This window comes from Mobula birostris, chromosome 10 (genome assembly GCF_030028105.1).
Source record: "Mobula birostris isolate sMobBir1 chromosome 10, sMobBir1.hap1, whole genome shotgun sequence".
In the NCBI taxonomy this organism is placed as follows: Eukaryota; Metazoa; Chordata; class Chondrichthyes; order Myliobatiformes; family Myliobatidae; genus Mobula; species Mobula birostris.
This window is the reverse complement of record NC_092379.1, coordinates 109,719,621-109,780,568: the sequence shown is the minus strand read 5'-3', so window position 1 is coordinate 109,780,568 and position 60,948 is coordinate 109,719,621. Positions and strand designations below refer to the sequence as shown.

The following is a 60,948-nucleotide window of genomic DNA, read 5'->3' as shown; positions in this document are numbered from 1 at the left end:
GTGGAATTAAAATGGGTGGCCATTGGGAGATCCTGCCTCTTCTACTAGACAGAGCATAGATGCTTGGCAAAACGGTTTTCCAATCTTCGTCAGGTCTCATCGATATACAGGAGGCCACACCAGGAGCACCGGACACAGTATATGGCCCCAACAGACTCACAGGTGAAGTGTTGCCTTACCTGGAGTCCTAAATGGTAGTGAGGGAGGTGGTCCAGGGGCAGTTATAACACTTCAGTCTTTATCTTATTGAATGGCAGACTATGCTCAAGGGGCCACATTCAGCCAAAATGCAGCTACTAGATTATTGCCCTGCAGTTTGGAGATCAAGCCTCATCCCTGGAAGAACAATCTCTGCACCTTCCATCCATGGCTGTAATAACATTTGTTAAGAGTTCATATCTATAAATTTTGTAATTTTTGCTTCACTTAGTTGAACATCTGTTACTCTGCTGTCATGTACAGGGAGCTAATGGTTAGAACCCAGATATCATCTCCAAATCACCCAATTACCAATAGTCTTTCAAGTGAAATTGCTATTTTGCATTCAGCTGTTCTTTATTTACTTCCCAGCTCATTTAACCTTCCATATCATAGACTTACAAAAGGTTTCAGATGCTGGAGCTTCATGTTTTGGAGCATAACAAAATCAGTTTGACAACCCATGCTTATTACAGTTCAAAAACATTTATTAAGCCAAACTTCCCCTTTTGATGCTACGTAGACAGGAGCAGCACAGTTAACACTACACTTTTCAGCACCAACAAACTCGGTTCAGTTCCCGCCACTTTCTGTAAGGAGACTCCATGACTATGGGCTTTCTCTAGGTGCACTGGTTTTCTCCCACATTCTAAAGACATATGGGTTAGAGATAGTAAGTTGTAGGCATGTAATATTGGTGCTGGTAGCATAGCAGCACTTGCAGGCTACCCTCAGCATATCCTCTGACTTTTGGTTATTGACACAAATAACAGTGAAATGTGTCTCGATGTACATGTGACAAATAAAGCTAACTTTTTAAACAATACATCTTTCAGTTTGCCAATGTTTTCCCAATTCTATTAATCTGATTTATAATTATCCATTTGTCTATATACATGAAAATATGCAATCAGTTTTAATATTTCCCACCTACATAATAATCAAGCCTCATCCTCAGGAACCTATTCATCTTTTTCCACTTTTCTTACCTCACTCATACTCACATCAAAGAATGACTTCTACAAAAGGGTAGTATTGCAGGGCATTGAGCGCAAGTTGGGAGGTCATGATGTGGTTGTACAGCACATCAGTGAGGCCGCACTTAGAGCATTAATTCAGATACGCTTGCCCTGCAATAGGGAAAACTTGGAGCAAGGATTCTGCATCTTGTCCAGCCTGCACATTTCAAGATTAGTGAACCTAAATTGGCCCCCAAAATAATCAATGCATTTGTGAAGCCCTGAAACTGCTGGAAGGGATGTAAACATTTAAATACACAAACTTCACCACCAGCTCAGATCACAAAAACTGTTGAAATAAATAGCTATGGGATAGTCAGCCTTGACCAATCTCTGACAAAATTAATAAACAGGGATATCAAAAAACAGAAAAGTCATATCAAATAAATCTGCATCTATTATTGTATGGTCTCCAAGAATGAGAAATGTTTGCAAGCATTAACATTAAGTTCTAACACAAAAGCCTTAAGGATAATTCTAGCTGAGAAATAATCTTAAAGAGAATGAAAATAATCATATGAAGAGCAACTGGTTCTCAAAAACCAAACTTTAGGAAGTATTAGAAAGGTAAGGAGAGGAAAACAAAAGACCCAGTGAGTAAACATCAAGTGCTGGATTGAATGACACCATCTGGGCTTCTCCAGACATCTTAAGATCATGCAGAACTTTCCAAGTTGATATCCCAATGAACAAATCATAGGTGGAAATAGGGAAAATGTAATCTGATCACGCTTCAATGCAAGGAACTCTCATAAACAATAAAACATTTATAACATGATAAGAGCTTTATCAAGAGACTAGCTTTCTGATATCCCATCAATGGTCTTGAGGCAAGAACTGTAAAAGACCAAACCATAAGCAAAGTACTGGAACTGAGTTAGCTTGCTAGAATTTATTTTTGCAATAGGAAAGATAGCAGCCACTACCATTTTACATGCATATAATATTACAGAATTCCATAAACACATATGATTAAGTTTACAATTGAAATAGCAACATTTAGTTTAAAAAGAGAATAATTTTGGCAGATTGTAACTGATCTTCAGATTGTCAACTCTAATTTTGGGTCTGTCTGAAACGTTGATCTTTATTCTGACAGTCCATCATAAACAAATTGTAAGGATTTTGAAAGACATAGTAAATATTGAAAATATACAACAGGACTATCATCTTCTGAAAGACCTCAACAAACAGCCGAATATCGGATATACATGAAACCGTGTGCACACTCATACACATCTGAATAAGGGATGAGAACAAGTTGAAAAGGGGAAAATAATAAATGATTTGAAAAATAAAATCTTCATTCATTAGAACAACTTCAAACCAGCTTTCAGTCTGTGCAGGTCACCTTGATTCCACCATAAACCTTCTGGGTCTGCACAAGGCAATCCTGTGATACTGTAAAGGAAAGCAATTTTAATAGATAAATGAAGCTGAAAAATTTTAAATTAAAGCACATTAGGAGGGTTGCAGTACATGCATATTGGAATATTGCAACATTACTCCTAATCTGAATTCAGTAACCAGAACTCAGACGCTAGCACCTCTGGAGTGACAAAGTAAACAACTGGAGATTAAAAACAGATCACCCAACATTCTACATTGTAATTCAATTAATTCTATATATAAATAGATCCATTTGTAGTGTAGGCAAGAATAAGATGAGGTTTCCTCCCCAAAATGTCAAATTACAAGCCCACATTTGCTGCCTTGCTTCCTATTTACTCATGGAAAAATGACCTAATGCTTTTTGCATAGTTGGGAAAAGACTAGTATTTAAAATACATCTATTGCTCCAAATCTAATATACCTTACAATGGTATTTTCCAAAAGGTGGTTTTGGGATCATGGCTCTTTTTGCCATACTCTTCTGAACTTGGCTATATAGGATTCATAGGTCTATATATATATATATATATAGACATCCGTTAGTCTCATGAGATTTGTGCCTTGGAAGGTTTCCAGGGCACAGGCCTGGGCAAGGTTGTATGGAAGACCGGCAGTTGCCCATGCTGCAACCCTCTCCTCTCCACGCCACCGATGTTGTCCAAGGGAAGGGCACTATGGCCGATATAGCTTGGCACCGGTGTCATCGCAGAGTGCCTTGCTCAAGGATTCAAGGATACAACACACTGTCTCAGCTGAGGCTCGAACTAGCGACCTTCAGATCACTAGACCGACGCCTTAACCACTTGGCCACGCACCAACACACACTTTGATTCAATTTCAAAGTATTTGGGCAGAACAAAACTCAAAAGTTATTAACAGCGACAGACTTTAAAAAAACCTTAAATACATACTGGTAGAGGGAAGAGTCAGATGAAATTTAATGTATAGAGGAGGAAAAAAAACATTTTTGCAGGAACAATGAAGAACATAAGCAGGTTACAATTTTAAGTATTTAGGTCAAATTCATAAAGGATTTGATATGTTATTAATGGATGGATCAAAAATTTGAATATGAAAATATAAATATAACCTATGAGTGGCTATGATATGGACTAGTGATGAAAGGACTGTGGAAGCAAATTCAGCATTTTTTATAAGGGAACTTAAAATATTTCTGAGAATAACACTTGCATAGTAAAAGAAAGCAGCCACGGAATGTTATTAGTTAGATGGCCCAGAGGGCTGGCACAAGCACCCTGAAGTTGCTTTTAATGTCTTTCCATTCAAAACCATGACAATTTAAAGATAATTGTGTTGAGTGTATTTGGCTAAGATATATCCTTCACTGTCACGATAAACCTTTTGCAAATTACAAATCTATCAGTAAAATATAACATGGCAGAGAAGCTGGAGCTCGGAAACACAGAAAACCATAATTCACTAGCAGTTGATCATGAACACACAATGTACTGAATTTTCCCCAGAGGCGATCATCTAAGTCCTTGCCATGGGGTAATTCTAAACATTTTTTGCCACAAAATGGTACCAAGACACAGATGAGAAAGTCAACAGAGAAATGGGGCATCAAATCATGTTCAGTATCTAACCAACAGATAAAACAGCTAAATCAAGATCTGACAACTCTGGAACTTATCACCACACTGGATGAAATGCAATCAACCAACACCATGTGAACAAAAGAAATTGATTTTTTTTGCTATGATATTTGGAGTTGTGAATCAGAGTCACTATATTTAACACTCTGCAGTGATATTATATTTATATTACGTATGAATTATATTTCCTATATTTGACACTTTTCAAAACTGCACGTCTTCCTTTATCCTAGCCTGAGGATTGCTTGTGGAAATATGGTGACAATTACAGCACATATTCAAGGCTTACTCCTCACCTCTGTGAAAATAAATCTGGTCTACCAAACCATCAGTAACATTACTATAAACTCAACCATACTAGCAATCCAGCTATTATAGATGTCCAGAAGTGTACTTAAAACTGCTTAGCTGTCCTCTCACATCACACCACAACTCACTCCTGTAAATTGCCTCTACTGTATAGATAGATGGTACAGGGAGGATGACACGAGTTACGGTCGGATTAGTGCAAAACTGGCTGCTTGATCACAGGGCCAAAGGGCCTGTTTCAGTGCTGTATTTTTCTACATTTGTTTCAAGAAGGACAATGTTTAGATTTGTATTTCCGTTAGCACTGAGTAAAAGCTACACCAGATCTTCTTTTCTGTGAAATGGATGGAAAAGCTACACAGTTGAAACATAACATCCACCTCATTGCACCTTGTTCCCTACGTACAAAAACTGGTATTTTATAACGTATTTTCTGTACCTTGCTATGATTATTTACAGATGTTTATTCATGGATTCCATACACTTATAGCTTTGCTCAATTCAGAAAGGACTCCTGTCCATTTTAAGTTCATACTGGATATGTTCAGTCGTCTGCAACAAAGTACATTTGCTACAGCTTTAATCATCACTCGCTGAATTACTCTTTCTATTTTCATATTCCTGTCTATATTGTTTATGAGGCTTCCCATTCCATTATCCAAATCTATAATAAATATGGTTAACAACTGAGGTCACAACAGACCCCAGCAGAACACCAGTAAATATATCACCGTATAAGCAAATCATTGGTTGAGAAGCTCTTTCTGATGGCATCTCAAAGACACAAAGGCATGGCTTGAATTCTGCTAGCATTTGTTTCATCCAGAACCTAATTTTCATTGAAACTATTTAGGCTTTTCTTCTAACTAACCAGAAAGGATAAACACCATGTGAAAACTATCACAAACAGCAGAAAATCTGCAGATGCTGGAAATCCAAGCAACACACACACAAAATGCTGGAGGAACTCAGCAGGCCTGAAATGTCGACTGTACTCTTTTCCATAGATGCTGCCTGGTTTGCTGAGTTCCTCCAGCATCTCGTATGCGTTGTGAAACTTTATCAGTAGTTTTCAGTAACATTTTACTTTTTCCATAACACAGAAGATATTTGACCAATACTGTACCTGTTCTTCTATAAAAACTCCCTTTTCGGCACGGACTAGAAGGGCCAAGATGGCCTGTTGCCGTGCTGTAATTGTTATATGGTTATAAACAGCAGAATCAGTAAAATGTCACTTCTACACAAACTGGTTTGTCACTGCCTAAAAAAAATTTCTAATTCTAATGTAATTTAAAATATAAAATGATAGCAATTAACAACATCCCCCAGTGATCTGTTTAATCTTCTATTGCCGTTATCCACAACACAACCAAATATAAAATGGAGCAACACACATCAAAGTTGCTGGTGAACGCAGCAGGCCAGGCAGCATCTGTAGGAAGAGGTGCAGTCGACGTTTCAGGCCGAGACCCTTCATCAGGACTAACTGAAGGAAGAGTGAGTAAGGGATTTGAAAGTTGGAGGGGGAGGGGGAGATCCAAAATCATAGGAGAAGACAGGAGGGGGAGGGATAGAGCCAAGAGCTGGACAGGTGATTGGCAAAAGGGGATACAAGAGGATCATGGGACAGGAGGTCCGGGAAGAAATATAAAATGGAAATGAGTTTTAAACTCCAGTCACAAGTGATTAAAAGGAGGAAACTATGTTAGCATTCAAACAGCATCAATTTATGAGGTAGAATCTGAATACATCACAAAGTAAACTAACTACTAACATAAGGTTTTAACATATGTAAAGAGGCAAGAATAGACAACAGACTGTTGGAAAGTGATGCGAGAGAAGTACAAGCAAAGAAAGGATGGACGAAGTAGCCTTTATAGTGGAAGACACCAGTAACATGCCAGAACTTCAAGAGTCAGGAGGTAGAGACATGTGTAGTGGTCATTACTGGGAAGATATGGGGAACCTGAAAGGCCTGAATGTGGATAGATCATCTGGATCAGATGGACTACACCACAGTTCTGAAGGAAGTAGCTCAAGAGATTGTGGAGGCATTAGAAATGATCTTTCAAGAATAACTGGAGTCAGGAGGGTCACAGAGAACTGAAAAATCACGTATGTGTCACACCTATTAAAGGAGGAAGGGAGGCAAAAAACAGTGAACAATAAACCAGTTGGCCCATCTCAGTGGATGGTCAGATTTTAGTCCATTATTAAGGATGAAATTTCAGAGTACTTGGAAGTACCCGATAAGACCGGGCTAACTGGTTTCATTAGGGGGAGATTTTTCCTGATAAATCTGTTAGGATTATTTGAGGAGGTAATAACCAGGTTAGACAAAGGAGAGCCAACGCATGCCAATTACTTGGACGGTTTATTTATCTATTTAGGTAATATAGCACAGTAACAGGCTCTTCCAGCCCAACGAGCACACACTGTCCAATTACATACACGTGACAAATTAACCTACAAACTCATAGGTCTTTGGACTGTGGGAGGAAACCAGCGCAGCAAGGGAAAGCTCATGCAGTCATGGCGGATTTTAAGAAGCCTTTCTACAAGCTGCCACATATGAAGTTGCTAAACAGTAGCCCATGGTGCTAGAGGCAAGGAATTAGCACGGTTAGAATATTGGCTGACTGGCAGAAACCAAAGAGTGAGGATAAAGGGTCCTTTACAGGACAGCGGCCAGTGACTACCAAGAGTTCCACAGGAGCCAGTGCTGGGACCACAGCTTTTAACTTTATATATTAATGATCTGGATGAAGATATTAACGGCATTCTGACCAAGTTTGCAGATGATACAAAGATAGGTGAAGGGGCAGGTAGTGTTACAGAGGCCGGTTAGGAGAGTGGAAAACGAAGTGGCAGATGAAACACAGCGTAGTCTGGGAGAGGTTGGCATAGAGATTAAGTGTTATAGGGGAGAAGGAATAAGAATAAGGTTGGGGTGGGGGGGGAACTACAACAATCAGCTGAAGGACAACCAGACTCGATGAGCCATATGGCTTAGTTCTACTTCTATATCCCAAGTTATCTGTAGTGATGAAATACCTTGTAATGTGAACAATTTTGTTATTCAAATTTATTTTAAATCTTTGTATTTTAATATTTTTAAAAATCACATTTAAGCAAACTACTGTATATTTATCAGTGGTGAAGTTGTGCATTTACAAGTGTTAACATAAATCATCCCCACATTTACAAGTTGGAGAAAGGAACATGAAGCAGATTGATCATTTACCTCATTTTAGTACTCTGGTGATCCATGGTGTCCTTTGCTGTTGGTTGTGGCAACACTGGCATCAAGGTGTAGTTATCCACTAAAAAGCAGTTAGGATCTTCACTTTGGCCTGCTACTTTACCTAAAGGATAATCCTTCCATGCAATTTGATCTTAAGAAAAAAGACAGAATCATAACTGTACTGTAGGACTTACAAAGTTCAAAGCAAACTTTATCAGAATACATACATGTCACCACATACAACCCTGAGATTTTTTTTCCTGCAGGCATACCTAGCAAATCTATATGAGTAACTGTAAACAAGATCAATGGTCAACAAGCTGCAAATGTAGATATAAATAACAAGCATGAACAACCAGATAAAAAGAGTCTTTAGATGAGTTCAATTATACCCTTTTGTTCAAGAGCCTGATATTTGAGGGGTAGCAACTGTTCCCGAACCTGGTGGTGCAAGTCTTTTTGATGACACACCAAATCTCTGCAGACTCCTGAGGAAGTAAGGCACTGTCGTGCTTTCATCGCAATTATATTTATATGATGGGTCCAGGATAGGTCTGAAATAGTGACACCCAGGAATTTAAAGTTAATGACCCTCTTTACCTCTGTTCCTCCGATGATTACTGGCTTATGGATCTCTGGTTTCCCTCTCCTGGTCTACAATAAGTTCCTTTGTCTTATTGACATCGAGTGAGAGGTGGTTATTATTAGACTACTCAGCCGAATTTTCAATCTCCCTCCTGTATGCTGATTCATCACCATCTTTAATACAGCCCACAACAGTGGTGCCATCAGCAAATGTATATGGTGTTAGAGCTGTACTTTGTCACACAGTCATTGGTGTAAAGTGAGTACAGCAGGGGACTAAGTACACATCCCTGCGATGCTGCCACGCTGATGCTTTTGCCAATCCAGACTGAGGTCTACAAGCGAAGAAATCCAGAATCCAATTGCACAAGGGAGTATTAAGGTCCAGGTCTCAAAGAGTACATCAAACAATGTCTAATGAGGAACTTAAGTGATAATGGTTTTGAAAAAAAAAGTCATCCTTTGGAGAGAGATTTATTTTCTCCTCTAATAGATGAAATGAGCATTGTACATACAGCATTAGAAATCTGGTATTGATTGCCTTTCTTTGCATGCAACATGCTGTTTAATTTTGAAGGGCAAGCCTGAACTTTTGTTCAAGAGACACAGTTATGATTTTCAGTATTCAAGGAAGAACTCTGGCTGATCAATTACCACTAGATCCTCCAGAATCGCAATTCACCTTTGTAAACCACCAGGTTTCAGCAGTCAAGTCTCATGTAAAGTCAATTAAATCAGCAAAATGAGAAGAAATTATACATGCAAACAACAGGAATTCTGCAGATGCTGGAAATTCAAGCAACACACATCAAAGTTGCTGGTGAATGCAGCAGGCCAGGCAGCATCTCTAGGAAGAGGTACAGTCGACATTTCAGGCCGAGACCCTTCGTCAGGACTAACTGAAGGAAGAGTTAGTAAGAGATTTGAAAGTGGGAGGGGGAGGGGAAGATCCAAAATGATAGGAGAAGACAGGAGGGGGAGGGATGGGGCCAAGAGCTGGACAGGTGATTGGCAAAGGGGATATGAGAGGATCATGGGACAGGAGGTCCGGGGAGAAAGACGGGGGGGGGGGGGGACCCAGAGGATGGGCAAGGGGTATAGTCAAAGGGACAGAGGGAGAAAAAGGAGAGAGAGAGAAAGGATGTGTGTATAAAAATAAATAACGGATGGGGTATGAGGGGGAGGGGGGGGCATTAGCAGAAGTTAGAGAAGTCAATGTTCATGCCATCAGGTTGGAGGCTACCTAGACGGAATATAAGGTGTTGTTCCTCCAACCTGAGTGTGGCTTCATCTTTACAGTAGAGGAGGCCGTGGATAGACATGTCAGAATGGGAATGGGATGTGGAATTAAAATGTGTGGCCACTGGGAGATCCTGCTTTCTCTGGTGGACAGAGTGTAGATTTAAAGGGTGCAGAGAAAATTTACAAGGATGTTGCCAGGACTTGAAGACCTGAGTTATAGGGAAAGGTTGAATAGGTTAGGAATAAAGAATGAAAGAAGATTTGAAAGAGGTATACAAAATTATGAAGGGTATAGATAGGGTAAATGCAAGCAGGCATTTTCCACAGAGGTTGGGCGAAACTAGCACTAAAGGTCAAAGGTTAAGAGTGAAAGGTAAAAATTTTAAGGAGAACATGAGGGGGAACTTCTTCACTCAGAGGGAGCAAGAGTGTGGAACAAGCTGCTAGCTACCTGGTAGATGCAGGTTCAATTTCAACAGTTAAGAGAAATTTGGATAGGTACAAGTCGATGGGACTAGGCATATTAATAGCTCAGCACAGACTAGATGGGCCAAATAGCATGTTTCTGTGCTGCAGTGTTCTATGACTCTTCTGTTCTCAAATCTCTCAAAGCAGCTCAAAAAAGCACATTGGAAAACACAATTTCTGACATTAAAAAAAGCAGCTAATAAATTGCTTTTCCAAATTAAAAAATTTTCCTCAGCTAACAGATTCCTGTAATATTGAATATATTTACAAAATGGATCAGTTGCACACACCACTTCAAAGAGACTTTTCTAAGCAGCCTTCAGTGCCGAATGCAACACGCCATTCTATTACTGTACCCATTTATTTCATTCTCTAGAATGGTAAAAATACAAGTTTTCACAATCTTAATGAAAATTTGTGTTTTAAAATGGCAGTACTAGACTCTAGAAGATCCAGTTCCATTAGCACAGAACACTCCCTGAACACATTCAGTAAAAGTTTGGATTGGATTTCCTGCAGGGCAGAAACAACTCAAATTTGCATAAAGATTGGTGATAAAATGGAATGAAAATTTCCAGTACACCAACATCTTCCTCTTTCCTCCTATTTTCAAAATAAACTATTTCTTGAGTATAATGCTACAGATTTGATACTTATTATGTGCAAAACAGTGATTTTTGGTAGGCTAGAGAACTGTACGTTGACTAACATAGTTAATGGATAGCTCTGCAAGGAGTTATGAACTCAGATTTAACAATTTAAAACAAGATCAGTAGAATTTGCAATAAATAAAGATAAATACATTATGTATTACACTAACAATGTAACTAACAATTATGTAGAAATGGGCCAGATCTGTCAACCTTTAATTATTTTTCCCAAAGTCAAGAACATATCAGCAGGTTTAGTAAAGGCCAAAAATCTGTTAATTAGTACTACATTGAGACGAATTTCCTATGAATACAGTACATGGTTTACTCTGCTTATATAAATATTCCTCTGTGAACTATCTTACACCAATTTATTTGAACTGAACAATCCTGATTATCATCCTGTGTGAAAGATACTTCTAAAAAAAAAGACTCAACCTTAGAGAAAGCACAGGCACTGAAACTTTAAAAATAGCAACCTCGAGACTGCTGTTGACGCAATGTAGAGGAAGTTACAACTTGTTTTTTCTATGCTTTATCCAACAAGGGAGTTTTTTTTTGTAATTATAACTATGTACTTAAAATGAACATGTTTCCATTCCATAATATTTAAACAAAATCTATACAAATATACCATTGAAACAAAAACAAACATCAAAGCAATAGCACACCTGTACATAACTGCCATACTGATCCCTCCAAGGACTGAATTGTCTCCGTTAACACTTCAAGGTTAAGTGTTTGTGTCTGTTCTTCTCCAGAGGTGTGGACCACCACAGGTTCAGTGTCCATTATGAAGTCAGTATGCACGGTGCTAGTTAACTGGTTTGAGGACTCGGCTCCATTCATCATTGGTAGGTTTTCCACTGTGTACACTGGTAGCTGATTACATCCAATTGGGAAGTCAGAAATGCTGAAGGACCCTGGTTCCTGAATGTATATAGAACAGAGCTGGAGAAGTTTCTGTTGTGTGGTAATGGGTAATGGAGAGTCCATGTCAGTTAAAATCCTGAAATTGTACAGCAAAAGGCAGATCTTATTTTGTCTTCTTTTGTACAAGTTAGAAATCTGCTTTTTTAGGGAAGAGAAATCTAAAATACAATCAGTGGATGTTTGCCAGGCTGCTATAAAAGGAGGATTTGGATCATAATGAAAGAAAGGCAAACTGATTTATATGTACCATAAACTCAAACTTTGTACAGAAGTACTAAAAGTTCTAAGTATTGTTTCTAGGTAGTTATTAGGATATGAAATGTCACAAGTCTATCATGGTCTTTTAGTAAAACTTGATACAATACGGATTATTCTGTTGAATAAAGTTTATAACAACAAGGCCATTCAGTACACTTAATTCTGGAATCTTGATTTAAAGAAAAGCTCTCTAATCTCTTTTAGAATTTAAATTTATTTCCTCTAGTTCTACTTCACTGACCATGGAGTAAAGAAACAAAAATAATCAGAGCATTTCATCAAAATGACACAAATTCAAAGATATTATCAGATATCTAGTAAATCAATCTTTCATCTAATAAGTGGTTCAGATAATTAAAGCCTACGTGATATATTAAAAATTGCTTTAGTGACTTTGCCCATAGTGCAACAAAAACATCAAAAGGATCACACAGGCACATAATCCAACAAATTTGTGCTGAGTCACAGAAGGGGAGGGTGGAAATGGGCAAGATCTGTTTGTGAGCACAAAATTAGTTGTGGTTATTGGTGCTCATTACCTCAGTCCTTGGGGACTGGTACAGGTATTCATTAGATCAGCGACTTTAATTTAAACATGGGAGACAATTTGGCCATTGAGACTATGTTAGCTCTCCAAGCAATCTCAACCTCTTGACACACAAAGCCAGTTGTCAGCAAACCTTGCATTCAGTGTACAGAAGTTATTTTAATTATAAACAGACAGGTGTCCCCCACTTTTCGAATGCTCGCTTCACGAAACCTCACTGTTACTAAAGACCTACATTAGTACCCTGTTTTCACTTTCAGAAGGTGTTTTCACTGTTACGAAAGAAAAGCAGCGCGCGATAAAAAATTCAGCGCGGGAGAAAAATCAGTGCACGATAAAAGCGCGCACCCCGAGCAGCCACTCTCCACCGGATTCGGAACGGCATTGCTTTAACATGTGCCTGTGAGCAGCCGTTTGCAAGAAGAGTTCTATGGTGTCGGAAAAGCCTAAAAGAGCTCGTAAGGGTGTTACACTTAGCGTAAAACTAGACATAATTAAGCGTTTCGATCGTGGTGAACGAAGTAAGGACAAAGTGAGTTTGGCTTGTGGAAGCTGACGAACATGATGTTGAAGAGGTTTTGGCATCCCATGACCAAGAACTGATAGATGAACAGGTGATGCAATTGGAAGAGGAAAGGATAACAATCGAAACCGAATGCAGTAGCGAAAGTGAAGCAACTACTTTCGATTTTCGCTGCAATGATAAAGTACAACTTTAATTTTGAAAGGTTACGTAGGTTTAGAGGATATTTGCAAGATGGTTTGAGTCCTTACAAAGAACTGTATGATAGAAAAATGCGCGAGGCTCAGCAGTCAAGCAAGCCTTCCACATCAGCCACAGCAGACGACGAACCTCGACCTTCAACATCGAGGTGGGCAGTCATAGGAGAAGATGAGCTGCCTGTTCTAATGGAAACAGATGACGAGATGACACTCCAGTGTCCCACCATCCCAACACCCAGGCCGTGGACAGATACTGTACCGATTCACAGAGAATGCAGCAGTAGCCGGGAAGCACACAGCACATGGCACATCTTTAAGAAAAAAGCCGAAATAAACATGCTAATTAATTAGGTGCCGCCCCACACGTAAATGTCGGCCTAGCTCAAAGGTGACACGATCAGCAATCAGCACTAATCTGGGCCGACAATTACGTGCCAGGCAGCACCTAATTAATTAGCATGTTTATTTCGGCTTTTTTTCTTGAAGATGTGCTGGATGCCTCCCGGCTACCGCTGGACCTCTGCGTGCTTCGCGGCAATGTATTGGTCGTTGGCCTGGAGGGTGGGGGCCACTGCCCCACCCCAGCCTGCAATGACTCAGTCTAACACACCATCAGTGTGCTCGGCACTGTCTTCCCAATGCCAGTAAGTGATACTACACTGTACATACATTATTTCTACTTTATATCGATTGTGTATCTTTACGTGTTATTTGGTATGATTTGGCAGCTTCATAGCTTAAAGGTTACTGGAGAGCGCTTGCATGAGATTTTCTGCCGACTGCGCTTGCGTGAGATTTTCGCTATGGAGAACAGTTCAGTAATGATTGTGGAAAAGTATTTCGACTTCAGATAGGTTGTGTATTTATCATATCATTCCTGCTTTTACTATGTGTTACTGTTATTTTAGGTTTTATGTGTTACTTGGCATGATTTGGTAGGTTATTTTTGGGTCTGCGAACACTCACAAAATTTTCCCATATAAATAAATGGTAATTGCTTCTTCGCTTTACGACATTTCGGCTTATGAACCATTTCATAGGAACGCTCTACCTTCAGATGGCGGGGGAAACCTGTACTATTTAATTAAAAAACTCCAAAACTTGTTTGATCTAATTTATTGCTTATCAAACCAGGATGGTATTCTTTAATAATTCATACTTTTCTAAATGAAAATTTTATTACATAATGGCTTCAGAAACTTGCTTGCTGATGTTAGCTTGGGCAATAACCTACTCGTTTACTACATTTTTAACCAAATACATTTTATTAATCATGTTCCAGCTCTCTAGAACAATTTCTATACTGAAATACAAGTGAAAGACTTAAATTATAGCCTCTGCCATTTTCTCCCTTGACTTCAGTCTCTGGCACTTCTTCCAAATTGATGATCCATTATTCTTTTCTTGACTACTTCTTCGTTAGAAATTATGTTTTCATATGCTGTCATTTCCTCTCTTACTTCCTTTCATTTCCACAACCCAATGTTCTGAGCAAAATTATGTCAATTCCAGCAACGTTTTTGTCGGGATCTCTAATAAGTATTTTGTTATTTTACCATTTAACATAGATCATAGAATATTACAGCACAGTACAGACCCTTCAGCCCACTAACCTTTCAGCGTACTCTAAGATCATTCTAACCCTTCCCCCCCATACATACCCAACCATTTCTCTATCTTCCATGTGCCCATCTTAAGTTTCTTAAATGCCTGTAATGTATCTATCTCTACCATTATCCCTGGCAGGGAATTCCACAACTACTTGGTGTAAAGAACTTACCTCTGGTATTCCCCTGTACTTTCCTCTAATCAACTTAAAATTGTGCCCTCTTGTATCAGCCATTTCCATCCTGGGAAAAAGTTCCTGGCTATCCACTCTATCTATGCCTCTTATTTTGTATATCCCTATCAGGTCACTTCTCATCCTCCTTTACCCCAAAGCGAAAAGCCTCATCTCGCTTAATCTACATACACTCTAGCCCAGGCAGCATCCTGGTAAATCTTCTCTGCACTCTCTCAAGCTTATACATCCTTCCTATAATGAAGTGACCAGAACTGAACACAACATTCCAAATAATGAAGTAATAAATAATATTCTCCAAGTTTCTAAAATCTTTGATTTCCTTTTGAGGAGGTACATTCCTATTTTCTTCCTAATTCCTCCACTCATTCACTAATCTTTTTTCACATTGGTCATATTAAAAGGTAATTTTTTAAAAATATGCACATTACTTATCCTAGGTATGCTGTATCATGAGCAAATTACACAGCAAATAAAGGAACAAAGAGTAATTGAACTCACTGTTGTAGGAGATGAGGTGTAGCTTGACATGGTGCTGCAAGGCAACTTTCTAGAAGATCTTGCCAGTCTAGAGGACATGGAAATAAAAACAATTGCCACATACTCTTCTTGATTTTCTGGCTTCGTGGAAGGCCCCTTACTCTTTTCCCTACACAGAAAAAACATTGAAAAAGCAGAAACTGAAGTTACTTTCTATTACCAGTAATTTTCGGTTACCTAGAACCAAAAATTCTATGAAGATTATAGCTCAGAATTGTTTGGACTTCTATTACATTAAAAGCAGTATCTCTACAAGTTATTGTAGTATAGAAATTTAACAATGACTTTGCAAATTGTTGTAAAGAAACTTGAAAGACTACATCACATATTGTATTTGCCAATTTACTTATTGACCACTTGGGTTGCTAAGCAACTAGTTACAGTTTGCTGACAAACCCATTTTCTCATGTAGTTACATTCCATCAAAACCACTCCTAACAACTTTGCAATTTTTTTAGCAAACTAATTTTTTAACAACTCATGGCACTTTTATTGATTTACTTTATTTTACTTCTATTTCATTTCTAAGGATCTCTGTAATGATGTGGAGTCTTATCAAAGTTAAGTTCACAGCTGTTAGAGCGGCAGAAGATCTGGGAATTTATAGAGTTAAATTCATAAAACTATAAGCTTACAAAATAAAAAAAATCATAAAACTCAAATGTTGCCAATAATGAAAAAATGGAAAAATGAAAAATGTTGTTTTGATCCTTTTCAGCTTTACTTCAAATACAGTACATTTCTTCGTAGAAAAGAATACATTTCACATTCACTTCCATAGGGAACCCATATCAAAAAGATTGAGAAATTACATTTAGCCACCATAATTTTTAAAGATCAACAGTACAATCAGGTGCATGACAAAATTCAACTCTACTTACTCACAGTGCTTGCCACTCCTATATTCCATTACACTGGAAACATTCTTCAGTGTCTCATGATAAGGGTTTGATTGACAAGTGAACTCAACAATGACTGAGTTATTGGAGCTGTTTATTAAAGAAGAACATTGCAGTTGAGCACAATGTTCTTTTATGTACTGCTCATGGGAGACATTGAATTAGCTACTTTTCCGCTGCTAGGCTAGCTATAGCAGTACATCTTCAGTATCTACAGTGGAATCCAATAGTTCGGCCCAGATGGAGAATTACTGGTGTGCACAGCTGAGTTACTATACTGACTTTACACAGAAATTAGACAGTGAAGAAAAATCTAATAAGTAGAGAACACCAAAAGGCAAAACTAACATCACTGATACTATAACCCTGAAGAATAGAAAATGAGAAATATCGGAATGGGAATGCAAAGTGGAATTAAAATGGGTGGCCACTGAGAGATCCTGCTTCCATTCCCATTCCACTATGTCCAGCCATGGTCTCCTCCACTGTCAGGATTAGGCCACACTTAGGTTGGAGGCACAACACCTCATATTCCGTTTGGGTAGCCTCCAACCTGATGGCATGAACATTGACCTCTCAAACAGCCATTCCCCCACTTCACTATTTCCCATTCCTATGTCCCTCTTCTCATGTTATCTCCTTGCCTGCCCATCACCTCCCTCTAGTGCTCCCGCCCCCTGCCCCCCACGCCCCCCCATTTCTTCTTTCTTCAATGGCTTTGTCTCTTTCACCAATCAACTTCCCAGCTCTAAGCTTCATCCCTCCCCCTCCAAGTTTCACCTATCAGCTGCCGTTTCTCTCCCCTCCCCCCAGCTTGCAAATCAACTCCTCAGTTTTTTTTTCTCCAGTCCTGCTGCAGGGTTTCGTCCCGAAACGTCAACTGTACTTTTTTCCATAGATGCTGCCTGGCCTGCTGAGCTTCCTTAGCATTTTGTGAGCGCTGCTCGAATTTCCAGCGCCTGCAGATTTTCTCTTGTTTACAAGTTAAGTTACCAAGAAGGAGAAGGGGGTGGCAGAGCAAACTGAGTACCATCAAAGGAAAAAAAAAACTGATGATCCAGATTATTGGGGACCGTGAGATTCAAGCAAAAGTTAGTCCTAATGTACAAGCACAGAATACTGGGTATGTTTACAAGTTTAGACAGCTATCTGTGGGGAGGAGAGTGGCATTTCAGATTAATGACCTATCATAATAGAGCTTTTACTGCCTGGGGCATTGGCTCAGTTTTTTCTCTCTCTGCTGATGTCACCTGGTCCATTTAAGTATTTCCCAGCATTTTCTGTTTCAGAACATGCTTCAAATGTTTATTAGTGTTTCAGAACTGGCAATTTCCGATGCAAATTCACTGATTTCAGAATCAGATTTATCATCACTGACATATGACATGAAATCTGCCACTTTGCAACAGAAGTACAGTATAAATGAAAAATAAGTAAATAATGCAAAATAAAGGAATACTGGACTATTCAGAAATCTGACGGTACTGGAGGAAGAAGCCCTTCCTAAATTTGAGTGTGGATCATCAGACTCCTGTATCTGTGCCCTGACGGTAGTAACAACAGCCAGCCAAGTGCTGGGTGGCGAAAGTCCTTTATGATGAATGATGCGTCCTTGAGACACAGCCTCTTGAAGATGTCCTTGATAGTGGGGAGGGTTGCACCAATGATAGAGCTATGGGGTCTATAAATCTCTGCAGCCTCTTATGATCCTTTGCATTGGAGGTGTCATACCAGCCTGTGATGCAACCAGTCCAATGCTCTCCATCTATAGAAATCTGCAGTCTTTGGTGACGTATCAGGTCTGCTCAAACTCCTAAAAGAGCAGAGCCACCAGCACACCTTCTTCATGACTGTATCAATGCACTGGGTTCAGAATAGATCCTGAGATGTGGAATTTGTAATATTAACTCTGCTTTTCTCCTTCCACAGATGATACATGCCCTGCTGGTGTTACTAGATTTAAGATCTCTAGCAACTATGATTTTCTCTATCTCACTGTGCATGAGTGTTTTTTGTATTTTTCTGTTCTCCCTTCAGATGGATTAGTTTTAATGAACAAGCTTGAATGGCCAAGTGATCTACTTCTGCTCCTAATTTGTTTCCTCAGCTATTCACACTATTGCCAATCTTGGCCATCTTCTCTCTATAGAACATACAACAGTACAGCACATAAACAAATCCTTCAGCCACAATGTTTGTGCTAAACATATCTCTCCATTCCTTGCCTATGTGTGTCATAAACAGCTTCCACCAACCCCCACCCCCTCCAGCAGCCACACTCTTGTCCTGCACATCTCATTTAAACTTGATGCTCTCACCTTAAATGCACATCCTCTCATATTTGAGATTTCTGCCCTGCCCTGACTGTCCACTTATCTATGCCATTCAATCTTACAAACTTCTATTAGGTCTTTCCTCATCCTGTGTCACTACAGAGAACACAGTCAAAGTTTATCCAACCTCAGTTTTCACTTTTACACGGACATACATTTTCTCTTCCACCTCTTCACATTCTCGGCAATTTAAATATGCCTCATTTTATAATCCTGATTCAAGGTGTTGAACCTGCAAATGTTAACTGTTTCTCTCCACAGATGCTGTCTGATCTACCATGTACTTCCAGTACTTTGCTTTCATAAAGTAAAATACCTGCTTTTGCATTGGCTGCAAGGATCTCTGTGATCCATCCTGTAACATATTGTATCCTTAGTCCTGAAGAATCACAGCAATGTTTCAACTCAGTAAACAGCTTTTCTAGCAGTGTTGGCGTGAAATATCGAGAATGTAGGCACTTTAATAGAGGTTGCCAGAAACGACTGAAGGTTGAAGGAATTCCAGGATTTGACAAGTCCACAAATTCTCCTTCAAAACAAAAGTTCAACATTTTAGAGTTAAAGTAAGGATAATTTTCTTCATAAAGGAAATGACATTTGGCTCATCCGGCCCATGGTGGTCTCTGGCAGAAGAAACCCATCAGAACATGACCCTCTTGTATTTCCTGCAAGTTATAATCTCTCACACATTCAACACTTTAATACACTTGCCACTATTTACACTGGGATAATTTATCACTACAGTTAACATACCACCATATTTTTGCAAGAGAACTGGAGAACCCAGGGAAAACCCATAGAGTGACGGTGCCTAGTTGTATACAAATAGCACCCAAGCACATTCTTATAAACATCAAATTGTACAAATTTAGAAGATTTTCTTCAAAATCATGCAATATGTTCTTTCTAAAGGCATGAACATCAATAACAGATTAAGAAAAACTATTGTAGAATATGTAGCAATATTCACTTCATGACTGCAAATATATAAACATTTTGCTTCTCAGAAAGTCTAACTATTTTACATTCAATGTAACCACAACAATGGCAAATTGAGTAAAAGACATGGAGGGGAGCCTGACTGGCACTACATTACTGTAACGTAAAAAGGACTAATTATTCTAAAAATGAACTCTACTTTCATCGGACGTACAACTGAGTGCAAACAGCTTTATTAATATTGTTTTGTTACCTGGACACTCAATATTTAAGGATTTCAGCTGCTCCTCTGTGGGAATAAGGAATCCATCATCCAAGAGGACATCCACTACCACTTCCCTGTAAATGTCGGAGAAAACCGCATTACAATTCTAGTGACCACTCAACCAAGATGTTCCTGTCTAGAAAGGCAGCACCCAGCTTTAAAACATAGACCAGTAGTGCTAATAAACTAATCCAACTTAAAGAATATAATACCACAAATTAGTAATTGATTTTACAACAGAAATTATGCAAACTTTCCACCATGTCCTGCAACCTTTTCAAACAAGGCAGAATACTAGTCACTTCACTCCATGCACAATATTAATATTCCAACTTTATTCCAAGCAAATATTTTATTTTGTTTGTACACAGATGAAAAGACCAATATCATAATACCTGATTCAAAGATAAACAACATTCCAAAACTAAGGTGAAATTATATACTATTTGCTTTCCAATAGTCAGCAAGAAATAAAAGAGCAGATTATGTAGGAAAATCACAGGAAAGTGTAAAAGGAATAGTACTGTAGTAGCAGATTTTGGCCTTCCCAGTATCAACTGTGGTGTGAAGGCTTAGACGGGGAGGAAGTTTTAAAAAATGGATCCTGGGGAGCACTTTGTGTCACCACGTAGATAGTTTGTATAGGGATGGAGTTAAGAAATGAAGTTGGCAAAGTGAATAACCATAACTTCGAATTTCAAAGTAAATTTATTATCTACGTATGTTACCATATGCTACCTCAAGATTCATTTTCTTGCAGGCATTTACAGGAAATATAAAGAAATATCATAAAATTTACGAAAAAGTATACATAAACAAAGACTGAGAAACAACCGATATGCAAACTGCAAATAAAAAAACACAGACATTGTAAAGAGTCCTTGAGAGAGAGTCTGTAGTGCACAGAATCATTTTGAAGTTGTAGTGAGTGAAGTTATCCACAATGGTTCACCAGTCTGATGGTTGTAGAGTAAAATCTCTTCCTAAACCTGGCAGTGTGAACCTAAGGCTTCTGTACATCCTGCCTCATGGTAGTAGTGAGAAGAGAGCATGACCTTAATGGTGGAAACATCTTGGTAAATATCAAAGTAGTTTTGTAAAGGGCTAAGGAAATTCCAAAAATTAAGTGCCTGAATTGGATGAAGGCCAAATTCAGTATGATTACACAGGATACTAACTAGGTAAATGTCTTTTAGGTGGGAGCTTCTTAAAAGTCAGGACCAATGTATTCCAGAAAGGGTGAAGGCAAGGAAGTGAAATACAGGGAACCCTGGGTGTCAACAGAAAGAGAATTTGATTTACAAACAGGGAAACATATAGCCCGTTAGGGTACTGAACACAGGGTAGGGCCTTTTGGGAGTAGAGACATTGTGGATGGGGAATTTAAAAAAAAGGAAATTAGGAGAGCAAAGAGGGGCCACTATACATCAATCAGATGACATGAAGGAAAATGACATTATATTTATGTCAGGGGTAAGTGGAGATGTCAGGGTAAGTTGTTTTTTTTTAAATTTTTTTTTTTACACAGAGAGTGGTGAGAGTGCGTGGAATGGGCTGCCAGCAGAAACGAAAGGGTCTTTTAAGAGACTCCTGGATGGATACATGGAGCTCAGCAAAATAGAGGGCTAAGGGTAAGCCTAGGTAGTTCTAAGGTAAGAACTAAGGATATGTTCCACGGGGGTGGGGTGGTGTGTGTGTGTAAAAACAAAGGAAAATTATCAAGAGTTGAGAAACACAGCAAGACTTATTAAGCATCAAAGAGACAAGCTGTGCTCAAAATAGCAGGTGAGGTCTGAAATGAGTAATTTTCACCAAGGAGAAAGATACTGCAAATAGAAGTATTAGTTGAGATGATAAATTCTCAGAAATGTTACGATTAAAAAATATTAGATGTCTTAGCAAGTATAAAGGTGGATGAATTCACATGGTCTAATAAGATGTATTAATTAACCACAACAAAATAATTATTAATTTTGCCACTCAGATGGGATATTTTTGTCTTTGATGTTGCTTGATTTAATTTGCTAATCACCAACTTTGAAGTATTTGTGAATTCAATATCATTCAATGCAATTTATTCTGTGCATGCTGCTTAACATATCACTGAGTGAAAACAGTTCTAATAAATTCCAGTATGAAGATGCTGACCTTTCAGATAGTTAGGTAACTTTAGGTCAACTATATCCTGACCACCTATCATAAGACAAGTGACAAAGTTTACGCTTGTTCTGTTCATCTACCCCTAATAATTTTCCAAAATTTCTGATTTTCAATACCTATAACAAAACTAACACTTATGTCACATAATCAAAACAAACATGGAAACTTCTAAATTAAAGTGGAAGTTCTCATCGTTGAAGTTTCACCATACATGAAAGGAATCTACTGACAGGAAGAACTGGATTAAAGACTATCTGATTAAAAGCAGTGTTAAAAAATGCAATACAACGTTTTTAATTATTAAATCCATTGATCTAACTCAAAACATATCGACCATTTTTCCTTTTTTTTTTTAAATCTTTACCTTCACTACGTCCTAAAAAACTGACAAAAATTCTTATAACCAAGTACACAAATGCAAAAGTTCAAGCAATTAGAATTACTTCAAAATATGTTAAATACTTCTGAAAGTCATAAGGTGGATGAATGCAAAACTAATTCTCCACAGCAACTGACCTAGAGCAAGATCATGTGTTTTTGGATAATGTTAACTGAAATTGTAATGTGGATCAATTTTCACTTTTTTAAAAAAAAATTGTGCCTTGTGAACTCTTAACATATATCTAAACAGGTTAAACAAATAAAGATTCTAAATCTTCTTTCTGTAAGCTTCAAGATTTTGTTAATATTCATGGAATTTGTAAATATAAAGTAGAAAACTTGAATTTATGACCAAAGATGTATTCAGACCAAATTATTCTTAATCACCAATATTGCAATTACTTCCTTTACCTGGCAAGTCCCTATCTTAAATGTAATGCACCAGGTGACTAATAAAATGGGATTCCCCAAATAAGAAACAAATTCAATCTAAACTTTCCTTAAGTTCCATAGGTCATAAAGAAAATCCATGTTGCAATAAACAAAAACCATTACATTACACATATTAACCTCTGGCAATTTGAAATTTTTACAAGTTCAAAGGCTTCAAAACAAAACGGAAAAGGAAGTAGTACCATCACACATGCATCAAAGTCAGTGGTTAGCTCTTCTTTCCATTTTATCACATTAAGATACAAAATGAAACAATAAGGGGGAATGCCGTGACTAAGCAAATGTTAAAACAGACATTTCAACTCTACAAAACCAGTAGATTTTTTCCCTCCAACTACAGTCAAGCACGGCGACAGCATTTGATCAGTAATGCTTTGTTAAGAGCTGGTGGTAAAGAGCAAAATATCTGAAATGAACTAAAAGCGTAACATAAGCATTCAGTATTCATATTAGTCCTAATCACAACCAAAAATAGCAATACAGAAACAGACCCTTTGGCCCAACAATTCCATAGCAACCACAGCATCCTCCATGCTAGTCCCAGTTGCCCAAGTTCAGCCCTAACCTTTTCTCCTTTAAGTAACTATCCAAATCTCTCTCAAATGTTGCAATTGTACATACCTTGACCACTTCCTCTGGTAGGTCATTCCAGCTACTCATCACCCTCTATGTAAAGAACTTACCTCTCAAGTATCTTTAAAATATTGCCCCTCTTATCTTGTATCTATGCTCTCTAGTCTCAGACTCGTCAACCCTGGGGGAAAAAACTACACCATCCACCTTGTCCATACCCTTCATGACTTTACGAACTTTTATGGATTTACCTCTCATTCTCTGCTCTAAGGAATAATGATCCAGCATGGCTACCTCACCCTATAACCCACGCCATCTAATAATTTCTTCTGCACCCTCTCCAGCATGACAATATCTTTCCCATAACAGGGTGACCAAAATTGATACATAATGTTCCATAAGTGCAGCCTCACCAGCAACTTATATAACTGCAACATAACAACCCAACTCCTAAACTGGATGCCCTGTATGACGAAAGCCAACATGCTTTTATTTTCACTACTGTCTACTTGCATGGTCCTTTTCAGTGAACTGTGGACTTGAATGACAAGGTCCCTCTCATCACTGACCCTCATTCTCTATATAGGTCCCCCTATCGTTTAATTATCCAAAGTGCATCACAACACACTTATCCAAGTTGAAACCTATTTGCATTGCTTAGCCCATCTTCTTAACTGTTCAAAATCTCTTTACAATTCATTGCAACCCACTTCGCTATCAACTATTATCATCGGCATACTTATTAATCATGCGGAGCACATTTACTCTTTACTTATGCAAGTGATTGTGATGTAACAGAGGTTCCAACACTGGCCCCTGGGTCACCCACCAGTCACAAGGCTCCAGTAAAAGAATCAACCTTCAACCATCATCAAGCCAATTCTAAATCTTTCTCGCTAGCTCCCCCTGAATCCCAAATGATCTAGTCTTCTAGATCAGCCTGCCGTGCGGAAACTTGTCAAAGGTTGTACACAGACAACATTCACCCTCCAACCTTCACCTATTCCCTTGGTTACCTTTTCAAAAAAAGATTCAACAGACATGACCCTCCAATGCACAAAACCATGCTGTCTAATCCTGATCAGACCTTGACTATCCAAATAATGGCCAATCTCATCCCTCACAATTCAGTCTGGTAACTTCACTACAACTGAAGTCAGGCTCACCTGCCTGTAATTCCCTAGTCTGTCCTTACTACATTCCTTGAACAGAAAAACATCAGTCATCTGGAACCTCATCAGTGGCAATCAATATCCTCATTTCTCATCTTCTGCACAACTCAGAACTAATTAATTTATTTAGTGTTACAGTGTGGAACAGGCTCTTCTGGCACAACGAACTGCAGCAATCAGCAATCCACCAATTTAACACCAGCTTAATCACCGGACAATTTACAATGACCTATTAACTTACTAACGTCATTGGTCTGCGGGAGGAAATCTACACGGTCACAGGGAGAACGCACAGACAGCGCTGGAATTCAACTCCAAACTCCAATGTCCCTAATTTTAACAGCATCATGCCACCATGGCACACCAATAGTTAATTAGCTTTCTCCTTTTACCAGGTCTGATTAAGTGTTCTTGAGCTGATATATTAACAATTTTTTTTTACATTCTGTAGCTGAACTGCCCAGTGATTTTCAGATATTGTTCTACTTGAGTTAACTTCCTGTCCATCACTGGACTTAGACTTAATTTTAATTAAGTCTTAAAGTTCCCCAACTGGCAGAGAGATGCAATTTTTTCACCTGCATTTTCCATGGGTTGTTTAGTGAAAGTGGCATATAGTATGTCAGTGCATTCCAGTGATTAATAAAGGATGAAGTCCTTTGTTTGTCCCACTGAACCTAAATCCCATGTCTGAATCTGAATCCACACTTGACACACTTTTCTGTTAATGGCACTCCCTCTAGTGGTCAATCTGTGTCAATGTAATTTTCATCGGGCTGCAAAACAACTGCTCTTACTTTCTCAAAGAGCAACCAGGTTTTACTAAAGTACATGCAATTAAAAATATTTCTGGTACGTCCTTGTAAGACAATACACATGGCTCTTCACAATATCCTTATTTTCAACACAGAATCAAATATTGCTGTGATGATTGTACGTTCTAGTATCAATTATTTGGCGACAATAAAGTATAAAGTAAGTATAAAGTATAAGAAGATGGACTTCAGTTTAAATGTAGAGTGACTACAATATAATGTTTTTTTAATTAACCTTACCACAGTCTTGTTTTTAAAAGTACCTGTTTTCACAAGCATGCTTTTTAACTTGCGATAAAATCCATTCAACTTCAGATGGCAGGGTATTCCAAAGTGTCTTTGATTTGGAAACTAATTTCTGTTCTGTTAAAACCTATGGAATAGAATCACACAATTCAACAGTAAGATTCAAGTTCTCTAACTACCTGTAAACTGTTATTTTGGCTTGGGAAAAGTGATAATTTTCTCTGCTCTGGCAATGAAAATTATCTCATTCACAAACAAGCAATAATTGGTCATCAGATGGCACACAAAATGAGGGTAATACACATCTGCTTTGAAAGTTGAAATGTAGATATTGAAACACCATAATAGGCAGCAGCCTTTCTTCCAACTAAAATAAAACTTACAGAATCTGACACATTTGGAAGACCCAGACTTGTAAATTTTTGGTCTATTGGATGCTACTCACTAATATCAAACAAGTTTCATTTCATATTTTGCACAGTAGAATAATTATCCTGTGAATTTAAACAGAGTGTGAAACATACAAGCACTCTGACCTCAACCCTGGCTCAAGCCACAAACGAAACCCACACACCACCATTGCAATGTGTACCACTGGCTCATTCTTGACTTCCTAGCGAGCTAGATGCCAGATGCCAGACTATGACCTTCTCTAGGAGATCAAATGTTGTATACCAAGCAGTAGGCCACACTTACAAAATAACATTGCAACACTTTACGCAGAATATTTCAGTTTAAGATGGTGCTGGTGATGCATAACAACCACTTGCTGGCAGCAAACAAAACAAAACTACTAACTACTTTATTAATCGCATCTTTTCTAGTAAACAATCACTGCAATCAATAGCCTGTAACTTCCCTTTCAGAGTTGAGCTTTTGAAACGGCTGTACGACTTAGCATTTTTGGAGGTGCGAACTTAAGTCTGGAATGTGCAGGGCAGATGTGGCATGGTGTGTGCAGGCTGAATCGAGGCAACAGGGCCCAGGCCTGAGAGTGGGAATGAGCCAATGTTTGCACATTGCTGGAGCAGACTTGGAGGCGATTCACTGCAGCAGAACCGAGCTAAGGCAGAGTCAAGGCAGCAGGGCCCAGGCCCAAGAGAGATGAAAGACCCAAGGTTTGATCGATTTAAGCACCTGGCTGAACTGAAAAGGTTGGGTACTGGCCGAATCAAGGTGGCAGGACCCACACCCAAGAATGTACTGAAGCTGCAGGGCCCGGGTCCAAAAGCAAGGAATGACCCAAGATTTGGTTGAGTTAAGTGACGGGCCAAATCAAAGTAGCGTGGCCCAGGCTTGAAAGTGTATTTAATCAGCTGTGAGAGTGAGGAACTACCAGAGGTTTGGACGATTTAAATAGTGGATCAGATTGAAAAGGTCAATATATCAGGCCAGGCTGCTCAGCTTGCTGCTCCGCACAGTTTACTCGTCTCTGCAACTGATGGGCTCTTGAATCGGTTGCAATGATGAAAGCCCTCGTGGACTCACTTTCGTGAACATCAGTTTCAAATATTGTTTGCTTACTTTTATTGCTTGCACAATTTACTTTTTTTCTACATAATAGGTGCTTGACTTTTTTTTAAAAAAGTGTTCTATTAGTTTTATTTGTATTGGGGCTGGCTGTTAAGGAGATGAATTTCAAGGTTCTATATAGTATATATGCTTTGATAATAAATATACTTTGAACTTTAAAAGGAAACAAGTCATTGATTATGATTTTTAAAAGTATAATTTCTGAACCCAAGCACAGAAAATAAACTCTGGCATATTTAGTGGGACTTGCAGCAGGGCTTATTATTCAGCTGTGATGCCGTTATTTGAATGAACTCAACATTCACTGCCCAGAATTGAGCAGCTGAAATATTAAATCATTTGCTTGTGCTCTCCTTTATTAGAAGAGAGGAAATGGAATGCCAAAGGATTACAATAATTCTCAAGCTGCAAGAATGGTATCTCAATGCATAATGCATTAATGCTATTTAGATATATTTTAATAATTATCTACAGCCAACAACTTCTTCCGATGCAGGTTTCAACTGAAAAAAAAATTCTGCTTTTTGAATAACTACTTAAACTGGCAATGGATGTGCCAGTGGGGTCGGTGTTAGTAACCTTATCATGTGTTGATTATATGACTGATTTAGTGTGATCAGTAAGTTTTATGGAATGGCACGTGGTAAGGCGGTGCAGATGAAAATGGGGAAGGTTACTGTAGATTATTGGTGTGGAGGAGTGGTGTGGATCTTGATCAGTCAGGGAAGGAGTGGCAAATGGATTTCAAAATGGGCAGGTGTGAGGTGATGCATTTTGGAAAGTCAAACCAGTGTAGGACATGTACTGTGAATGGTAAGACACTAGGGAGTGTAATGGAACAGAGGGACCGAGGAATTGCACAGTTTGTTGAAAACAATATCACAGGTAGACAGGATCATTATAGAGAAAAGACATTTAGCATGCTGAGGTTCATCATAAAACCATAAGACCATGAAGGCACTGGAGCAGAATTAGGCCATTCAGCCCATCGAGTCTGCTCCACTATTCCATTATGGCTGGCTGATCCCAGATCCCACTCAACTGCATACACCTGCCTTCTCACCATATCCTTTGATGCCCTGACCGATCAGGACACAATTAACTTCCGCCTTAAGTATACGAACGGACTTGGCCTCCACCACAGTCTGCGGCAGAGCATTCCAGATTTACTACTCTCTGGCTAGATAAAATTCCTCCTTACCTCTGTTCTAAAGGGTCACCCCTCAATTTTAAGGCTGTGCCCTCTAGTTCTAGATACCCCCACCTTTGGAAACATCCTCTCTTCATCCACCCTATCTAGTCCTTTCAACATTTGATAGGTTTCAGTGAGAGTCCCCCCCACTCCCGCAACATTTTTCTAAATTCCAATGAGTACAGGCCCAAAGCTGACAAATGCTCCTCCTATGTTAATCTCTTCACTTCTGGAATCATCCTCATGAACCTCCTCTGAACTCTCTCCAATGACAGTCTATGTTCCAAGCCTACACTGGTGACCATACTGCCCTTTCCTACGCTACACTGATGACTGCACTGGTGCTGCTTCCTGCACCCGTACTGAAATCGGTGATTTCATCCACTTTGCCTCCAATTTCCACCATGCCCTCAAATTCACCTGGTCTGTTTCCAACACTTTGCTTCCCTTTCTCGATCTCACTGTCTCTATCTCTGGAGACAACTTATCCACCAAAGTCTATCATAAACCAATGGACTCTCACAGCTACCTGGACTATACCTCGTCCCACCCTGCTGCTTGTAAAAACACCATCTCCCTCTTTCAATTCCTCCATCTCATCTGCTCTCAGGATGAGGCTTTTCATTCTGGAACGTTGGAGATACCCTCCTTTTTCAAAGAAAAGAGCTTCCCTTCTTCCGTCATCAACACTGCCCTCAACCACAACCACATCTCTTCCATTTCACGCACATATGCTCTTACCCCATCCTCCCACCGCACTACCAGGGATATTGTCCTCACCTACCACCCGACCAGCCTCCATGGCCAGGACGTAATTCTCTGAAACTTCTGCCACCCCCAACTGGATCCCCACCACCAAACACGCCTTTCACTCCCCCCCCCCACACTTTCTGCAGGGAGCGCTCCCTACACAACTCCCTTGTTCATTCGTCCCTCCCCACTGATCTCCCACCTGGCACTTATCCTTGCAAACGGAACAAGTGCTACATTTACCCCTATATCTCCTCCATCACTGCCGTTCAGGGCCCTAAACAGTCCCTACGGGTGAGGCAACACTTCACCTACGAGTCTGTTGGGGTTATATACTGTGTTTGGTGCTCCCGGTGTGGCCTCTTTTATATCAATCCGATGCTGATTGGGAGCCATTTCAGCCCTGGGAAAGTCTCTGACTATCCACACAATAAATGTCTTTCATTATCTTATACACCTCAATCAGGTCACTTCTCATCCTTTCTCACTCATGGAAGAAAGGCCAAGTTCACTCAACCTATTATTGTAAGGCATGCTCCCCAATCCAGGCACAGTACTCCAAGTGTGATCTGACAAGGGTCTTATACAGCTGTAACATTACCTCTCGGCTCTTGAACTCAGTCCCATGGATGATGAAGGCCATTACACCGTATGCCTCTTGTCCCGGAGACTTATCCAACGATCATTTCCAAAGGCTCTAGCACATCCTCTTTTTTAATATCTATTTGCTCAAGCTTTTCAATCAACTGTAAGTCACCCCTACAACCGTCAAGATCCTTTTCTGTAGTGAATACTGAAGCGAAGTATTCATTAAGTATCTTTGCTATCTCCTTCGTTTCCATACAGACTTTCTCACTGTCACACTCGATTGGTCCTATCCTCTTGCTCTTCACATGCTTGTTGAATGCCTTGGGGTTTTCCTTAATCCTGCTCGCCAAGGCCTTCTCATGGCCCCTTCTGGCTCTCCTAATTTCATTCTTAAGCTCCTTCTTGCTAGCCTTATAATCTTCTAGATCTCTATCATTATCTAGTTTTTTGAATCTTTTGTAAGCTTTTCTTTGCTCCTTGACTAGATTTACACCATGGTTCCTGTATCCTACCATCCTCTTCCTGTCTCATTGGAATGTACCTATGCAGAACGCCACACAAATATCCCCTGAACATTTACCACATTTCTGCCATACATTTCCCTGAGAACATCTGTTCCCAATTTATGCTTCCAAGTTCCTGCCTGATCACTTCATAGTTCCCCTTACTCCAATTAAACACTTTTCTAAGTTGTCTGTTCCGATCCCTCCCCAATTCTATGGTAAAGGAGATAGAATTGTGATCACTATCTCCAAAATGCTCTCCCACTGAGAGATCTGACACCTGACCTGGTTAATTTCTCAATACCAGATCAAGTAAAGCCTCTCCTCTTGTAGGCCTACCTACTTATTGTGTCAGGAAACCTTCCTGAATACACCTAACAAACTCCATCCCATCTAAACTCCTTGTTCTAGGGAGATGCCAATCAATATTTGGGAAATTAAAATCTCCCACCATGACAACCCTGTTATTATTACACCTTTCCAGAATCTGTCTCCTTATCTGCTCCTCGATGTCCCTGTTACTATTGGGTGGTCTATAAAAAACACCCAGTAGAGTTATTGACCCCTTTCTGTTTCTAACTTCCACCCACAGAGACTCAGTAGACAATCCCTCCATGACTTCCTCCTTTTCTGCAGCCGTGACACTATCTCTGATCAGCAGTGCCACGCCCCACCTCTTTTGCCTCCTCCCTGTCCTTTCTGAAACATCTAAAGCCTGACACTCAAAGTAACCATTCCTGCCCCTTGAAAGATCATGACCAATGCATCCATTATCTCTTCAGCAACCTCTCTCAGGACTCTGGCCCAGGTGACTTATCCACCTTGAGACCTTTGAGTTTGCCTAACACTTTTTCCTTTGTAATAGCAATGGCACTCACACTTGCTTCCTGACACTCACGGACCTCTGGCACACTGCTAGTGTCTTTCACAGCGAAGACTGATGCAAAGTACCCATGAAGTTCATCTGCTGTTTCTTTGTCCCCCATTACTACTTCACCAGCATCATTTTCCAGCGGTCCAGTATCAACTCTCACCTCTCTTTTACTCTATATAACTGAAAAAATGTTGGTATCCTGTTTTATATTATTGGCTAGTCTGCCCTCATATTTCATCTCTCTTCTTATAGCTTTCTTAGTTGCCTTTTGTTGGATTTTAAAAGCTTCCCAATCATCCAACATCCCACTCACTTTTGCTACCTTCTATGCCCTTTCCTTGGCTCTTACGCAGTCCTCAACTTCCTTTGTTAGCCATGGTTGCCTAACTCTGCCATTTGAGAACTTCTTCCTCTGTAGGACATATTTATCCTGCGCCTCAGGAACTTCAGCCATCTCTGCTCTGCCATCATCCCTGCCAGTATCCTCCTCCAATCCACTTGGGCAAACTCCTCTCATGCCTCTTTAATTCCCTTTATTCCACTGCAATACAGATACATGTGAGTTATGCTTCTCCCTCTTAAATAGCAGTATGAATTCAATCATATTATGATCACTGCCTCCTACGGGTTCCTTTACATTAAGTTCCCTAATAAGATCTGGATTACACAACACCCAATCTAAGATGGCCTCTCCCCAGAGTAGGCACAAGCTGCTCTAAAAAGCCATCTTGTAGGCACTCAACAAATTCCCTCTTATGATGTGATACCAACCTGATTTTCCCAATACCCTTGCGTACCGAAGTCGCCCATTACAATTGTGTCATTACCCTTATTACATGCCTTTTCCAGCTCCATTTGCAATCTCAATCCCACATCTTGGTTACTATTTGGAGGCATATATATGATTCCCATAATGGATTTTTTCACCCTTTCAATTTCTTAACTCCACCCACAGATTCAACATTCTCTGACTCTATGTCACCTAATTCTATTTCTTACCAACAGTCACACCACCACCTATGCCTTCCTGCCTGTCCTTACGATACAAAGTATATAAGCTCCCAACAATGGCTTTCTTTTGGCCACAACTCAGTGATGCTCACTATGTCATACTGACCAATCACTAACTGTGCCACAAGTTCGTCCACCTTATTCTGAACGCTACGTGCATTTAAACACAGCACCTTCAGTTCTGTACTCTTCGCCCTTTTGAAGTTTGCCTCTGTGGAACAATTTAACTCGTTGCTCTGTCTGCACTTGTACCCAATCACTGGCTTGTCCTTCGTTACATTCATGTTACATCCATCTACAGGGTACTTGTAAACCTCAGTCAGGGAACTGACTGTGACATTATGTGGCAGATGTACAAGTCACTGGTGAGTCATACTTGGAGTACTGGATAAATTTTGCTCACACTGGTATTGAAAAGTAGTGGTTAAACTGGGAAGACTGAAGAAAGGATTTACAAGGATGTTGGCAGAACTAGAGGACCCATGTGATAGGAGAAATGTTGGCCAGGCTAGGTCTGTATTCCTTGGAATACAGGAGAATAAGGGACAACTTTATATATAATGTGTTTAGAATGAGAGGCGTGGATAAGGTGGGTGGTAGCAGTCTTTTCCCCAGGGTAGCAGAGTCATGGGTTTATGGAGGGACGAGAAAGATTTAAGAGAGACCTAAGTGATAACCGTTCCAGGCAGATAGTGGAGAGTACATGGAATGTGCTGCCAGAGCAAATAGTTGAGGCACAATCAATAGTATCATTTAAAAATGATTGCTATGGTTACATGGATAGGTACATATTCACCTGGATTTAGGTACACAGAGGGACAGGCCTAAGTGGGCCAAACACCACAAATTGGGACTAGCTGAGTGGACAACTTGGTAGGCATGGACTGCTTGGGCCAAACACCCTGTGTGTGTGCGCTATATTGCTCTATAACTTGATTTCTACTTCAGTAGAAAATTTAATGAGATGTAACAATTCATCACATCAAATTCAAGAGATTGTCCACTGACTGCATTTAGACAGTATTCTCAAAGTTTCTCCCCATCTTTAAGTAGTCCAGTAGCTACTGTAGAACCTACCAAGTGTTTTTGTAATTCTTTGCATATCAGAATCCAAAATCAGAATACTCTGCCACCACCGAGCTCACGTAACAAAGACAGCGAGCTGTTTACTGTGCAGCATTTTACTACATGGATTTTGAATTATATTTTATTAACTTATTTATAGCATAATATTTTGGTTTATATGCTGTGTGAGATATTTTATGTGGGTGCACGGTGGTCTAGAGGAACATTGTTTTGCTTGGTTGTATTTTGTACAGTCAGATGACAAACTTGAACACAGAAAAAACATTTTACTGAACAAAATATTCAAAACAATTTCAAGGTATAAATTACCGCTCATTTTACATCAAAGAGACACAAGACCAGCTTGCTGTTGCTGGTGCCATAAATTTCCATCACTGGAACTGTCCATTAATTGTATTTATTACATTTAATGAACATGCTAGCCACGTGAAAGACATTTATAATTTCCATTAATTTAAACAAATGGATTTATGAACCTTTGAGACACAAGACAGTAAAATTATTACAAAACCAGACTGAATTACAGGCTAATTGTTACAGTTTGACAATTAAAATTAGAGTTCAAGTTCGTTATAGAAGATAAAATTAAAATAAAAAATTAAAGCTATTAATATTGAACAAATATTTACTAAAAGGCAATAAATGATAGGTGCTGTAAATCTATAATGATAAAACTAGTGAAACCCCTTTTTACCAGGTGTCTCTAGAGATGTGGCCTATTAGCCCTTGCTAACAGCCACCGGACTGTGATGAGATAACCATCTTTCTCAAACTCCGTACGCCTAGAGTCCGTATGACTTGGGTCCCACCAAAACTGGGAAGTTAGGATGTCTCGACCACCCGAACCGCGATCTGTGCGAATATTGTGTAAATATTGCCCCCATGCAATTAGCCGTAGGCAAGAAATTACAGATCACACTGCATAAAATTATAAAGAAAGTATTATTTACAAATGTCAACTTCATCAAACAGTTAGCAGGAAAAAGAAAAGGAAAAAAAAATTTAAAGTCCCATTACAGTTAACCCAGTCCAAATGTGCACATAAGTTGGAGCTCATCTTGAAGTTGTCTTTAACTCGTGCGCTGGACCCACGATCTGCGTGAAAGCACACACCACCTTCCAAATGTCACTCAATATCCACCTTGAACAAACGGACTCCCTCACAGGAGTATTGGTCGTTCCTCCTTGAAGTCATACATCTGCACAAAGCACCTTGAGCAACAGGGATGGCATCCTTAGCCATCTTCCCTCCTATCTTCTCCCTTTTCCTGCCAATAGACCTTGACCCTCACCAGTGTCCATCACAAAATCCTCTCTGCTTAGCATTCTCTAGAACCTTCTCCCTATTCCTCCATCCTGATTGGCTGAGACAACATTCCTAAGAACAACATAGCTCTTTATCTTTAGCTCAAACCCAAATATGCTAAAAGCAGAAAGAACTGCTCTTACAAAACTGCAAAACTGAAGTATCTACAGTATAGCAGCAAAAACTACACTAGATATACACAGCATGCCATACATTTGTTGATAGAGAAAAACAAATGTCATGTGTTGACAAGCTTCATCAAAATGGGGACATCGCCACTGTTCACCCCACCCTACCCCTGCTCTGCTACTAACATTAAATTGTCCAATTCTGATAAAAAGTCACCAAACTGAAATGCCAATTCTGTTCTTTCCACTGATGTTGCTAGACCTAATATTTCTAGCATTTTTAAACTTTTTTCTTTACATTATCTACCATTTTAAACTACCTTAAAATGATCTAATCAATACATTCTACAACTATAATAGGTATGTCGCATCCAGAATTATTTCCAGTTAGCAGACCATTTCCTTCCACGCCGCTCTGACGTAGTGGGAAATCGCGTACGAGGCAAGTTACAGCAGTGGTGTGCCATTGCCTTCTGCCGGCTGAGTTTTTTTTATACAAAAGAGATCACCAGCTCTTACCGGGAGCCAGATGGATTCAAACTCGGGACCTCTTGCCCCGAAGTCTAGCGCTGATTCGACTATGCCACCAGCCTACAACTATACTCAATGGAACGGAATGTAACAAACAAAAATGGAAAGGAGGAAACAGCCTTACAGTTCTGCAGAACCTGATTCAGCCATTGCACACACAGCGAGAATATAAAAAAAGCAGCGGTGAGATAAATAGAAGACATCATGAATACCTCATACTCCATCGCAAATAGTGGTATGCAATTTAACCATTCACTTGAGTTGCCAGAATGACTAGATAAAATATCACTTGAATGGCTCAGCCAAAGAACTCTCCAACCAACCAGTAACATTCCAGTCACAGAAAAAGTGCAAGATTGGAGAACATGGTTTGCTTATGACCAGAATGAGTTGGGGTAAAGGAACAGAGGAGGTTGGTGGGGGGGAGGGTCATTGTATAATGACAGGCTAGTGAAGCTATCTTTACACTGCTCAGATTAAAGGTAAATGAATTTACTTATTCCATTAGTTAGCACAAATAAGATTAATTTAGAGGAATTCAAATTGCAATGAAGCAAAAAAAAAACATGATAAGCCAAATAATGAACTTGAAGCAAATCAACGCCAAATCCTTATGGTCCTGCATCATCATATGTGATACACAACTGGTTAGGCCAAGATTGGCTTCCTTCTATCTGCATATATCAAATTTGGTGAAACCACAAGTGCATACATTTCTGTTGCTGACTAAATAAGCTAATTCTGCCATCACAAAATCTTATTTGTCACAAGTGAAAGTATCATAACATCAAGAGACCTCTGGTTCTGTGGCCTTGCCTACAGCACCCGTCCTTGCCATAGAACTGTTGGAATTGCTGATCACTGTACCTATATTGTATCCATGCTTACAGTCATCACTCTGTCCTCAGCTAAAGTTACCATTTATCATAATCAACACTGAAGGCTTTTAATATACTCTCCATCAAAATCCTTAGAACAGAGCTTTGTGCACCTTACTGATCTCTTGGCTCAGCCACTTCCTAATGCAGTATATCCTTGGCCATACAGATAATTCATAATGTGTTTATGCCCGAGTGAGTTAAGTCATCATTATATTAAGCTTGGAACCTCTGCTTTTGACAGTTTGCTGGAAAAAATTTTCCTTTCATGATATTCCAAGAACACACTACAAACATCAAAGACAGAATTTGTTTAGCCTTGCCTTTTGGCACATGCAACAACCATATTACAAGATCTGAAGCTAGCCAAAGCAAGATCTTGCAGTGAGTGTGGATCAACAACAATGGAAATTTCCTGTCATTTATGATGGCATTAGAACACTCGCCCCTACACATCACGAAAGCTAATGTCCTAAAACCCTTATAGCCAAAAGGGATAGGTAAACAGTTCACTCGTTAGAGCATTAGCCAATCTGTAATTGCACTGACATATCACAACCCATGATTGATGCTCCTCTCTAGCCACTTGACATGGATGACCTCAATATGGAAGGTTCAGTATTTGAGCTTGGTAAGCTATTGATTTCTTGGCAAGTAGTAAAAGCAGCTGGCAAAGGCAAAATTGAAACTGAACTTCTCAGGAATTAAATAGCTAATTTTGTGCACACACCCTCATAACTTCTCAATTACTCTCACTTGCTCCATTTTTTCAAAGCAGAACTTCAATCTCCACGTCACAATTTATTTAATATCTAAAAACAAAACTATAGTTCTTTGCATATACGAGCCTGATATTGGATAGAGAATTCCCAAGATCTCCAGAGGAACACATTTGTTATCTCAGTCCTGATTAGACAAGTCCTTTGCTGAGAATGAAAGACCAAGCTCCAAAAGCCCCATTGAAGACAAACGTCAACACTTTCCCTCCCTGGACATTCGCTCTTCTCTACTCTTCCATTGGACTGAAACCTGAAAACACATACCATCAGGCTCAAAGACAGCCTCTACCAAGCTGTTAAGACCACTGAATGGTTCCTTGGAAGGATAAGATGGACTCTTAACCTCTCAAACTGCCTCATATGACGTTAACATTATTTACCAACAGGGCACTTTCTTTGTAGCTGTAACATTTTATTCTGCATTGTTACTGTTTTATCAGTACTGTGTAATGATTTAATTTGAACAAACAGTATGCAAGACAAGTTTTTCATTGTATTTTGGTACATGTAACAATAACAAATCAATTCGAAAAATTCCTTGTTAAGCCTGCAAGACCGTTCTAGGTTTTGACATCACCTTTCATTCATTAGTTTAAATAGCTCTGGTCAAGGCTGCCTAACCTCTTCATGGGTCTACACCCTCACCTCAGGAATCAAACTTCATTCCATTCCTTTCACACCAAGACAACATCTGTACATGACATTCCTAAACATCTCACCAGAATTCAAAAAGATAGATATTGATAAATATCTTTTTTACACATGCATTCAAAACTTTTCAATAAAGCCCAACATATTTGCCTCCTCAATTGTTTGTCATACTTGCACATTAACTTCAAACAGTGCAGAAAGACACCCAGTTCCTCTGACAGTTCCTTGGCATACTTTCAATTCCTCATTAAAAAGATACAGTATTATTCTATTTTTCTAAAGTGAATGACTTCATGCTTTATCATATTATATTTGCCATGTTTTAGCCTGAATCTTTCTTGTATCAACTTATGTCATCAAGTGTTGCATTACCAATACTTGGAAACATTCTATTTGATCTGCCATTCAATTACTGCTAACATGTTTAACCCAATTCCAGCACCTCCTGCAACCTTTAACCTTCCTCATGCACCCCCCCCCCAATCAGTCAAGAACCTATTAATCTCTGCCTCAAATGTACCCAATAACTTAGCTTCTACAACACTCTGTGAAAACGAAACACACAGATCCAACTCCTCTGGCTAAAGACTTCATTTAAGTTTTAAAGGGAAATCACTTTATTCTGAGGTTGTGCCCTTGGATCCCAAGTTCTCCTACTAACAGAAAGTTCCTCTCCACATCCACTCAGCCCAAGTTGGTCAGTATCAGTATACAGGTGGCCCCCGTTTTCCGAACGTTTGCTTTACAACACCTCGCTGTTACGAAAAAAGGCAGCACGCGAAAAAAGGCAGCGCACGCCCAAACAGCCAAGCTCTTCCCCCAGAACTGCATTCTAGCCGCCATTGCTTAAACACGTGCTTTATCTCAATTTATTTCGTGCATCCATTAGCAAGATGAGTTCTAAGGTATCGGAAAAGCCTAAGAGAGCTCGTAAGGGTGTTACACTTAGCTTAAAACTAGGAATAATTAAGCATTTCGATCGTAAGTAAGGACATTGTCCGTGCATTGAACTTGCCTGCGTCCACTATTCGCACTATTTATACGCAGAGAGAAAGAATTTTGAAAGCTGCCAATGTTACTGCTGGTTCTGCTCGTAGCAAAGTGGTCTCTCTTAGTCAGCATCCAATAATAAGATGGAAAGTCTATTGCTTGAGTGGATTGATTGGTGTACAAAGCGTGGTGTTCTGTTAAGTTTTCTCATACTTAAGGAGAAATCAGTCAGTCTTTTTAATAAGCTGAAACAGAAAGCACTGGACGATGGTGATGAAAGTGTTGCGAAAGTGGAATTTAAAGGTAGTCATGGGTGGTTTGATCAGTTTCTGAGGCGAGGGCAGCTTCATAGTTTTAACGTTTACCAGAGAGTGCACTTCGGCTGATACTGAAGCTGCCGAAAAGTTCCCAGCAGAACTGAAGAAAATAATTTCAGAAGGTGGTTATTCGTTTAAGCAAGTGTTTAACTGTGACAAAACTGCAATTTACTGGAGTCTTCCGGATTCTGGTAAGTGAAACTACACTGTACATACATTATTTTTACTTTATATAGACTGTGTATTTTTGTGTGTTATTTGGTATGATCTGGCAGCTTCATAGCTTAAAGGTTACTGGAGAGAGTGTTTCTGCCAAGAGTGCTTCCGCCGAGAATGCTGCCATGAGATTTTCGCTGCACTAGACAGTGCTGCAGAAAAGTATTTCTACTTTATATAGGCTGTGTATTTATCATATCATTCCTGCTTTTACTATATGTTACTGTTATTTTAGGTTTTATGTGTTATTTGACATGATTTTGTAGGTTATTTTTTGGGTCTGAGAATGCTCAAAATTTTTTCCCATATAAATAAATGGTAACTGCTTATTCACTTTATGACATTCTGGCTTAAGAACCGTTTCATAGGAACGCTCTACCTTCGGATAGCAGGGGAAACCTGTATTTCAATGTAATTTTTGACTTTTAGGTTCAATAATTTCTCCAATGCTTCTCTAACACAACCACATACTGTTTTTCTTAAATTCCCCATCTCCAGACCCACTGTACTTCATTATTTTGAAGTGCTTTTGTACCTTTATTCAAGAAACACATAATATTTTGTTTCTCTATTATTTCCTTATTCCCCAACATAATTCTTCGTGTTCAAATCGGAGGGTCCACATTAAATACCAAGAAGGCCTCAGGATATCCGGTTTCAAGGTTGTCGACCAGAGTTTCAATTATTGTGCACAGGCTTTACATATGCCTCATGTACAATGTAAACTGTCATCAGAACAGCAGAAGTGAATTCCTGTGGTAGGAAGAATAGGCAATACTTTACTGTTAGGATTCCCTAGGATGGACCAGCAGGAACTCACCAGGTATGAGCACCATTAGATGTTGATTAGGAAGCAGTTCCCTCTGCCTCTAATTTTGCCCGAGAATGCTGTACCGTCCGTCCAGCGAACCGAGAAGGCCTCAGGTAGGAGTCAAAAGCAGTAAAGACACCAACATTAGACTATTGCTTACAAACCACAACTCTGCCTTCAATGCTATAACACCATGCAAACTCATCTCCGAACACCTGAACTTGGGATTCAACATCTCCCTTTGCAACTGGATCCTTGACTTCCTGACCGATAGACCACAATAAGGATTAGGAGCAAAACATCTGCCACATATAGGTATGCTTAGCCAGATGAAGTAATACTGGCACCTCACAAGGCTGGTTCCAGAGCCCGCTACTTTATTCTCTATACACTATCAATTGTGTAGCCAGATTCTGCTTTAATGCCACAGACATGTTTACAGTTGTTACCACTCTAGTGGGGCCATATCTCACATAACAAGTCATTGTATAGCAAGGAGATCGAGCCTCGTGAAGTGCTGACATAACATTTCTCTCAATGTCACCAAAACAAAAGGAGCTAGTCATTGACTTCAAGAAGGGCACAGTGCACATAACATCAACAGTGCTGAGGCTGAAAGCTTCAGACTCCTTGGAGCGAACATTAGCAATAATCTGCCCTGGTCCAATCACATTGGTGCCACAGCCAAAAATGCTCAGTAGTGCCTCTATTTCCTCAGGAGAATAAAGACATTTGGCATGTCCTCTTGATCCTCACCAGTTTTTAGAAAACATCCTACCAGATGTATCATAACTTGATATAGCCAACTGTTCCGACAGTGACAGCAAGAAACTGCAGAGTTGGGGATACCTCTCAGCTCAATGTACCACGGATTCTGCCGACACCCCTTTCTGCCTCAATAAAACAGCTGATCCCACTATTACAAGACCACTGAACGATTCTCTTGTATGATAACATGGACTCTTGTCCTCACATTCCACCACGTTGTGACCTTGCACCTTATTGTCTACCTGCAGTACACGTTAGGTCTACAGTAACACTATTTTCTGGACTGGTTTTACCTTGCACGACTTCAATGCTCTGTTATAATGAACTGAGCTGTGTGGACAGTATGCAATTTTTTCGACTGCACATCAATATATGACAATAATAAACCAATCTTTTCCTTTGCATATATTTTTTGAAGGAAGATGTGCGAGCTCCTGGTGGACAAAGGAAATGCTTCAAAGATAATATTAAAATCAATCTAAAGAAACACAGAAAACATACAGCACAATATTGGCCCTTCGGCCTACAAAGCTGTGCCAAACATGTCCCTACCTTAGAACTACCTAGGCCCTACCTATAGCCCTCTATTTTTCTAAGCTCCATGTACCCGTCCAGGAGTCTCTTAAAAGACCCCAGCGTTTCCGCCTCCACCACCGCTGCTGGCAGCCCATTCCACGCACTCATCACTCTCTGCATAAAAAACATTCCCCTGACATCTCCTCTGTACCTCCTTCCAAGCACCTTAAGACTATGCCCTCTCATGCTAGCCATTTCAGCCCTGGGGAAAAGCCTCTGACTATCCACACGATCCATGCCTCTCATTATCTTGTACACCTCTATCAAATCACCTCTCATCCTCTGTCGCTTCAAGGAGAAAAGGCCGAGTTCAGTCACCTATTCTCATAAGGCATGCTCCCAAATCCAGGCAACATCCTTGTAAATCTCCTCTGCACCCTTTCTACGGTTTCCATGTCCTTCCTATAATGAGGCAACCAGTATTGAGCACAGTTCTCCAATTGGGGTCTGACCAGGGTCCTATATAGCTGCAACATTACCTCTCGGCTCTTAAACTCAATCCCACGATTGATGAAGTCCAATGCACCATATGCCTTCTTAACCACAGAGTCAACCAGTGTAGCAGCTTTGAGTGTCCTATGGACTTGGACCCCAAGATCCCTCTGATCCTCCACAATGCCAAGACTCTTACCATAAATGCTATATTCTGCCATCATATTTGACCTACCAAAATGAACCACCTCACACTTATCTGGGTTAACTCCATCTGCCACTTCTCAGCCCAGTTTTGCATCCTATCAATGTCCCATTGTAATCTCTGACAGCCCTCCACACTATCCACAACACCCCCATTTACTAACCCATCCCTCCACTTCCTCATCCAGATCATTTATAAAAATCACAAAGAGTAGGGGTCCCAGAACAGATCCCTGAGGCGCACCACTGGTCACCGACCTCCATGCAGAATATGACGCATCTACAACCACTCTTTGCCTTCTGTGGGCAAGCCAGTTCTGGATCCACAAAGCAATGTTCCCTTCGATCCCATGCCTCCTTACTTTCTCAATAAGCTTTGCATGGGGTACCTTATCGAATGCCTTGCTAAGACCCATATATACTTTATCTATGGCTCTACCTTCATCAATGTGCTTAGTCACATCCTCAAGAAATTTGATCAGGCTCGTAAGGCACGACCTGCTTTTGAGAAAGCCATGCTGACTATTCCTAATCATATTATGCCTCTCCAAATGTTCATAAATCCTGCCTCTCAGGATCTTCTCCATCAACTTACCAACCACTGAAGTAAGACTCACTGGCCTATATTTTCCTGGGCTATCCCTACTCCCTTTCTTGAATAAGGGAACAATATCCGCAACCCTCCAAACCTCTCCCGTCCTCATTGATGATGCAAAGGTCATTGCCAGAGGCTCAGCAATCTCCTCCTTAGCTTCCCACAGTAGCCTGGGGTACATCCCGTCCAGTCCCCGGTGACTTATCCAACTTGGAGTAAATCTGTTCAAGGTGGAGCTGTGCTACATTACAGCAACCTCCACTGTGCTGTACAGAACAAACAGCAGCTGCAAAAGGAGAGAACAAACAACCAGAAGATCTAACCACAGCCATCACTTACTTTTGCCCACACTACATCCAAATGTGTGGATCTCAGATTGGCCTCTACAGCCTCTAATAGGGTCCCACAACACAATGAAATTAGAATCAAGGCTGATAGACAATCCATTAGGAGATCATACATGATTTGAGAGATCACAATACTATTACTATTTATTTTTCCAGCTGTTGAAAATGCTCCATGCCACAGGGATCACCACAAAGTTCAAAGTAAATTTATTATCAAAGTACATATATGTCACTGTATATGCCCTTGAGTTTCACTTTCTTGCAGACATATTCAATATATCCAATAACCACAATAGAATCAATGAAAGACTGCACCAGCAGGGCACACAACCAATGCACAAAAGACAACAAACTGTGCAAATACAGTAAGAAAAAATGCGCAATAAATATCAAGAACTTGAAATTGAGTCCAGAGGTTACGGGAACAATTCAGTGATGAGGCAAGCGAAGTTACCCTCTCGGGTTCAAGAGCCTGATGATTGAGATGGTAATAACTATTCCTGAATCTGGTATTGAGTCCTAAGACCACTGTACCTCCCTGATGACAGCAGCACAAAGCATTACCTGGGTGGTGTTAGTCCCTGAAGATGGACGCTGGTAACTATAGGCCAGTTAGTTTAACACCTGTAGTTGGGAAAATGCTTAAAACTATTAAAGAAATAGCAAGGCATCTGGAAAAAAAATGGATCTATCAGGCAGACGCAGCATTAATTCAGCAAAGGCAGGTCTGTTTGACAAACTTACTGGAGGATATAACAAGTGCAGTGGATAGAGGTAACAGACGGATGTTATTTACTTGGATTTCCAGAAGGTATTCAATAAGGTGCCGCATAAAAGACTACCCCAACTCTATGCATCCTTATCTTATGGGTAAATGTATGAGCATGGATAGAGGATTGGTTGACTAATAGAAAGCAGAGAGCTGGGATACATGGGTGTCACTCTGGTTGGCAATAAGTGGTGAGCAGTGTGCCACAGGGATTGGTGCTGAGCCCGCAACTGTTCACCATTTACATTAATAATCTGGAAGAGGGGGCCAAGTGTAGTGTATCTAAGTTTGCTAACGATATTAAATTGAGTGTAAAAGCAAATTGAGCAGAAGATACAGAGAGTCCGCAGAGAGATATAGATAGTCAGTGGGCAGGGGTCTAGCAGATGGAGTACAATGTTGATAAATGTGAGGTCATCTCCTTTCCTCTTCCAACTGCATCAGCTCTTCATCTATCAGTTCTTAGTCATGGGATGCCAAAACCTCTTCAACATCATCTTTGTCAACTTCCACAGGCCAAACTCACTTTGTCCTTACTTCGTTCACCACGATTGAAATGCTTAATTATGTCTAGTTTTACGCTACATGTACCACCCTTCCGAGCTCTTTTAGGCTTTTCCGATACCTTAGAACTCATCTTGCTAACAGATGCTCAAAATAAATCGACATAAAGCACAGATGCTCACAGGCACGTGTTTAAGCAATGCCAGCTAGAATGCAGTTCCGGGGGAGGAGCTCGGCTGCTCAGGGCGCACGCTGCCTTTTTTCATAAGTGAAAACACCTGCTGTTCGCGAAAACAGGTAACTAATGTAGGTCTTTCGTAACAGCGAGGTGTCATAAAGCAAACGTTCGAAAAGCAGGGGACACCTGTATATGCCAATGAGATTTTCCACCTGCCTGTTTGAAATAACCATTCAGCTAAATACTAAAGAACCCACAACAGAAGCTTGGAGAGTTCACCCATCAAGGAAACAACTTAACTAATTACCAAATATATAGCTGTTTGCGGGAGTTTTCTGCACACAAAGCTACAGACATGCCTTCTCATGTGAAAGTAAGGCTGCTGATAAAGGTTTTCAATATTTAAAAACTATTCAAGTAGTTAAAGAGCTGTTCATCTAAATAAGTCAAAAGAACATCAGAAAGTGACTTTGATTCTCTTAAGTCAATGGCAAAAGTTTAGTTTTTCCAGCTGAATTATTGAAATTGAATTGAAAACACAAACACTCGTCAATTTATAACATACCTGGAACTGTTCTTTTTCATAGGAAGTCAGTAGCTCTCTGAGTTTATCTAGAGGAAAAAAAATATTATATCAGGTTTTGCTCCAACTAATACAAGTTTTGCTTTCTGATTAAGTGCTTTACCTTTACATCACAATTTGAAATTCTCAGTATTATTGCATGTAAACAGGGTTGATCATTTGTCAAATAGCAATCTTCTACTCAATGGCCAAAGAACCCACTCAGTATGCATCCAGGAGTAACACATACTCCCACAATAATGAATTACTATCCCAAATTTAGAGTCCAGTATCAGAAGGGACATCTAAACTAAGGTAAAGGAAACTTTCAGACACCCATGGACCCACAATAGGAAGCAAGAGGAATTTGCAGGATATTGGATATCTGGTGATCTGATTCACTGCAAGAATATCTGAATATTAAATAGTTAAACATGATAATATGTAGTAATTTTAAGTGATGGCATAAGGACCACCTTACATCTGTGCATAATATGATTATGCTGTGATTACTATGTGAAGGTAATCACCACACACACTGATGCAGATCCATAGGTACCATACCAGAGGTCAGGTATCTAATTGGATTTTATCAAATTATTTGGGTTATGGAAGTCAGTGAAGCAAAGCCCAATGACATCCAATGCCTATAACTATACACTAGTGCTTAAAGGCGGCCAGCACTCTGCAGTTATGCATATCCTGTTTAGCTTTCTTCTTGGGCAGTCTAGGAAGATGGCGCCCAGCTGTTGTTTCCAAATAGTCACCTACTCTACATCAGTTACATGATACCCAAATTCACTAATCTGCAAGGTCTAGTAGTGCATCAATAAACCACAAGCTGCAATACAAGAGCAATATGGTATATCCCATTAATAGCCTGTCGGGATACTGTGAATTTGTCTAATAGCATTTCATTTAAAGTATATTTCTTCACTCAGATAACAGTCACCTCTCAATGTACTTAAAAGTCTGCTTTCAAAGCTTCCAAACCCAAAAGGTGGAATCTAATCTGCTTCAGGTCACTAATGTCTAACATTAACTCTCTGTCCAGATACACTACCTAATCTGCTCAGTACTTCATCACATTGAAATCAAACAATAATTGCCAAGAAATCTGGTATTTTTTCCTTCCCGACCCTGCACGGCACATTTTAAGTCACTTGAGTAGGAACAAGAGCTTCCTCAAATGTTCCAAATGTAACTAAAGGAACAGACAATGCAATCATCATTTAGAATATACCAGAATTGATTCCCAGATCACCTTTGGTGCTCAAAATTTGAGGAAATTTTTAGTTAATGAAACACTTTCAAAGCTTTTATATACAAACCATATAACACTTTCTGTTTCAGTTGCTCCTGTAATTGGATTTCATCATCCTCCTCTTCTTGTGAGTCCAAAGTCCAGCCATCAACAAGGTTATTTCCTAATTGTTGATTCCAATATTGCTGCCGCAGCCATTCCAAGACAAACTCGCAACCTCCAGAACAAAGATCAGTGAAAAATCATTTAAGTTCGCAAACTCCACATAATGCCTCAATTCAAAATTATATCACATAAAACAGGTCACATGGAAATCTAAATCTTGAAATTTCATCATGCTTTCAGGAAATAAATTTTCAAACATTTTCTTTAAAATATGTATTAAGACTGACTTATTTGATCAACATATTGGCTTTCAGTGAGAATGGATCCAGGGACTGTGTTGTGTTCTCTATGTGAGATGTGGGAATTTTATGAAACCTTCAGCCTACCAGATAACCACTGAGCTGTAACCCCTTAGAGAATGTGTTAAGGAATTGGAGCTGCAGCCCCTCAAAGAACATGTTAAGGAACCTTGAGCTGCAGCTCGATGGCCTTTGGCTCATATGGGAAATTGAGGATGCGATAAAAGCCACAGGACAATAGTCACCCCCAAGTTACAGGAGGCAGGTATCCGGATGACTGTCAGGAGAGGGAAACGAAATGGGCAGCCAGTGCAGAGTCACCCTGTAGCTGCTCATGTCAGAATAAGCATTAAGAACAGTGCTTTGGATACTTTGGCTGGGGGGTGGGCACGAATAACCTACCGGAGAGAGTCACAGCAACCAGGTCTTTGGAACTAATTGAGTCTGGTGGCGTGGCTCAGAAGGGAAGTGGTGGGGTGCGGGTGTGGAAGAACAGGACTGCAATAGTAATAAGATTCCATAGGTAAAAGAGTAGATACAAAATCCTATGGACGAGAAAGAGACACCCGGATGGTATGTACATTCATCCAAGTGTCAGGTGTACATGAACTGTACAAAAGGGACAGGCCAGACCTGAACCCAAGGGGGACCAATATTCTTATAAGCAGGTTTGCTAGAGCTGTTGGGGAGGGTTTAAACTAATTTGGCAGGGGTCGGGAACCAGAGTGATAGGGCAGTTGATATACACCAAGAGACAGTGCGCAGTGAGACTGTCAGGAAGGACAGGCAAATGATAGGGCAAATCTGTAGTCAGTGGGATGAGTTGCAGTATAACATGGGGACAACATAAAAAAAGGTGACAAATGCATGACTAAAGGTGTTATATTTGAATGCATTCAGCATACAGAATAAAGTAGATGATCTTATAGTGCAGTTAGAGATTGAAAGGTATGGTATTGTGGGCATCACTGAGTCATGGCTGAAAGATCATCAGATTTAGGAGCTTAACATACAAGGATACACATTATATTGAAAGGACAGGTAGATGGGCAGAGGGGTTGGGCTTGGCTGTGTTGGTAAAAAATGAAATCAAATCCTTAGAAAGAGTACATAGGATCAGAAGATATAGATTCCTTGTGGGTAGTGTGAAGAAACTGCAAGGGTAAAAAGACCCTGATGCAAGTTATATAAAGGCCTCTGGATAGGAGCAAGGACGTGGGCTACAAATCACAATGGAGGATAGAAAAAAACCCACATCAAAAGGGCGGTCACAAAAGTTGTGGGGGATTTCAATGTGCGGGCAGATAGGAAAGATCAGGTTGGTGCTAGAATTTGTAAAATGCCTACAAGATGGTTTCTTAGAGCACCTTCTGGTTGAGCTCACCAGGGAAAAGGCTATTCTAGATTGGGTGTTGTGTAATGAATTGGATTTGATTGGGGAGTTTAAGGCAAAGGAGCCCTTAAGAAACGGCGATCATGACAGGATACTCTTCACCCTGCAACTTGATAGGGAGAAGCTAAACTCAGATTTACAGTGATGTAAAGAGCATTATAGGACATGAGAGAGGAGCTGGTCAAAGTTGACTGGAAGCTAACACTAGCAGGGATGACAGCAGAACAGCAATGGCTAGTTTCTGGTTGCATTTTGGAAGGCACAGGATAGGTACAGCCCAAAGAAGAGGAAGTATTCTAAAAGTAGGATGACACAACCATAGCTGACAAGGGAATTCAAAAACAACAGCGGCAAAAGAGAGCATATATTAAAGCAAATATTAGTGACAAGTTAGAGGTTTGGGAAGCTTTTAAAAATCAACAGAAGGCAATTAAATATCCACAAGGAGGGAAAAGATGAAATATGAAGATAAACTAGTTAATAATATCATAAGGATACTAAAAGTTCTTTGCAGATATATAAAGAGTAAAAGAGAAGTGATAGTATACATCAGACCACTGGAAAATGATGTTGAAGACGTAGTAATCAGGACAAGTATTTTGTATCAGTCTTCACTGTGGAAGACACTAGCAGTATGCCAGAAGTTCAAGAGTGTCAAGGGCAGAAATGAATGCAATTGCCATTACATGGGAGAAGATGCCTGGAAAGCTGAAAGGTCTGAAAGTAGGCAAGTTACTTGAACCAGAAGGACTACACCTCAGGAATCTGAAAGAGGTAGCTAAAGAGATTGTGGAGGAACTAGTAATGGTCTTTCAAGAATCACTAGATTCTGACTTGGCTCCGGAGGAGGGAAAATTGCAAATGTCACTCCAGTCTTCAAGAAGGGAGAGAGGCAGAAGAAAGGAAGATATAGGCCAGTTAGTCCGAAATCAATGGTTGGGAAGATGTTGGAGCCTATCGTTAAGGATGAGGACTAGGGGTGCTTGGAGGCACATAATAAAATAGGCCTTAGTCAGTATGGTTTCCTCAAGGGAAAATCTTGCCTGACAAATCTGTTGGAATCCTTTGAAGAAACAACAAGCAGGATAGACTAAGGAGAATTGGTCAATGTTGTGTAGCTCAATTTTCAGAAAGCCTTTGACAAGGTGCCACATATGAGGCTGTTTAACAAGCTAAGAACACATGGTATTACAGGAAAAATACTAGCATGGATAGAGGATTGGCTGATTGCCAGGAGCCAAAGCGTGGGAATAAAGGGAGTATTTTCTGGTTGACTGCAGGGGTCAGTGTTGGGACTGCTTATGTTATATGTCAATAATTTGGATGACAGAACTGATGGCTTTGCGGTCAACTTTGCAGACGATACAAACCCCTTAAGTGGAGGGGTAGGTAGTGTTGAGGAAGTAGGGAGGCTACAGAAGGACTTCAATTAGGAGAATAGGCAAAGAAGTGATAAACAGAGTACAGTGTCAGGGGGTTATGCACATTCGAAAAAGGAACAAAGCATAGACTATTTTCAAAACTCTGAGGTGGAAGGGGACTTGGGATTTCTCATGCAGGATTCCCTAAAGGTTAACTTGCAGTCTGAGTTGATGATGAGGAAGGCAAATCCAATGTTAGCATTCACTTCGAGAGTTCTAGAATAAAAAAGTAAGGATGTAATGCTGAGGCTTTATAAAGAACTGGTGAGGCCTCAGAGTATTGTGAGCAGTTATAGGCCCCTTAAGGGTGTGCTGATATTGGAGAAGGGTCACGAGTATGATTCCAGGAATGAAAGGGTTATTGTATGAGTAGCGCTTGATGGCTCAGGGCCTGCACTCAATGGAATTTAGAAGAATGAGGGGGATCTCACTGAAACCTATCAACTGTTGAAAGGCATAGAGAGCGGAGAGGATGCTTTCTATAGTGGGGGAGTCTAGCACCAGAAGACACAGCCTCAGAACAGAGGGACATCCACTTAGAATAGAGATGAGGAGAGATTTCTTTAGCCAAAGGTTGGAGATCTGTGGATTTCATTGTCCCAGGTGGCTGTGGAGGCCAGATCACTGGGTGTTTTTAAGGTGATGATTGATAGGTTCTTGATTAGTCGGGGCATGAAAAGTCACAGTAAGAAGGCAAGAGAATAGAGCTGAGAGGGAAAATGGATCAGCCTTGACAAAATAGCTATCTCTTATGGTCTTAATGTACCATTGTCTCCAACTGTAAAACACAATTAATTGTAACAAAAAAATTATGGGATAAGAGAAGATTACATTAAAATATTTATGTTCCCATGCTATCCCTACAAAACACAATGGTAGTTGTGAATTCAAATAAGTTGTTAGATATCACTGATATAGGGCTTTAAGTAGGCTCATTTCTCCTTTAGATGAATCTTAATTTTATGTAATTGCAATAGATATACTCCCCAAATTGGGCAAATACTTAAAGTATTTGCAAAAGTAGATCAAAGGATCACAAATTGAAAATAATTAGATTGTTCTTTCAAATAATTTCATGATCTCCTTCCAGTGTTCTTTGATTCTTGGGTTGCACAACTCCTGTGTCAGCTCACAAAGTAGCAACATCCCATGGTCTGATAAATGATGGGGATTTATGATTAATGGCTTAGACAGCTGAAAATAAATATTGCAATATATCCACAGATAATTAAAAAAGGCAGTGGTTGCAGGACAGAAACACCAAACAGTTTAAAAATCTCATAGCAGCAGAGTGGCAGATCTTTTTTAATTTCAACAGCACCTCATGCTGAGCAAATAGAACAGAGGATGTTATTACCTTTCCTGCACCACGCTAATGTGGGCAGTCTCCTATGAGTTAGTTCATGTCGTAGATTTACTATCCATTCTGGTATATTCATCTAAAGGGAGGTAAAGAAAAATAAATGTTTGTAGCTATCAGTTTCACGTCAGCCTGCCCATTAATGTTAAATTAGAAACAGATTGTGTACTTGATCCATGATAGGTTGAGACTATTAACCAGAGGTTACATTCATCCCATTAATCAGGATTGAACTTAATCTGAAGTATCAGAGTAGAGATTCTAATACTGTGCATTGTGTTCTCATATTGGCAAACATTAAAGCAGTGTGTTCCAAGGTAAATTAAATATTTCTCTTGGAAGATCTTGATCTTAGGCAGAATTCTATATATAAAAAAAGGAAAAAGATCAAAAAGATAGGTCCAGAAGGCCAGTACATAGCTGGATGCAACTGGAGAGAAGCTCAGCAGCTGAGAATAAACTTCAAAAAACCCTAAGACAAAGGAACAGAATTAGGCCATTTGGCCCATCGACTCTGCTCCACCATTCCATCATGGCTGGTTTGTTATTCCTCTCAATCCCATTCTCCTGCTTCCCCCCCCCCCCATAACTTCTGACGCTCTTACTAATCAAGGACATATCAACCCTCGCTTTGAATATACTCAGTGACTTGGCCTCCACAGCCGTCTATGGCAATGAATTCCACTGAATCACCACCCTCTGGTTAAATAAATTCCTCTTCCTCTGTTCTAAAGGGACATCCCTCTGTTCAGACTTCCCCACTATAGGAAACATCCACTCCATGTCTACTCTATCTAGACCTTTCAATATTCAATAGGTTACAATGAGATCCCCTTCATTTGTCTGCTCTCCAACAAGAACGGGCCCATCCCAGAGCCAAACACTCCACATACATTAACCCTTTCAATACCAGAATCACTCTTGTAGACTTCCTCAGGACACTCTCCAATGCAAGCACTTATTTTCTTAGATAAGGGGCCCTAAGGTTGCTCAAAATACTACAAGTGCGGCCTGATAGATGCCTTATAAAGCCTCAGCATTATATCCTTACTTTTATAATTCTCTTGAAATAACGTTAACATTGAATTTATCTTTCCTATCACCAACTCAACTGGCAAATTAACCTTCAGGAAATCCTACATGAGGACTCCCAAGTCCCTTTGCACTTCAGATTTTGAATTTTTACCCCATTTAGAAAATAGTCCATGCCTTATTCCTTCTACCAAAGTGCATGGCCATTCATTTCCCTACACTATATTCCATCTGCCACTTCTTTGCCCAATCTCCCAAACTGGCTCAGTCCTTCTGCAGACTCCCTGCTTCCTCAACACGACCTGCCCCTCCACTTACCTTCTTATCGTTCACAAACATGTCCACAAAGCCATTAATTCTAACATCCAAATCACTGACATAATGTGAAAAGAAATGGTCCCAACATCAGCCCCTGTGAAACACTGCTAGTCACCAGCAGCAAACCAGAGAAAGGCCCCTTTATTCCCCATTTGCCTCCTACAGGTCAGCCAATCTTTATCCATTCCTGTACCTTTCCCATAATACCATGGGCCCTTAATTTATTAAGCAGTCTCATATGTGACATTGTCAAAGGCCTTCAAAAAATCCAAATAAACAACATTCACTGACTCTCGTTTGTCTATACTGCCTGTCATTTCCTCAGAATCCCAACAGACTTGACAGACAAGATTTCCGCTTTGGAAAACCATGCTGACTTTGGCCTGTTTTATCATATGCCTCCACATAGCCTGAAACCTCAATTGACGACAGACTCCAACATCTTTGCAACTACTGAAATCAGGCTAACTGACCTGTAATTTCTTTTCTTCTGCTTTCCTCCCTTCTTAAAGAGTGGAGTGACACATTTCATTTCCCACACCTCCAAAACAATTCGACAACTTAGTGATTCCTGAAAGATCACTACTAATGCCCCCATAATCTATTCAGCTACTTTTTTTTCCCCCCCAGAACCCTGAGATGTACAGCATCTGGTCCAGATGACTTATCTACCTTCAGACCTTTCATCTTCCCAAGCACCTTCCCCTTAGTAATAGCAACCACATTCACTTCTGCCTGACACTCAAACTTTTGGCATATTGCTGGTACCTTCCACAGTGAAGACCAATGCAAAATATTTATTAAGTTCATCCACTATTTCTTTGTCCCTCATTACAGCCTCTCCAGCATAATTTTTCATCTTTTCTCTCCTTATTGCTTTTTTGCCTTCTGTGGGTTTAAAAAGCTTCCCAATCCTCTATCTTCCTACTTTTTTTTTGCTAGATTGTATGCCCTCTGCCTCCTGCTTTTATGCTGACTTTTGGCTTTGTTTGTCAGCAATGGTTGTTTCATCCACCTTTAGAGAACTACTACTTCTATGAGATGCATTTACTCTGCACCTTCCAGATTGTTGTTCTGCTGTCATTTCTCCTAATAGCTCTTTCCAATCAACTTTGGCCAGTCTTCTCTCTCATGATTCTGCAGATCCCTTTATTCCACTGTAATACTGATGCATCTGACATTAGTTTCTCCCTCTCAAACTGCAGGGTGACTTCTGTTATATTATGATCAGCATCTCCTAATGGTTCCTCTACCATAAGCTCTCTAATCAATCTTGTTTATTACACAACACCCAATATAGAATTGCCTTTGCCCTAGTGGGCTCAACCACAAGCTGCTTTAAAAAGCTATCTCATAGGCATTCTACAAATTCCCTCTTGGGGTCCAGCACGAACCTGATTTTCTCAATCTACATGCATATTGAAATTCCCCCATGACTATCGTAGCAGTAAAAATAAGTACCTTTACTATCTTCCATTATAATCTGCATCCCACATCCTCGTTACTGTTCAGAGGCCTCTATATAACTCCCATCAGTCTTTTTACCCTTGCAGTTTCTTCACTCAAATACAAGGATTCTACATCTTCCAACCCATGCCCCCTCTTTCTACAGATTGGATTTCATTTTTTAACCAACAGAGCTAGCCCATTTCCTCTGCCTGCCTGTTCTTTCAATACAATGTGTACCCTTATATGTTAAGTTCCCAACTATTATCTTCTTCTAGCCACAACTCAATGATACACACATCATACCTGCCCATCTCTAACTTGCCCAACGTTACCAGAAGTTAGATTCTTGTCCCTTTCAAGTCAAGTCTAAACTAAACCCTGCATCTACTTGTATATCAGCTGCTTCAGCCCCCCTGCCAAATTAGTTTAACTCATCCACAAATTCAAAAGCCTCTGTTCTATTTCTGACATTAATATCACAGCCACATGACTTTATTTTTCCAATATTGATTGAAGTAGAAAAACACACTACCCACCTCATTTGCCAAACGTCTTAATGACACAACGATTCTTTTCTGTTTCCTTTCAGTAATCAGATTAACAAACCTACAAAATTCAATATCCAAATTTGTTAGCCATTCTAAATAATTGGCAAAATACTAAATTGTACTGCAGTTTTGCAACTGTAGGAACAAATTCAATTGTGAATGTTTGTAGTAGCTATACACGTGACAATCAAAGTTTAATTTATTACAAAGTACATTGTAACTGAAATCCTGCCACCAACTGCACTCCTTCATCCCCCTACCTTAATAACATCCATAATTCACTTGCTGTTTTTATTGCACCACCAATGAAAATTCTATATACAATCACTCACATAAAGAAGTTCAACATAGCAAGTCAAGCAGTAGCAGTATTAGTCACTAGACAGAGTAGTGGTCACCAACCGATCGATCGCGATCAACCGGTCGATTTTTGAGACTTTCCCAGTAGATCCCAAAAAAAATGAAAAATAAATACACAAATACTGTTGTAACGTGAACATTATAAAAATAAGTAATACTAATTAGGATAATGGTAACATAGCAATACTGCCGCTACTGAAAGCTGTTTGTAAAGAGAGATTGTTTCCGGGTTGTGGGGTTTTAGTTCCGTTCTTTCTGCCCAGCGCGCATGTGTGTAGCTCCCCCGCCATGCACCATGGTAGAAAAGATCGGAAGTAAAACCCCGCAACCCGGAAGCAACCTCTCCTTACAAACAGCTTTTCGTAGTGGGGGTATTGCTATATTACCATTGTCCTAATTTGTATTAACTTATCTTTATGATGCTCACATTACAACACTTCTCCCCCTTTAAATTCCAACATACCCCAAATGTAAATAACTGGGAAACGAAAAACAGTGGTGTCATTATCTTGCGTACCTCTGAAACTCATACTAGTGTCTCAGTAACAGTTTACCAATACAAAGCACCTGAAAAATGTGGCAGATTCAACATTCAGTCTAACAAAGGAAACTGTCCATTCAAATATTCAGTCTGTCAGGAGGTTTGCAAGGGCGCTGTGCTGCAACAGATGAAAATTATGAAATCTAAGTACAGGAGCTATCTTACTGAGACACCTCACAGACTGTCTCAAACTGGCTGTCTGTAGTTATGAGCCAAATTTCAGGGAACTAGCAGAGTGCAACAGTCAATTTTTATTCATTTATTTTTCGTGTTGAAATAAAATTAAACAATGAAACATAGACTAAAGGTGTTGTAATGTGAGCATTATAAAAATAAGTAATACTAATTATGATAATGGTAATATAGCAATACTCCCGCTACGGAAAGCTGTTTGTAAAGAGAGGTTGCTTCCGGGTCGAGGGGTTTTACTTCCGGTCTTTTCTGCCTGGTGCGCAGTGTGACTAACCGATTTAGTAGATCGATCTTGCCTTTCACTAAGGCCGAGGTAGGGGATCTTGGGCTTAAAAAGGTTGGCGACCACTAAGATAGAGTGTACAAAAGCCTACCAGCGAAATTGGTAATTGAGCAGTTATTCACCACATGCCATATATTGTTTGGTCTGTACTAGTCTACAGGCCTAGTAACTTTCAGACCCTAACAATGCTGGTTCAACAAACAGATGCCACAGCCAGTTATGGAATAGTCAATGATATTTGTAATATATGATTTTAAAATATACAATTGTGTATTTTAAATTGTAAGTAAAAAAAATTCTGAACTTTTACTTTACAACATAACTATTTAAGGCTAATTTTGTTTTTTTTCAGTTTTAAAACCCTGATTCATGCCTTGAACCTTCTAATGCTTTGTTCAAGTTTTAGCTGTTAGAAGAATGGAATATTTATTTTCTGTGTACCCATTCAAGGAGATTTTTGTTATCCATTATTGCTCTGCTATCTCGTTATCATAAACTCATCAGGAATGTGGTCTTGTCATGAAACCAATTTCTTGTAAATATTGGAAAGTACCCAATTCTTTATAGAAATACTCATTTCAGCAAGCATAAAAACTTCCATCGTATATTAGCAATGACTCCAGAATAAAGTAAAACCAGTCTATCCCACTTCTAAATAAGCTTAACTAAATCTTACAGATGAACAAGTTTCATGTTTAATTCATGTTCCAAGATGGATTACCTAATCAAGACAGTTTGTGAGATTGAGGTAAAGAGAGAGGATGGAGGAAAGCTCTCCAGTTAACTTTCCTATCAGGACTGATGATTCCTATTGGCACAATTACAAACATCAGTGGAAGGTAATAGGAGACTTAGGTTCAAATGGGATGTCTACTATGGTAAAATAATTATCTAATTCACTGCAAAGACTAACTAAAGATTATTTATTGAAAGTTACCCAATTGTTATTAGGATTAACTAAATCGCATCCTGTGCAAGGAAACGTTTACAACAGAGAAGAGAGAAGAGATAACTTGCAAAACAAAAGAATACACAAAATATTTAACAACTCCATTTGGAAAGGAAAACACAAACATTACCTGACAAGAGCAAGTCCATATGAGAGGACTAATTCATTAGATGCAGTTTCCCCTGCATCATCATGAAGTTTACAATGAATTAGGTTTGCGGTGCACTCCACAGCAAGCGGGGTACTGTTGCCATACCTACAAGAAGTAAAAAGTGAGCTATTAACAAACACCACAGTGTAAAGCAACAATGAAAGTAAGACTATGAAGTTATTTTGGAAATGACCAAACTGGTCCAGCACAAACGTACATGTATGGCATTGCTGACACCCAATGCTACATTTGAGTTTCAAGTTTCTGCACCCAACCAGTTGATCCAATCCCTCTGCACCTTTACCCCACACAAAGTTTGCCAGAGGACCCATCATTATTTCCACTCTCAACTAGTTCCCTCTACCACTACTTTATGAATATGCACAAACATATCTACAATGAACAACTTCTCCTTTAATGCCATTTGTATTCTCCAAATTAAAAAAAAGTACAATCGTAAATAACTTGCGTGGATCCAAAAGCTGCGCCCATCTCTTCACCTGATGCAAGCAAGGCTTTGATTAACTCCTGCGCAGTCTCCCTCCCTATCATTGTCTGCTACTGTGATTACTATCAGTGATACGTCAATATCTCTACTGCCAATTTTCACCTTACTCTCACTTTCAATATTACCCATATTTGATTTTTCTTGACCTTTTTTGGCTGCGATAGATGTAGGTTAGCCACCAATATCCATTGAAAACTCATTATCCACTAACTCCACTATCCCACTTCCTCCACACATTCCATCCATTGTTTCTTGTATCTATTGTCATGATGTCTTCCATGCAAATCTCCTGACATCCCCTTCCCCAACCACAATTTCCCAATAACCATAGTTAACAGGGTATAATCTCCTCATAATTATAGTCAACAAGGTTCTCTATATCGAAGAGGTAAAATGCAAACTGGGTGACCGCTTTGCATATCAACTTTGTTCAGACCAGAGGAATTGCCCTGAGCCTCCATTTATTTGTCATTACTCCAGGCCCACATTGAACCCCGTCACTGACCTCTTACGCCGTTCTAATGAAGCCTACTCCAAACTAATGAACTATCATTCAACACATTCCCTTACAATGGCACCAACATTTGCTGCATCTTTCAGTTTCAACTCCATTCACCCTGTTGTGTTTTTTTAAGCAGCTTTAGCTGTGGTTAAGGGGAAAAGGAGAAAACATTTTACCCCTACTTTTCCAGTTCTGATGACAGGCCACCATCTGAAATATTAACTGATCTTCCTTTCCCATATACTGCCTGGTATTGCAGAGTAGTGCTTCTACCAATGACCTACAACAAAACCTTAATAATCTACGGAAGCAAAAAGCTGCACAATAGCAATCTTAAGAGAGCTAATGTGTAGTTAACAACAGAGATAGCACCTATGAAAAGAAAGTAAAAAAGGTCAATGACATCTCTTCAAAACGACACTAGTTTTTTATTTCTCGAAAGGCTTGCAACCTGAAACAATAGACAATAGACTCAGGAGTAGGCCATTCAGCCCTTCGAGCCAGCACCACCATTCACTGTGACCATGGCTGATCATCCACAATCAGTACCCTTTTCCTGCCTTCTCCCCATATCCCTTCACTCCGCTATCTTTAAGAGCTCTATCTAACTCTTTTTTGAAAGAATCCAGAGAATTGGCCTCCACTACCTTCTGAGGCAGAGAATTCCACCGAACCACAACCCTCTGTGTGAAAAAGTTTTTCTTGAACTCCGTTCTAAATTGTCTACCCCTTATTCTTAAACTGTGGCCTCTAGTTCTGGACTTGCCCACATGTTTCCTGCCTCTAGCGTGTCCAATCCCTTAATAATCTTAAAAGGTATCCGTTAGTCTTGCGAGACCATGGATCTGCGCTCTTCACTCTCCAGGGCACAGGCCTGGGCAAGGTTGTAAGGAAGATGCCCATGCTGCAAGTCTCCCCTCTCCACGACACCAATGTTGTCCAAGGGAAGAGCATTAGGACCCATACAGCTTGGCACCAGCGTCGTCGCAGAACAATGTGTGATTAAGTGCCTTGCTCAAGGAAACAACATGTTCCCTCGTCTGGGGCTCGAACTCACGACCTTCAGGTAGCTAGTCCAATGCCTTAACCACTTGGCCACGTGCCCACACAGAGGTTGATAGATTCTTGATTGGTCAAGGCATGAAAGGATACAGGGAGAGCCAGGAGATTGGGACTGAGAAGGAAATGGATCAGCCATGATGAAATGACGGAGCAGACTTGATGGGCCAAATGGCCTACAACTCCTATATCTTACGGTCTAGCATATAAACAGAGGCATTATGAGATCAGCAATCCTCCTTTCGGCGTTGTACTTCATTTCCAACGACCATTAACGCCTCACTGTCCAAGGAACAGCCATCAAAGTGAATGGTGGGTATACATTGGACCGTGATGCCAGCAGCCCGTTCTCACCCACCCCACTTAGCAAACCGACCCTTTAATGCAACTGAACTGTTGCCCCACACCTGCTCTTCCAGGCGGAGATCCTGTCCAGTGCATACCGCTGGAGCTTGCTGTCGCTGCAGTACAAGTATTCAATCACTTGGTCCCACTCGGCTCTGTTCAGCCAAGCCACCACTTGCTCCTGCTCCCTCCTCCCGCCACTACTCTTCCCTCGCGCTCCCATGGCAGCGGCCGTCGCGCCGAGCCCAGCCGCGCATGCGTGATATCGCTCCAGGCCTGTCATACAGATTGACAGAGCCCTAGAACTATCAACACGCGTCCAGCTCCGAGCCCCGCCCACCGAAGGCCACATCTTAACCAATTACAATGAGACAGGCGCGCTGGGGGCAAAGGTGGATTTGGTGGCAGATGATTGGGTGGTAAAACTGTGCAACGCATGAGTGTTCCGATGTGAAAACCTTTCACAGCAGACGGAAGTTCTGTGTTTGGTTAGGACTGCTCTGAAAACATTTTCGTAGAAAATCAACTGCTGAAGCGGGACTTGTGTTAAAATCTTATGTAAACGTATCACAGGGCGAAATTTCAGTGATATTAATTGTTACTTTAAGGTTGTCATTTTCGTGAAAGATGTGTTATATCAGTAACATCACCGAGCTGCTACAGGACTTTATCTAAAGTTCAGAATAGGCTATCTACGAGATTCTGTTGAGTAAAGGGGACATTTTGTTATACTCCTTGACAGTATGGAAAGGTGTGTGGAGCCAGAGGAGGTAGCGGAGGTACTTAATGAATACTTTGCTTCAGTATTCACCAGCGAAAAGGACCTTGGCATTTGTGGGGATGATTTAAAGTAGACTGAAACGCTTGAGTGTATAGACATTAACAAAGAGGATATGCTGGAGTTTTGAAAGGTATTAAGTTAGATAAGTCGCCGGGACCGGACGAGATATACCCCAGGTTACTGTGGGAAGCGAGGGAGGAGATTGCTGAGCCTCTGGCATTGATATTTGTATCATAAATAGGGACGGGAGAAGTACCAGAGGATTGGAAGGTTGCAAACGTTGTTCCCTTGTTCAAGAAAGGGAGTAGAGATAACCGAGGTAATTAAAGACCAGTGAGCCTTACTTCAGCAGTGAGCAAGTCGTTGCAGAAGATCCTGAGAGGTAGGATTTATAAGCATCTGGAGAGACAATCTGATTAGGGATAGTCAGCATGGCTTTGTCAAGGGCAGGTTATGCCTTACGAACCTGATTGAATTATTTGAGGATGTAACAGAACACATTGATGGATGTAGTGTATATGGATTTCAGTAAGGCATTTGATAAGGTTCCCCATGCGAGACTTATTCAGAAAGTAATGAGTCATGGGATCCAAGGAGACCTTGCTTTGTGGATCCAGAATTGGCTTGACCACAGTAGGCAAAGAATGGCTGTGGATGGTTTGTATTCTGCATGGAGGTCGGTGACCAGTGGTGTTCTGCAGGGATCTGTTCTGGGACCCCTCCTCTTTGAGATTTTTATAAATGACCTGGATGAGGAAGGGTGGGTTAGTAAGTATGCTGATGATACAAAAGTTGGGGGTGTTGTGGATATTCTGGAGGGTTGTCAGAGGTTACATTGATAGGATGTAGAACAGGGCTGAGAAGTGGCAGATAGAGTTCAACCCAGATAAGTGTAAAGTGGTTCATTTTAGTAGATCAAATTTGAAGACAGAATATAATATTAATGGTTAGACTCTTGGCAATGTGGAGGATCAGTAAGATCTTGGGGTCCAAAGATTACTCAAAGCTGCAGCATAGGTTGACAGTGTTGTTAAGAAGGCACATGGTGTGATGGCCTTCATCAGCTGTGGGATTGAGTTCAAGAGCTGTGAGGTAATGTTACAGCTATATAAGACCTTGGTTAGAACCCACTTGAAGTACTGTGTTCAGTTCTGGTCACCTCATTACAGGAAGGATGTGGATACTATAGAGAGAGTGCAGAGAAGATTTACAAGGATGTTGCCTGGATTGGAGAGCATGCCTTAT

General features: G+C 40.0%; 1 protein-coding gene across 1 annotated transcript; it reads right to left on the bottom strand.

The window, feature by feature from the left end:
• Positions 1-638: 638 nt before the first annotated feature.
• Positions 639-59,166, bottom strand: las1l (LAS1 like ribosome biogenesis factor). Its single transcript, XM_072270812.1, has 13 exons — positions 58,985-59,166; positions 56,488-56,613; positions 54,021-54,090; positions 50,683-50,764; positions 46,175-46,324; positions 44,847-44,893; positions 25,782-25,891; positions 19,953-20,038; positions 19,077-19,289; positions 15,490-15,637; positions 11,398-11,735; positions 7,782-7,932; positions 639-2,618 (listed from the first exon to the last, which is right to left on the bottom strand). The coding sequence occupies exons 1-13, from the start codon at positions 59,143-59,145 to the stop codon at positions 2,528-2,530; spliced, it is 1,773 nt and encodes a 590-aa protein (XP_072126913.1). The 5' UTR covers positions 59,146-59,166; the 3' UTR covers positions 639-2,527.
• Positions 59,167-60,948: the final 1,782 nt, after the last annotated feature.

Excerpts from the sequence above, each read along its gene's own strand:
- las1l (XM_072270812.1), bottom strand. The coding sequence starts at position 59,145 with ATGGGAGCGCGAGGGAAGAGTAGTGGCGGGAGGAGGGAGCAGGAGCAA. Across the intron at positions 54,091-56,487 it reads TATGGACTTGCTCTTGTCAG|GTTTGTTAATCTGATTACTG; the intron begins GTAATGTTTGTG and ends TGAATTTTGTAG. Across the intron at positions 11,736-15,489 it reads ACACCTCATCTCCTACAACA|GATTTTAACTGACATGGACT; the intron begins GTGAGTTCAATT and ends GTACAATTTCAG.